Below are 70,627 nucleotides of genomic sequence, written 5' to 3' on the forward strand. Positions count from 1 at the left end.
AAGATGAGCTTAAATCATATAATCAGAGAAAGAGTCTCTTCTTCATTTCCATTAATTAACTCTGGAAATGAACTGAATTGAAATAGATTTCTTGATTGAAATGAAAATAATTCTTCAAAGAAAATGCCTTCTCAACTGTACAGACCATGCTCTCTGATTAAAAATCAATTTTCTTCTTTAAATGTTGAAAAAGTTGATCATGAGAAGTTATCTCTCTGGAGAGAAAAGCTTGAATCTCTTATAGACTTACAAATAAGTGAACTATCAAAAGAGAAAGAATATGAACAGCATTTGAAGAGAATTTCTACAATCAATATAAAAGACTCTATTCTGGTTTATTCAGATGACTCAAAAAATGAGAACTTGAATAGATTAGGCGCAGGCATTGCTTATACTGAAGATAATATTAATTTTATCTCAGATTTCTGGAATCTAGGCTCTGAATGTGAAGTCTTTGATGCTGAACTATTTGCAATAGTGAAAGCTTTCAAACTCATTGAAATAAAATCTCATAAAAGAGGAAATTGTTTGAAAGAGACATGGATATTCTCTGATAGTCAAGCTGCTTTAAAAAGACTTAGAAATAGTCAGATTCATAATGATCAAATGAATCTTGAACTGATCTTAAACTCTGTTTTGAAAATTCAAAAGAGAAGAATATCAAAGCTGATAATTCATCTGCACTGGGTTCCTGCTCATATGAATATTCATGATAATGAATTGGCTGATTCAGCTGTAAAAAAGGGTGCAGAATTAAGCAGATCTATTCAAAAAATTATGTCCTGGTCTTTTATAAAGAGAAAAATAAAAGAATCTTGTTTAGACAAGTGAAATGAAAGCTGACAGAAACAAAAGAAGAGTATACATTATTCAAGATTTGAAACAAAACCCAAGTGGAAATCTTGTTCAATTAAATGTAAAAAGAAAATATTCTCATCTATAATACAGCTGAAACTAGGACATGGCTATTTCAAATCTTATATACAAAGATTTGATGATAGATTTGACTCAATAGAATGCTCATTCTGCAATACAAATGAGAATCCTGAGCATATTGTAATACACTGTGCATTATACAATAGTCTCAGAGCCAGATTGAAAGAGAAGTATGATCTAAATCAATTAAATATGAGATTCTTATTCTCAACTGAGACAGGAATTAAATACTTAATAGACTTTCTATCAGAAACTCAAGCAGCTACAAGAAAATGGCTAAATTCAGAATTATCTGAGTATGAAGAGGAGGAAATTAATCAGATATAGTCTGTTAAAACAGCTATACACTCTCTTTTAATAATTTGTTTTGTTATAGTCTCTCTTTACTTTATCTTTTTCTTTATCTTTTTCTTTCAATTTCTTTCTATCTATTTATTTAATGTGTCTATCTTTGAGACTGTGTTCTTTTTCTCTTTTCTTTTGTCATGATATTATCAAATGGTTTCAAAGTATCAAAAGATGTTAAAACACTGCAATTTGTAAACAGTTTTTGTATTCTGAGCTGGAATTTTCTGATTTTGCATATCTGAAATTGATGAATGTATAATAGTTAACTTTACAGACATAGAAAAAACCCTGAGAACTAAAGTTCTCAGGTAGATGTCATAGTCTCTGACTGCATACATCTATAATTGAAGAATAATAATAATAATAATACAAGAAGTGTAGCAAAACTTCCAGCCTTAGAATATGAGTTTCAGAATGAATCATATACAGCAAACTCTTTTGAGGAAAAATGTCAAGCTTTCATGAGAATTCTCTTTCAGAACTCATCAGATTCAGAGTCAGATTCAGAGGAAGAGAATATATCACTTCTCAACTATATTGATGAAAATGACTGGGAATGGCCTGATCTTACACAAGATGAATTAGAGTCAGCTATCTTCTCAAGTTCTGTTAAAACTGCTACAGGTCCTGATTCAATTAATCACTTGATTATTCAAAATACATATTTCTACTTAAAGAATGAATATTTTGAGCTCTTTTTCAATCTCTTAAAAAATGAATATCATCCTGAATGCTGGAGAGAAGCCACTGGAGTGATTCTTGCAAAACCTAATAGAAAAACTTCAATTCCTAAGTTATATAGAGTAATATCTCTATTGAACTGTTTAGAAAAGGTTTTAGAAAAGATAATAGCTACTCAACTATCTTTTATAAGCTCTATAGATGATTCTCTTTTATTCAGTGAATAAATGAGAGGTAGAAAACAGTGTTCTGCAATTGACACTGTTCTCTCAGTGATTCATGATATTCAAATAGCAAAGCATGAGAGTCTGGTCTCAACTGCAGTTTTTATTGATATAAAAGAAGCATTTGATCATGTTTCAAAGTCAAAGTTAATTCAGACATTGAAGATATTAAAACTGCCACTTTCTCTAATAAAATGAGTTAACTGTTTTATGTCTAAAAGAATTATACAACTCTTCTTTGATGGAATGAAACAAGACAAGACTGAGATAAAAATAGAAGTATCACAGGGATCTTCAATCTCACTCATTTTATTTGCAATATACACTGCATATCTATTCAAAAATAGAAATATGAGAATAGTGCAATCTCTGAGTTATGTGAATGATATTGGTCTAGTCTACAGCTCAAAAACTATCAAAGAGAATTTGAAAGTAATTGAAGAAGCTGCAAAGGAAATCTTTGTTAGAGCAGATATCAATCAAATTCAATTTAATATGAATAAAACTGAGTTAATTCATTTCTTTTCTAGATTCAATGAGAAAGAACTATCTCTAACTCTTTTAAATAGAGAGATTAAATCCAGTGTAAATGTCAAATGATTAGGAGTATGATTAAACTCCAAGTTGAATTTTAAATATCACATTCATCAAAGAACTGTCAAGGCAGAAAGACTATTGAACAACATAATCAGACTATCAAATACAGAGAGGGGTCTATCTTTCCAGGCTATGAGACAGTTATATATAGCCTGTATTACATCAGTAGCTGATTATGAAGTTCAAGTTTGATGAAATAATCAAGGGAATTTCACTGAACTCTTTCAAAGTCTGCAAAACAGAGCCTTGAGAAGAATTCTGAAAGCATTCAAATCATCTCCTATTAAAGCAATGGAAATTGAAGCTTCAATTCCTTCTTCTGCTATTAGATTTGAAAAAGCCTGTATGAACTATGCTCTGAGAGTTGTAAAGATAAGCTCAAATTATATAATCAGAGAAAGAGTCTCTTCTTCATTTTCATCAATTAACTCTGAAAATGAACTGAATTGGAATAGATTTCTTGATTGGAATGAAAATAATTCTTCAAAGAAAATGCCTTCTTAACTTTACAGACTATGCTCTCTGATTAAAAATCAATTTTCTTCTTTAAATGTTGAAAAAGTTGATCATGAGAAGTTATCTCTCTGGAGAGAAAAGCTTGAATCTCTTATAGACTTACAAATAAGTGAACTATTAAAAGAGAAAGAATATGAACAGCATTTGAAGAGAATTTCTATAATCAATATAAAAGACTCTATTCTGATTTATTCAGATGGCTCAAAAAATGAGAACTTGAATAGATTAGATGCAGACATTGCTTATACTGAAGATAATATTAATTTTATCTCAGATTTCTGAAATCTAGGCTCTGAATGTGAAGTCTTTGATGCTGAACTATTTACAATAGTGAAAGCTTTCAAACTCATTGAAATAAAATCTCATAAAAGAGGAAATTGTTTGAAAAAGGCATGAATATTCTCTGATAGTCAAGCTGCTTTAAAAAGACTTAGAAATAGTCAGATTCATAATGATCAAATGAATCTTGAACTGATCTTAAACTCTGTTTTGAAAATTCAAAAGAGAAGAACATCAAAGCTGATAATTCATCTGCACTGGGTTCCTGCTCATATGAATATTCATGACAATGAATTGGCTGATTCAGCTGTAAAAAAGGGTGCAGAATTAAGCAGATCTATTCAAAAAATTATGTCCTGATCTTTTATAAAGAGAAAAATAAAAGAATCTTGTTTAGACAAGTGAAATGAAAGCTGGCAGAAACAAAAGAAGAGTATACATTATTCAAGATTTGAAACAAAACCCAAGTGAAAATCTTGTTCAATTAAATGTAAAAAGAAAATATTCTCATCTATAATACAGCTGAAACTAGGACATGACTATTTCAAATCTTATATACAAAGATTTGATGATAGATTTGACTCAATAGAATGCTCATTCTGTAATACAAATGAGAATTCTGAGTATATTGTAATGCACTGTGCATTATACAATAGTCTCAGAGTCAGATTGAAAGAGAAGTATGATCTAAATCAATTAAATATGAGATTCTTATTCTCAACTGAGACAGGAATTAAATACTTAATAGACTTTCTATCAGAAACTCAAGCAGCTATAAGAAAATGACTAAATTCAGAATTATCTGAATATGAAGAGGAGGAAATTAATCAGATATAGTCTGTTAAAACAGCTATACACTCTCTTTTAATAATTTGTTTTGTTATAGTCTCTCTTTACTTTATCTTTTTCTTTATCTTTTTCTTTCAATTTCTTTCTATCTATCTATTTAATGTGTCTATCTTTGAGACTGTGTTCTTTTTCTCTTTTCTTTTGTCATGATATTGTCAAATGGTTTCAAAGTATCAAAAGATGTTAAAACACTGCAATTTGTAAACAGTTTTTGTATTCTGGGCTGGAATTTTCTGATTTTGCATATCTGAAATTGATGAATGTATAATAGTTAACTTTACAGACATAGAAAAAACCCTGAGAACTAAAGTTCTCAGGTAGATGTCATAGTCTCTGACTGCATACATCTATAATTGAAGAATAATAATAATAATAATAATAATAATAATAATAATAATAATAATAAGACTGAGAGAATTCAGAAGATCTGAGAGAAAGTCTGTGAATTCTTGAGAAAGACTCAAGAGTATCAGAAGAAATACTATGACTTTAAGTATATTATAAAGAGTTTCAAGAAAGATGATAGAGTCTGACTAAGTTTAGAAAACATTATTATGCAGAGATCTAGTAAGAAGCTGAATCTCTTATAAACAGAGTCTTATAAGATTATAAAGAAAGTTAGCTTACAGTTCTATAAATTGAAACTGCTATCTAAGTTGTAGATATATAATATTTTTCATGTCTCTTTACTCTGTGAATATAAGAAATTCTTAGAAGAGAATTCTATAGCTCATCACTCTGTCTGTAAAGAATTAAAGAGTGAAAGAGAATATCAGATCAAAGAGATTATTAACTCAGAGAAGTGAGATTATAAGCTCTGATTCAAGATTCAGTGATAAGAGTATTCTGATAAGATGAATAAGTTCACTTAAGAATCATTCAGATAGATAAGATATCTGCAGAAGCTGAGACATGACTTTTATACTGTGAATTCTGATAAGTCAGAATAATACAGTCTTTGCTAAGAATCTGATTATGATAAAGATATTAACACTGTTATTTATAAGTTCTAGTCTATAAGATGATGAGTTTCTACTGAGATGAACAGTCTGCAGTGTATGTAAGAGAAGAAGAAATCATACTCTTATTAAAGCTAAAAAATAAGAAAATAAAAACAGGGCTGTGAACACAATTTGAAGATTAATAAAGAAAAAATAAAGAAAATTCAAATCAATATCTATGACATTCAATTCTTTTACAACTATCAATTTCCTTCTTTAAAGAAGCAGAGAGTATTATATCTGTAATACAGACAATTGTTACATTTGATGTAAAGACTGTCAGAAATGCACAGACTTCAGAGAAGCTGAATATCAGAGTATATACAGTTGTAGCAGAGTCTTGAGAACTGACTATCTGTATGTATAATCAGATATTTCTTATAAAGCTGTGTCTGCTTTCTCAGTTATGCTGAAGTATTCAGCCTGAAAATAATTAAGATATAGAGAGAAGACTCATCTATTCAGATTAACTTCTATTGTGAATTCATGACATTTGTATTATCTTAATTACCTGGATTTTACAGATATCTGAGAACTCATCTCTTATTGACAATGAGATTGCAGAAATGTGCTGTAATGTGAGAACTATTAATAGAAAACCTAGACATATTTGCATATGTCTGATCAGAGATTGTGTGAGTAGAGAGAGAGTGATTATAGACTTACAGAACTGTAGAAGATACTAATAACACTGAGAGCTTTGCAAGAACTATTAGCTAGAGTCTGTAAGAAATTACTTATGAGAAGACTTACAGTAAAGAAGAGAACTGTGCTACTTAAAGTCAGAAACTGACCTGAGAAAGACATGAGATTGACTGCTGATCTGAAAATCAGATGCAGTGACAGAGCTGAGAGAGATGAAGACACTGTTATAAGCAGTGATGTCTCTGCTTCATCAGCTGATAAAAAGTGATCAGAGAAGTTATAGAGACACTTATAAGAAGCTCAGCAGCAGTCAGATATTATTATAAAGATATTAAAATTAAAAAGATTTTTTATTCTTGAAAAGTTCTTGAATTAATATACAGACATTGTCAGAAACACTCTCTCTCTATCATCTGAGTGAAAACACTTTGCAGATGAATAAGAATACTCATAGTTAATAAGAATGAAAGCTGTTATAGAAAAAGAGAAAAGAAGATAAGATTCTGTGAATAGATCTGAGATATTTATACTACTCTAGAGAGATTTATTTACACTATGAGTAATTTCACAGAACAGTCAGATCACTCTAGTAAATAAAGAGTGATTATAAATTATAGATCTGAATCTTTCTATATAACTATAAAGAGTAATTGCAGACTGTGAATATCTTGATTCTATAATTCTACAGAGTTGATAAAAGAATGAAAAATTTCTCACAATTCTACAGTGTCAAAGAACAATGATTTATAAGAATAAGTGAAAGATTAACTCATGAATACTTCTCTTTAATAAGAATAATCTCACAGAGAGTGATTCATCTGTAAGATGAATCTGTGTGATAATTACACAAGAATCTCATGAAAATAATTAAGAGTTAACTAGAACTCTTCTATATAAAAGATATGAGATAAATCTATGTAATAGTTAGAGAAGAATCTGTAGACTATAAAGAATCTCATGAAATAAGAAACTGAGTAACAGACTCTTTTCTCTTTATAGTAACAAGAGATTTTTCCTCACTGAGGTTTTTTATAGATATAAAGAGTTTTTAGTGAGTATTACTGCAGTGCTGAGCTGATTCTATGAAGTCACTCAGTGAAAGGCTTTACAGATGAAGTCTTAGAGAGGAAGAAATATGTAAGAAATTTCACTTCTCACAGATTCTTTATCTCTATTTCTATCTCTTGTATAATCAATAGAGCTAGCAGCTCTTGACTATATACAACTATATAGACTGAAGTTCACAAATACTATTCATAACTCAGCTTAAATACTATTATATATTTGATCTCTACATTTTATCTTTCTACCGCGAATACTTCTAGTAGTTAACAGTATATATCACGCCAAGCTGCAAACACCTGAATAACCGCCTGCGAGCATCTATTCTTACAGTTTCAGTGATTTTGTAAATAAAGAATTATTAATAGATATTACATTCTGAGATGCATATCTCACTGAGCAGGAGGTCAAGCTGTAGAAAGATCTTGAAGATGATTAGTAAGAAGAAATGAGATGAAATAATGAAAAGAGTGAAAGATAATAATTTTCTTATTTTCTTTATCTTCTTATTTAATAGCTAAAATTAGATTATAATACATTTTCTTTCTTTCTTTCACTCTCTTTCTATTTTACTTTTCTTTCTATTTTTTACTCAGCTGACTGTAAGGCTTCTTAGTCATGAAGATCTTAATCAGATATGAGATGTCTTATATAATGACTTTAAGAGACTCTCAGATCAGATCTTTATATCTCTTTCACTTAATCTGAAGATAAGTCTTACTGTTCTCTGTGTACTTTCTTATAATGTTTTCAACTTCAAATTGCAACTGATTATCAATAAGTACTGACTCTGATGATAAGTGTTTCATATTTACTTCTGTTAACACAGTCTTTTTCAGATGAATGATGAAGATTACTAAGTGTATTTATCAACTAACTAATAGTTTTAATTAAAATACAGTATCTAATATCTTCTGAAGGATATGAAATGAGTGTATCTATAAGAGTGATATCTTGAATGTCTCTTTTAATATGTAGCTCTTTTGAGCTTTTTAAGTGAGATTTAAGAAGACTCAATCATTAATCTGAATAGTTAATTAAGAATGAGATTGATTAAAAGACTCAGTCATTCTAGCTTTTATCAGAGTATATGAGTTAAGAATGTCTTACTGCACTGCATCTCATGCAGCAATGAACTCAGCTATATCAAGTGAAGCTTTCTCATTGTTCAATGACAGTCATCTAGACTTTACACCTGTGAGCAGTTTGAAGAGAGAGATCATTGCTGACTATACAGTTACTGAGTTCAATACTCTTTTCACTTATTCAAGCAGAGTAGTTCAACTTGCTTTATATTCATCTATAAGAAGTATTTACAATGTGACTTTAAATGTGAGATTAATTCACTTATTTTGACTATTTAAGTAAGAGTTGTAGACAGTTGTCATTCATGTCTTAATTCTCATGAGTTGAAGAACTGACTTTCAAAATTGCAATGTAAATTTGAGATCTCTATTTAAAATAATTACTAGTGAGAGCTGTCAGCAGCAAATTATCTTCTTATAGAAGTCTTTCACTTATTATGAAGTATTTTATCATTTCTGTTCTATAATTAGAATTACTGCTTTCAAAAATTTATCTATAACTGTTAATATAGTGTCATGATTGTTACTCACAGATAATTCTGTAATAAAATCAATCAAAAGAACTTCAAACAGCTGTTTTGAAAATGAGATAAGATGTAATTTATTCTCTAGTGAGTGATTTAGTGATTTGACTAGTTGATAATTGAGACATTATAATAGACAGTTCAGAATTCTCTTTCAGATATGAGAAAGAAAGAAGAACTGATGAATAAGATCTTCTATTTAATAGAGATCAGAGTGATCTGCTATGTTGTGACATATATAAATAATATCTCATATCAGTGATTTGAGAATACAGAGATGTAATTCTTTGAAGAATAATAGTCTGTTCTGTACTGTAAATAACTGATATTACTCTTTCTGACTGATCTTGTGAAAGATCTTTTCTAATGCTGAGTCATGAGAAATATCTCAGTGTAGTTGCTTTTTAAGTTTGTTAATAAGCTCTATTACTATAGTTAAAATTATATATATCTTTACTAAAGATGTATCTGTCATCAGTTCATCTATCTGATTAATGATGATCTGACAGATTTTTTCCTACTCTTCAAAGAGAATCTCTTCTGAATTATTATCTAGATAATACAATCTGAATAGAGTATCAGTATTAGTATATACAGTGCTCTTGTGATAGTGAATTATTATTCACAGAAGATATGAGCTTAGAACTAAGACTCAATTTATCAGTCAGTTACTACAATAATCTATTACTAGTGACTGAAAAGTGAATATAAGAGTAATATGATCAGTGATAACTGTAAACTTACTGTCTAAATACTACAGTAATTTTCACAGAGCTTATATAAGTTCAAGACACTTTAATTCAGTTACTCAGTAGCACTTTTTAACTGTACTTAATCAGTGAGAGAGAAATAGAATAGATCTTTTAATATTATTCATTTCAACTTGATATAAAGCTACTCTGATATCTCTTTGCTTACTGACATTCACATATAATATAAAGAGATGTTTAAAGTCAGAATATGTCTGAGTAAGAGCATTTATCAAGACTTACTTTACTATGTTAAATAAATATCTGACTTCTGTGAGCAGAGTGTGAAACTGCAGTGAGTTCTTAAATCTTATTAACTTAGTCTTAACTGTATATAATACTCTTTTCTGACCTGTTTTTGAACTGTTATACAGTAACTTAATCTTAAGAGTTTCTAATACTTTCATCTGATCTGTATAAAAGCTGATAAAATTATGATAATAATTGAAGAGACTGATAATTTCTTCTAGTTCTCTGAGTATTATAGAGAAGACTAGATTAGTAATAGCAGCTACTTTCTCTTCTTGAATAGATATATCTAGTCAGCTGACATGATGACTCAGCAAATGTATTGAGAGATATGTGAAATGATATTTAATTAATGACATTATTACTTCAGATATCTTAAGAGCTATGAAGACTTACTGTATATAATGAAGATGTTTATTCAGTGAGTGAGAGAAGATGATGATATCATCTATATAGACTAATATAAATTATCATAGAAATTTTACTAGAATCTTCTTCATACACTGTTGAAAGAACTCAGACAAGATTATTAATCTCATTGTAATAATTATAAAATATTCAAGATCTCAGTATGAAGTCATGAATATGATTTTAAAATGATCACTCTGTTCAATCACTTATTGAAAGAAGTCTTGATGAATATTCATGAATGAGAATACTGTAGAACTGCTGAGTGATTATAACATATCTTATTATATTAGTAGAAAGTATGCATTGAGAAGTAAGTATGTATTTACTTTTTACAAATTAATCATCACTCTTAGCTTCTTCTTAAATCAGATTATAAAGACAGATGAAGCAATGAGATTTCTGTCTTTAAGAGAAATACATTCAATTCTTCTATCTTATAGAAGCAGATTCAGAATCTGATCAGTGACTTTATAATCTCTTTAAGACAGAGAATAAAGTCTCTGTTTCAGGCTGAAAAAGTTACTCTCATTGATAAACTGCAGTGACATCTTAATATCATCTGAAAATAAACCTAGACTGAAGCTAAATAGTTTGTGATATCAGTTGATAATTACTTAAATAGCTGCTTGATCTTCTGCTGCTCAGTGATCTGATATATCTGCTTGAATCTGCTTAATAAGAGTGTCTGCTGTGAGAATTTAAAGTGAATTATTCTGATCTTCTGTATTTGTCAAATGCAATTCAATGTACAAGGTAGAAAACAGAGAATCTTTCAAATCAGAATGATGAATGATGTTGATATTGACAGTATAAATGACAATCTTCTTCTACTGCTGAGGCAGCTGTGAGTTAGATAGATATCTACTTATGTGAATAGCATCTCTGATGATCTTGATATTTATGAAATATCTTTTATAAAATGTAATAAGCTCACTGTGAATATTGATAGTTGCTTTTACTGATAATAATATATTATTAACTATGATTATATTATATCTGAGATATTACACTAAGTGAAATTTATCTTCAACAATGAAAAGAGAATTGTTATCTATCTTTAAGATAAAATCTGTTATTATGAATAGATTTAATTCATCTGCTTCTAAGTTAACTTCTTGAATGCTCACACATTGATCATGTGACATAGAGATCAGTCAATAATAAGAGAAGAATAGACTTACTATTATTATATTGATAAGTAATATATCTGCATCTGTATTTATATAAACAGAGAGATTATCTTGTGATGTAATAATAAGAATGATAAGAAAGATGTAAGACAAATACTGTAGTTTGCTAATATATTTTTAATCACTTATAGAGATGTCACATGCTGCAACTGCATATATATCAGTATTAAAGATGTTCAGATAATCATCTGAGAAAATATCTATAGATAAGATAAGTCTCTCAGTATCTATCTTACTAGTTATTTTTCTGACTCACTATTGAAATTTAGACTGAGATCTAAATTCAGCAGCTTATTATCATCTTTCTCAGTATTCTTCAGTTTAACTTAATTTATCAGATAATCACTATTCTTCTCTTTTTTAAGACAGTGATTAATATAATGAGAGTCTTCACAGATGTAGTACTCTGCTATAAGTACTGATAGTCTTTCTTCTTCTATTATATACTGAATTGATAACTTACTCATTGTAAGAGTACTTAGAGAAATCACTACTATCTCTGCAGCAGACACAGACAGCTTTGTAGTCTCTATCTACTTCAATAGAGAGATATAATACAGACAGTAGTTATTATTCTGTTCAAAATATCTGAAACTATATATATAATCAGTAAATTAAGTCTTCTGATCAGTTCAGACATATCAGATAGCTGACTCATTATCTCTAATTCATTATTAAAAGTTATTCAATCATTCAGTAAAAATAAGTGATGTAATTAAGAAAAGATTGAACTCTAAATTCTCTTATAAGAGTCTCTTTATTATAATAGAATCAGAGATTGCAGTGACTTACAGTAAGTTAATCTTTTATAAGATATATAATATTAGAGATAGTTTATCTGACTTCTTAAAGAAAAAATACAGAGTCTGAGCTTTTATTCAAGCTTTTTCTTCTAATAGCTGAAACTTGCATTTTAACTCATTAATAGTGATAGAGAGAGAGACATTCATATTCTTTCTTATTTTAATAGATAGATTATTATGTTATTTCAACATCTGACTCTTCAGATATAGAAAAAATATGTGAAGAACTGTGTCATCTTTCTTCTATATAATAATGAATTTTAAGTAACTGATAAACACTATTACATCTGTTTTCACTGAGTTAAATAGTATAATATTATCAGTCTGTAATCTTGCTAATCTATCATCACTTCATACAGATAAATGAGATTCACTATCAAGTAGAAGATCAAGATTATTATAAATGAGTATCTAATCTCTGTGTATTCAGTTTCTCTCTGAGTTATAAGTAAAATGTGCAGTATTAGCTTCTCTGAGAAAATTAATTCTATCTCTTATTAGATTATAACAGTGTGTTCTATCTTCAGCACTGTATAATCTCTGTAAAATTGTCAGTATTTATCAGATTTTGAAAGATGATTCAAAGCCTTTCTCAAAGAAGATATCTAATTATTATACAGACTCAGTAAGAAAATCATCAGCTCTGATATCTATTCTATTAATCTAAGCTGAATAGTTTATCTACTGATAACAGTTCAGCTTCTATCTTTGAACAGTGAGTATGACTTTCTCAGTGTGAAAGCTAGTTCATACTTCTATCAATCTACTTCTTTCATCTATTAATTATTTAAGATTCTCTTGAAGTTTATCAACATATTCATTAATGAGAGTGATACACTTATTTAACTGCTTCTTTCACTGATTAAGCTGATATTCATATTCATTGAGCTCACTCTCTTATCAGATCAGGTCAGACTTCTAGCTATTCTAACTTCTTAATTATATCTAGTATTACTGCTTCATCAGAAGAAGTGTAATTCTGACAGTTAAATTTATAAAAGCTTGAGACTATTAAATTTCTCTTCTTAGTATTCTTTATAATGTCTGTGTGAAAGATCTGTAATCAGAGACTAATAATAGTCTTTCATTCTGCTACTGAAGTGAAGTTAAGAGCTGTTTTTATATCATTATAACATCTGACTGATACACTTATAATCCCCGGTGGCTGAATGGTTAATGCGGCCACCTGGTAGCGCCTTGGCGTGGGAAACCAAGGCGCGTGGGTTCGAAACCCGCAGGGGATACATTAAATCCAGAACTCAAGCACCTCAGGTTTCTAATAAATACAGAGGTGTACAAATCACTTCAATGAATCGCTCTATGTTCCTGGGCTGGGAAGTTATTATCGCATGTATCTAATTGTCACTTCTTTGTATTTTCCTATGTTCTTGTTATCTTGACATGATCTCAACACCTGTATTTCCTCCTGTATAACCAACACTTGACCTGTATTTAACATCACGCAAGGACTCATCATAAGCTCCGCTTGCATATAAGTATAATGAAAGAATAATAATAATAATAATGATACACTTATAAGAATATCTTTTACTTTGATATAATTATACAGTATTACTTGACTTTTAACACTCTTATACTATCTATCTGTGATCTGTCAGACTTTTGTAATTATAATAGCATGCTTTTCAATTATTACTTGTGAGTAAGTTCATTCTGAGTCAGGTTTATCAGTGAATTCTCAGATAAGTTATTTAATTCTGCTAACAGACTTATTCACTTCAGTGAAAGAAAATGACTGATAGAAGCTGCTCTGAGTAATTTATCTATTCTGCTTTATTATTATAACAGAGCTGATGAAGTCATATAAGAGTGTGAATAAGATAAGTTTATTATAACTGTGATCATAATCTAGATCAATCACTAGTGCTATAGTATTCTGAAGTGAAAGATGCTTAAATAATCATTAGCTAGATCTATCATCAGCTGTAGTATTAAATGAAATAGATTTAAATAACTGCAGATCAGATTAATCACTAGCTGCAGCACTGAAGAAGATAGAATAGCTGAATAATTACAAGCTAGATTAATCACTAGCTGCAGTATTAAAAGAAGATAGAATAACTAATCAGACTGATTATCAGCTAGTCAATTCTCAGTATCTGCAGCTCAGATCAATTATCAGTACTATATATATTAAGAGCAGAGTAGAAGTTAAAGAGGCTAGAAGAACTTAATTTCTAATAAGATATGTTATTAAATTATAGTGTATACTGCTATATAGAATCAGATATCAGAGTAAAAACTCATCTGATTCTCTAAAAGATAAGAGATGAGTGTACACTCTTATATATACAGTGATTGTTTTATAGAGATTAACTCTTATAGAAGAAGTAATTATCTATGAAGAGAAGAATAGAGACTCTGTAGAGAAGAAGTGAATACTCTTATAGAAGAAGTGATTATATATAAAGAGAAGAATAAAGGCTCTGTAGAGAAGAAGTAGAAGCTCTTATAGAAGAAGCAATCATATATAAAGAAAAGAGCAGAGAAAGAAGATAGAAGTAAAAGCTTCAGAAAACAGTAAGAAATGAAGTGAAAGCTAGAGTTGAATAGAGAATTAACTTGAATAGAGAGCGAAAGCACGTCACACAGACTCACAGAGTATATAAAAAAAGAATATTTACAGTTAATTCTTTAATTATTTATAAAAAGGAAATCAGAAGATTTATAGAATTAATATAAATTATAAATAAAGAATTAAATTTTTACAGAGATATATTATATTATATTTTTATAAAAAGTGTTTTATTGTATTATAGCAGCAGTAATTAGACTGATTATATAATTATATCTGAGATTAGAATCAGAATATTTAATAGTTTTATTATTAATTTAATTAATCTTATTATACAGTATTAAGATTAGATAGTAGTTCTATACTATTTCAGTGAAATCTACTATCTACTCTTATCATATTTTTAAAATAAGATTATGATTTTCACTTCTCAATTTAAATTTATTTTATTTCTTTCAATAACTTTAAATCTTATTTAAATGTTATCAAAAATTATTACTTTTTAAAAAATTAAAAATAGTCTATAAAAAACTTTAAAATCTCTAAAAATAGTAACTTTATACTAAGAATGAGACTAAATGAAATTAAATGAGATTATTTTCTTAAGTTATAGTCTCATTTTGAGATCTGATTAATAGTCACTTTGCATGTTAAGACCAGACCAAATGAGACCAAACGTGAAATTCATGGTCCTGCCGGCCAGTCTAGCAGCAATTGCAGTAATTGAAGCTGTAATTGCCTGCTTAATAGGTGGTGACTGGTGACTACCTATACAGGCGGCCCAGGCCATTGCGGCTTCCTCTACAGGCGTCTATTCTAATCAGGTTTTGAAAGCACCTAACATATTGCTTCGCTTCGCTCCGCAAATTAGGATATGTGCGATAACTCCGTGGGTGTACCTGATTTAATTCGACTAACAGAGTAGGGAGCATGATATTCGCAGTTGTCAATGCCGAGGAAAATTAATGTGAGCTATGGGCTGCATACATAAATCAAGCTGGGGTGTTTGGATACTAGACCTTTGCTGATCTTGAAATGGCAGTTCTGTTGTCGTTCAATGGTTATCTTAAATGCACTATGTCCAGTGAAAATGCCACCTGAAGCGAAGATTTATCTGGGAGAAGGTACGCAGGCAGGCCCTTGGTTCACTCCGGCAGTGTATTTTTTATTGTTAAGAAAGAAAGAAAGAAGAAAGAAATGGGCAACTTGCGCCGTTCTTGCATTTCGAGCTGTCGGATCTATCACTCTCGTGGGTTGAAAGAAAGAGCTGGGTTTAAGATTCGGTAAAGAGAATGTTGATGTTGTGGAGTCGACATGCCCACCTTTATGCCTATCTGCGTCCAAACATGAGGAATTCAGGACGCTCTGTCGGAGGTCTTCGTGTGGGAAACGTCGATATGACATTGAGACTAATAGTGCTACGACCCAATTTCCCACAACTGCATATCTAGTTGCTAACATATCGGGGCTGTTCGGCAGATTGCTTGGGTTTGGGTAGAGGTTAGTGTTCAACTCCATGGGAAACTCCATAAGTCAAGTCGTTTGGTATGTGCAGCAGGTTCTTGGATGATGTCTAATATGACGTTTAGAAATTATCACCGAGAGTTCTCAACGTCACTGTCTTCGGCACCACGAATAGGGCATTTCCTGTGGTACATAATCTACCCTCAGAATCTCGAATTTCGCCCTTAACGATGGCTTTGCGTTCTGTGCTCTTCTCTGGATCGTATTCTGCCGTCACTGTATAGAAGTCCATTGCCTTGACGGGTCTGATATAGTCAATGTTGAGGTTGGCCGTTACACCTGTTCGAGCCGGGAAGCTGCGTATGGCAACCCGTCCCAAGCATTCGTCCAGCACTGTAGCGATTGCTCCTCCATGAACTATTAAGGGCCAGCCGCTGACCCCGATCCCAAAATGTACGACTGTTGTAGCCTTGTGTTCTCTTTCATTCCAAAATACTTGCTGTGAATATCAACCATCGGTTAGCCACGCCATTGTCATGTCCTCCAGAGAACATATAGACGCGATAAGCTCACGAACCTGCACAGGTATATTGCGACTCCCACTTAGAGGCCCAGTCGTAAGTCGATGAGGCTTCTCCTCCTCCGTAAAATTACTGTATGCTTCCCATTCGACATAGTCTGGATCAGCCCGCAGCTTCTTAACCATATCTAGGCTATCCATAACTCGCCTCAGGTGCTTAACTCGTTGTGTATCCTCATGGGAGCCGGGGGTAGCGGGATTCGCTAAGAATGCGGACAAAGAATTTCCTATACTATAGCCCAAACAGCCGAAGATGGCGACGTAAACCAACGAGCGTAATCTTCGCCGATTTACATATTCTCTTTGGGTCAGTGGTACTCGTGCCGCACGTACGAAGTAACGTTTCAAACCAGGCGAAACGCTGGAGGAGGGATTGGGTATTAGCGAGCGGGCGGGAAGTTTAATGGCGCCCTGGGCATATACACCGCGGTAGAAGGTGGTGGATATTAGTTTTGGAGAGCGAAACATTGCTGCCACATTTCAACTGTTGTGATGGTGCCTGGATGCGTTTACGGTGCAACGAGGATACAAGTTTGGTTGCGGAGATAGGCCGAGGTTGTGCCGAGTCATGTGATATGGAATTTCGACAGCCAATCACCGCCTTTATCTCACTTTTCAGATTAGCATTGAAAAAGAAATTATATTATTAATTAGTTACAGTATAATATGTACAGTGTACGGAGTAGTTTTCATAAGAGAATGAAAAATAAACTTGTATAAAAATGTAATTAATTATTATTTCATAAATATTATTAATAATTGTTATCAAATTCTTACTGAATGAGATTGAATTTGTTTTTCAATCTCAGTATTATTCTAGTTTTTGAAGAATGATTATCTTTCACTGTTTATTATTAGAAAATCTGTTTTATTTTTCAAATCATTTCTGAAAAAATAGTTCATTTTTTTGATGATAGATTCAGGTGGGACTCATGCCAAGAAATGTATGGGCCAGACTAAGTAGGACCAAACATGAAATTCATGTTCCCGCTGGCTGGCCAAGCAGAATGGAGGAGGATGAGGAGATGAAGGCCAAAGTGGTCCATGGACGTAGGTAAATGTGTTTTCATTAAAAGAGCACTCTGGTTTGCTAGATAAATCTATCAGCTTTTCCACAATCCCTCTTTAATCCCATGCTTTATAAAGATAGCCCGGCCGAAACAAATCGTTACAGCTAATTTAATACAGCATAGGAAAACAATAGCTCTCGCAAATTTGAAAGAAAGCCAGTAATCATTATGACTGATGCAGCTGAGGCTTGTCTATTTTGAACAAAAGAAGCAGAATTATTCGTTAACTTCCTCCGCAGTTGGCAGATCGATTGCACGGTAGAGCAGTATCAGTGCAGAATGCGATTCACCTAGGAAATTTATGTTAGTTAGCCCACTCTCATAAGTTGTTATTCCTTTCCTTTCCTAGTATATAGGAGACAATAGCGCAGTATATGACAACTCACCCCCCCCTGATAGAGTTTCAATCTTCTCAGCCTCAACCTCAGAAACCTTGTCGTCGTTGAACCACCACCATTTGCCATCATCCTCTCGTCTACTGCCGCCAGGGGCAAGGGGATCGTCGACAATCCTTCCTTGCTTCTTCACGTACGAAGTGTAGTGACCGCTGTCAGCGCTAGCGCCCTGGTGGGTAATTACTCCGCGCAATTCGTACAGTCCGGATTTGTTGGAGCCATCATCCGCCGCGAGCTTGGGGTCAATGAGCTTGAACAACTCTCGCTTTGCAGCTAGAACTGCTGCGGCACGCTCGGCTTCGTACTCAGCATCAGTTTTGAAGGTTTCATCCATAGGAACATCGGTGGTTGCTTCAGCCTTTTCCTCGGCCATTTGTTTTTTTTTGACAGGCTCAACCATCGCTGCATCAGCCTTCTGCTCCTCTTCTCGCTGATGTGCGATCTTCTGACGCTTCCGAGCTCGTTCCATATCGTGTTCATCCTTGCGAATCTCGCGGACCTTGTCCCTAACAGGGATGAGTTTTTTCTTGAGCTCATCGGTACAAAATTCCACAACATCCAACTCGGAGGGAAATGTTACTTTGCGCATAATTTTTACCTTCTTCTGTACATCCCGCTTCCAGAAGAAGCGTACGAAATGCACTGTAAGGTATTTGGGTAGTCGAGAGATCTTAGAACGTTTCGTATAAATTGTGTCCTGGTCGAGAGTAGGCGAGTGCTTCTCAACCTTCTCCTCCAAACTTGCTAAAAGACCGTCCCGCAAATGGTTTATGCTTTTGTCGATATGGCAGTCTAGCTTAAGAAAAGAGTCTGATGTTTCCATAGCCGTTTCACCTGCTTCTTTTGCTGCAGGATCATCGCATTCAAGAACCGACTCGAACCTCCCGGAGAGGTACTTGTCCACAAAGGAGATCTCGGCCGTTTCCGCGTCGTTCTCGCCCCTGATTGTGAGATTCTGGCGCAGCTGCGAGATGATCTGCGACCACGCCTCTTCTGCGTCTTGCTGCGCATATCCGTGGCCGTCCTTCGCCCTCTGTGCAAACTGCGGGAATGCATTCCGCAGAGTGTTTAAAAAGGCTCTGGGCGGAAATCCTTCCTGCGTTTCAGACATGCGCTTGTAAAGATCCTTCAGAGAAGCAGTCAGGTCCCCAGATGCAGTCATGCCTAGCATTCTAGAGGTATTTGATGCACCGCTTGAAGGTCGGTACTTCAGAAGCTCTTCCTGCAGTTCTGGGAGGATTCGTAACGTCTGCAGCGTCGAGTTTAGGTAGCAAGTGTTGCCCAGGTTTTGTAGACCGGCAGGAGTAGCACCATCAGCTCTTGCAGCTTCCGCTTCCGTCATATCCTCGATGAACCTTATGGCTTCTTTAGGCTTCGCTAGGGCTACAGCGGCATCGCTGGAGCTTGGCGTTCCCAGCATCATGAATGTTTGCCCAGGCTTTGCGTTGAGGGTTGAAAGTTCGGTGTCATCCTTCAGCTGGCCGCCCTTCACGAGAACCTTCTGACGTTCCGGTTCAACTCCTGTGAGAGAATAGAGTTGGAATTTGAAGATCTCTCCGTTGGCAGTCGGGTCGAGATCGACTTCGTGACGCTTGCCTTGGTGTTTGACGATTACTGGGTCTAGTTAGAAGAAAAGTGAGAGCAGTGGAAAGTAGAAAGGGGAGGCTCACCGGGTATCGTAGCCATGGCGGAAGCCAACTATTACTCTGAAAAACACACACGAAATATGTATATTCAGGTTTCAGCCCTTTGGAGATTGGGGAAGGGATGGTAGGAATATAGGGACTACAAACAACGTTGGCTGAGAAATGCTTCTAGAGGTTGGCGGGGAGAAAGAGTGCAAACAGTGCAAACAGCGCCCACCACCCCATCAGCGACGTCGACGCATCTTACCGATTGACGGGACACAGCCAGAAAATGAGTGCGATATACTGAGAATTTCACCACCCTGTTTCCCTTTTTATCCTATAAATAGCGTGGCAGACTATTTTATCAAGCTAATTACTGCCCGCACGAAATCCCATTTTCTCCGTGTCCTCCAACCCCAATCTTTCCCCAGCTGAGGTGACGGCCCGCCCCACATCCATTATGGTACGTATATCCCCTAGCGACTACATCAGGGTATCCAACTGAACTGATCGTATTCCAGTCTCAATCATTGCGTCCTTACCTTCAGTGTGTGCGATCCTCCCTCACAGCCGCCCTCGCAATTTCCAACTTTGCTTCGCAGACATCAGAACGACATAACGTCCCCGAGGTAGAAGCGGCCACTTCCCCCGAAGTCCTACTAAACCCCCTTACGATTGCGCGCAACGAAAACGAGAAGGTCCTCATTGAGCCCAGTGTCAACAGTATCAGAGTCAGCATTCGAATTAAGCAAGCAGATGAGATCGAGAATATTCTAGTGCACAAGTTCACGAGATTTTTGACTCAAAGAGCAGAGGCCTTTTTCATCCTGCGACGGAAGCCTGTTAAGGTACGCAGCCCCTGTAACAAGTAGTATAGAAAGGGGCATGGTTGACATAGTCTAGGACTACGACATTTCATTTTTGATAACCAATTTCCATACGGAGGCTATGTTGAAACACAAACTGGTTGACTTTATCATAGAGTTTATGGAAGAGGTGGACAAAGAGATATCGGAAATGAAACTCTTTGTGCGTATATCTGCTCCGCACTCGACTGGCTGATACCTGACTACTTCCCCATCGGAGTAATACATTGTTCTGTATACTAACGGTTATGTAGCTTAATGCTCGGGCGAGATTTGTGGCGGAATCATTTTTGACTCCTGTAAGTATGGTTTCCTTTTTCGAAGGTATATGCGGATGCTAATATTTCTAATACAAGTTCGATTAATTAATGACACGCCTTTGGGGACCCATAGGCTTTATACGATGTTTATTCTCTCTTCAGCGGCCTAGTACATGTCTTTTTTTTTTTTTTTTTTGCCGGGTGATAACTCGGAATCTGATGTCCCTTTTGACACTTTTCCTCTGTGTAGATTCCAATAAAACCCCTTGTGTTTCTATGCTTAAACTTCTGTTCCAAAGAAGTGTTAATTATGCTATCCAGCATAGTTTTCTTATCTTTCATTTCTATTATCTCCTTCCGGCCCAATATGCACTTTCATCATCTAACTTCACTTTCCACCTCATTAATTTGGTAATGTTCTACCACTGAATCATCGCCGAGGCTTTAACAAGCGCATTGTCTTAATTGCTTCTCCTCTGTTTTTTTCCGGCACCTCGAGGTTTTTTGGTTGTGCCTGCAGTCCTGTCCTGCAGTCCTGTCCTGCTTGTTAAGCACCTAGGCTAGATTGCTATCCTGATATCTCTATACCTTAAGTGAGCGGAGTCACTCCAGATGCTGGGTAGGAACGCCATTTCCGCTTTCTCTTTTGGATACCGCCGACGCCTTACTTACGTAGGATTTGGCTCACATACAGAGCTATGGCGATTTAGATTAAACCTGCAACAGTCATAAAGCAAAGAGCTAATTTTGTCCGAAACGGAGAGCAAACAACCCCAGGTAAATGGTCTTTGTGAAGAGTCCGGAGCCCAAGGCACATTTGAGTTTGGTTATAAACATCTAACATGATATTGCAAGCTGATCCACAGTACAACTACCCTTCCAGTAGTAACATATGCCTATTGCCCATGTGTCAATTCTCTCGTGGTAGGTCCAGCTAAGGACTAAGCAGCACACAAACCCTATGAAACTGTTTGATTTTAATATCTGTTTCATTCATCGTGCTATCTTCCCTCCTCATTCACCTCTAGGCACTACAACAAGCATCTCCTGGCTGGACCAATTTAGGGCCGCCAAGTGGGGTATCACCTTTTCTCGTCGTTCGACCTCTTGTTTCGTTTTAAGCAGACTCTTTCATTGTTGGTGGAGTTTTGCACACTCACCTCACACTCGTTTCTGGCGTGTCTAACAAGAGATTCAGCACACAATGACTTTTTCCGCGTATCATATGACGAGTAAAGCTCGGGACTACTGGAGGGAAAATCCTCCCAATTCCCCCTATACCGTGCCAGCGATAGCCATCTGCGAGTATGGCAATAGATCGTCTGAGAGTGATTTGTTGGGCTTCAATCATGCACATCCCCAGATCAGCGGCGATGGATATAGGTTCTCGGCCTCAGAGTACGAATGCGGCAGCAATTATGGAAGTATATCCGTGTCCTCAGATGCGCTCAGTGACAAGCAAACCGAAAAATTTCCTGATTTCGTTGACGATGGCAGCCCCAAGACTAGGGAAGATCGCCTCCCAGCTCCCAACAGTGGCCAGCAGCATCACTTTCCTCAACACTCCCCTCTCCAGATGGTTACTGGATACCCTTACCATCCCAACAGCAGCCCCGGACAGACCTCGACCAGGTATCAAGCGGCTTATAAATTCTATCCCAGCGTGTCATACTTGCCGCGTCATTCTCTTTGCGCAATAGAGACAAACTATTTACCAATTCTGGAACGGGGGCTTCGAAAAAACCCAAATGGCGGACTCGACGATAGCTTTACGAAGTCTCAAGATCAAATCACAAGCCTTCCTCCTACTGCTGTATCTAGGGAGTGCACGGAAATTCCTTCATCAGTGAATCCAAATATCGTTGGGGTAAACCGTCACTTTGTTGGGGTTGCTTCGACAATGGAGCAAAAAGGAGGTGATGTCGTCTCACCTGTCACTCTAGCGACGTCTGAGGAACACGCTCCTTCGTCCTCGTCTGCACCAGCTTCTCAGTTTCCATCTGACTACAACAACACCCTACAGCACCCAGACACTGCACCAGCTTCTGCTGCGATTACTGCGATCACCGGAACAGTTGCCACAATGCCAGTCGCAGACAACAGTCCTCACACCTACGCTAGCAATCCGGTCTGCTACCCATACGCGATGCCATTCGATAACGGGGCGAGATACAGCCTGCCACCCAGTTTTGGGGTTATCAAAATTACCAATGTGCGTAATATCAAACTTCCGATGCGTTCATTTTCAATCTCACTCCTCCATCATGAGCACTCACAATAGTTCTGGGGCCTATGGCTGCTTCAGCACTTCAGACACTTGGAGACAGTCGTGTCTCTTGATATGGAAGCCAAGTTAACATGATTCTAGATCCCTTATGCGGTAACCAAGCATGAGATCTTGCAGTTTCTTGGTCGCAACGCCAGACCATTGACGCCAGACCTGGGATGCCCTGTCCATATTATAATGGAGCGTTCGACTGGAAAAACTATGGACTGCTACGTTGAATTTCCAGCTAAGGCTGATGCGGACTGTGCGCTTGCCTGGGTTAACCGGGGTCTAGACAGTTTCCAAACCCCGAAGTTAGGCAATCGCCACGTGGTAGTCAGGGCTAGCAACCAGGACGAGTTGCTCAAGGATCTCTTTCCCCGTGCCAAAAATGTCGATTGGAAAGATGGTATTCCTCATGTGAGGGCCGGAAGAGAGAATTATTGCTCTGGATTTCAGGGATTTTTGACTGGGGAGGAAATCTTTTGCACTGTTCGCCATGCTGAGGTGCCTCAGCGTGTAAGTGGTGCCTTAACTTGCTGCTTGAGAGCTCTCAGATACTGATCCCTTCAACGCAACAGTCCGTTTACTGCGCAAAGTGCCTTCAACGCCCGTACGAAAATATGATGAGTACCTTGCACAAGGTAAGTCCAGTTCCCACGATATTTGATGACGTTCCTAATCCTAGCCCCAGTTCCCTTGGTATGCGACATATCATTACACCGTGGAAGATCGCAATCAGATTTTCTCTGCCACCCTGCGCCTGATTCATGCTTTGGTGCCGCAAGTGGAGCGAGGACAAACTATTGGGCTCGACTCGCGCCTTGTTCAGGAGCTACTTGAGGCAGGACTGCGCTGCCCTGTCTTCAATGACCGTCAGAAGTTTGTTCTCAATGTTGCAGCAAAGAACCATAGTGTGGTTGCATCCCCCACTGAACGCTTCTGGCCGTTTGATACCATCACCCGCAAGCCTAACGCTACTGAGGAGCACGTCATGGTATGGGAATCCCTGGAAATCTGACTTGTTATCTTGTTCTAATACCTTCTATAGCAATATGCTGAATTCATCGTAGCTGGTGCTGCTACCTTGGACCCTGGTACTAACTTCCTTGCGAACACCTGGCATCCTGTCATGCATGCAAGCTCTCCTTTTGGAAAGATCTGGCTTGAGTGGGGTTGGGGAAATACCCACCACAAATGGCAGACCGCGGTGGACTATGAAAATAGTATTTTAATACAGCTAGTCACTGAGGGCGTTAAGAACAAACGTGGTGCAGAGAGCCGGTCTCATTCACTCGCAACTTCTGGTTCATCTACTTCAGCTTCCGTTGAAGCTCCCTCTTCAGCCGCAGACCCTATCACTAAGAAATTTTCCCAATCCTTTGCACACGATACTCTCCGCTACCCCGTTCGGGCTACCCACAACATGAACCGCCAGGCCAGCTCTGCTCCAATCAATTTAATCCATATTCCACTTTCTACAAATAAGTTAAGTGACAACGATGATGCCTCGCGTGCCAGTCCGGCTAATCACCGGAGGCCTGCAAACTCCTTTTCGGGACTCGCCGATACTCAGGACATGGTACCCAAAAACATATTTGGAGCAGTGGGCACGCGTCGCCGCACCCGTGCTACAACTAATGGAAGTCGTCATTCTCCAGTGCCTGAGGTGGATGAGACTTGCTATGAGTGTTCTGTGTGATTTTGCGCACATCATCTAGTTCTGTTAATTGTCACGCAGTTTTCATTAACTTCACCTATTCAGAGCACCTCTGGATTGTTTCTTCTGAACCGTCCCAATATTTTTCTGATGTCCTCTTCACTCTTTTGGGATCCTTTTGGCAAGTTTTCCCTTTGGACTTCTTCCAGGATAACCGGCTACAATTCAATCGCGCCAGGGAAGCAAGGACGATAGGTAGTTTACTCCAAGATATCCTTCGATACAATAACACCTACAGGATAAAGGCCATAAAATTTTGGTCAAATTTTGTGTTTGCCGAAAAGCACCAGGTTTTACTTTTTCTCATCTTTTTCCCCTCATTTTTCACAAATGAAGAAATACGGCTTGTGTATTTCGCACCATGAAAGCGATCGATTTATTGCTTTGTTCTTATTTCTCTCGCCTTCCTTTTTTTTTTTTTTTTTTTTTTTTTTTTTTTTTTTTTTTTTTTTTTTGACATCCATGGGGATCCATGCCAATGGCAATGGCTACAAAGGTATTGGAAGCAGGCGTATCTAGTCTACGGTGACGGAGGGCCAAATCGAAGTGACAGTGAATTTACTGATATGTTTTAGTTTCGTTTCCTTTATGGTTTTCGCCTTTTTCTCTTTCTTTTTTTTCTTCCTCTCTTCCCCCCCCTCCCCCCCGCCAAAAAAAAAGTTCCTGGGTGGGACGAGCAGGGATATGTCTAGCACAAATAATTAGTTTGTGGGTTAGTTAACAGAGCACTAACAAAATGAAGCCCGTAAGTTGCCATTTGCATTTCATTGCCTTTCCAGCGGCAAATTTTTAAAGTCCGTGAGTGGTAGCCACCATACTTCCAAAGGGATCAGTAAAGATGTACGCAGTAGGGTTACTTGAAGAGATGGCGACACATTGTAGGAAACATGGCTCCACAATATCTTCATACTATTTTAGTCCGCTGGATGACTATATACACAACCATAGAGTATCATATATAGCTCGAATCAGATCAATTAGCCAACTGCCACTGAGAAAGGCAGTAAGCGGCTGGCAGCCAACAACAAAAATCAAAGATTCTCTTGAATTATTTTAACCCCGAATCAAGGATACAGAAATGATGGTTCACCCTCCTCGCCCATTATCTCAACATACGTATCAAGCCCACTCTGAGCAGCCTTTGCTTCCATGGCGGCTTTACTCCGCCTTAAGCCCTCCGCCCTCTTCCTTTGCCTCCGCGCTTCAGGATCTTCCCAATCAGGCCTTCTCGAAGAAATATTACCAGGATGCCCCTTGCAAAGCTCCTGCAATTTCGTCCAAAATCTCTCTCGCCGCTCTGCGTTCGTCTGAAACCTCTCATTTGCAGCTGCAAGCAACATGCGAAGATAGTCTTCAGATACTAGGCTCCTGACAATGTCTTCCTCGCGTTCATTTCCGATGGATTGCTGGTGGAAGCCGATTATGGACTCAAGGGCAAGTCCGGAGGAACGAACTGCCACAACAGGGTATGCTTCCGTATCATCTAGACACCGTAGGCTTTGTATGCCACTTTCTCGAAAGCCGGCTGTTGTGGCCGCTGTGAGGACTGGCTGGGCATGCTTTAGAGATGATGCCATAATGTGTAGAATCTGTGGGTTCCGTTAGGTTTTGATTTATATATTTGAAAGCTAGATTTTGAAAATTGTAGATACTTGGAAATTAGGTATAACATATTCAACAGGTAGGGGAAAAAACTAACCATGGGTTCAAAATGAAAGCGGACAAGTCTCAAGCTACCAGAATGGTTTGCTATCCCAATCTTCTCGTCCCCCGGAACCAGATGAAATATCCCATGGAGATAATTACCTTCACAGCTCTGATCTATCTGCACTGGTTCATGAGATTCAAATAACCATTTTCCACTTCCTTTCCCACCAGTTGGGGCAAACTGTGGTGCGTTTTGTGCTGAGCTCTCTCCGATCTCCGCCTCCGCTTCTATGGTCTTTTGATCACTTTCTCTGAAAGAAACATTTTTATTATCTTCTACTCTTGTCCTTTCTCTTCCACTTCCTCCCCCTTCTAGAAATACGCTGATTCTTCCCGCGCAGCTGCTAGTCGTAACCAAGCCCGGTATCTGATTTATATTGTGAATCAAGTCGCGGATGCCCGCATCTACAGATCCTTTGGGTGAGAGGTCTGTATATTCCTCATCTGGGACAGATAGATCGCGTAAAATCTTCTGCTTTTTAGCTTCAAAGCCGGGTCGAGGGGAAGCCATGTCTTCCGAACTGAGTTCAATTTGTCTTCTTCACAGCAAGAACTTGATACGGATCCGGTCCGGGCACAGTCAAAGAGTGTTTTTCATTCGAGCCGGATTTGTTTTCATTAATAATGCTGGACGATAGACAATGAAATGCAGCCCGATTCCTCTGGTTCCATTTGTTCTCTCGATCGAAGCCGTAACCGCGTGTGTCGTTGGCTGTTCATTCAGTGGGGAGGATGATATAAATAGAAGAAATGTGTCTGCAATCAAATGTTATCCGGATGCGCTACCGCGAAAAATATTTCTCTTTGGATAATTCCCACCGCCAACAAACTCTCTCCCTTAGAGAATATCAACCCAACCCAGACAAACAATGGAAGAAAACATTTTCATTCTGATAGACTCGAAGACTCAAGAGCTCTTATCATGCTCCTATTTAGTTAGTTCCGCGCTAGCTAAAGCTTTGTTTCCTCTCGGCCCCCCCTCAAAGAGTTTCGTTTCAACGCATACTAAATAAATTGAATTCCTCTTTCTTGAACTAATACTTCTCTATCGGAATTGCGGGTTTTATTTGCTATTGTATGCTCTATTAGCTACAGGATAGAAACCTCCCACGCAGAAACCCGAGATCCTCAGCCAAAATGCCCAGACGTTCCTCCCGCCTCAACCTCCGATCATCAGCCACCGAACAGCAGAAGAAACGAGCTTCTGCCAACGGCTCGGTTTCCAGTTCAGAAGCAGCCAGAGAGTCTAAACGACGAAAGCCCTCTAAGGGTAAAAGCGCTGCAAGGGAGCCGAAGCCCGTTAAATCTACAGATAAAAAGAGCAAATACTTCAGGAACCAGCACGCGGCGAGTGTGGATGCGGAGACGACAGAGCTCTCCGAGGTAGCTTCTAATACACCGTCGGCTTACGAAGAGGGCGAAGAGGGCGATGAGGACTCACTTTCTATACCGCCGGTTAGGGATGAGTCCGAATCAGAATCTAAGCCTACCAAAAAGCGCGGCAGTCGGGGCTGGGCAAGCGGGCGGAAGAAAGCAACGGAAGCCACTCAGGGTTCTAGGAGGGAAAAGGCAGTCTCCTCTGCTTCGACGGCGGGCAAAGGAAAGGAGTTATGGCGGGAGGGTGTGAAGACTGGCCTAGGACCTGGGAAGGAAGTCTTCATTAAGCTACCCAAGCCTAGGGATGCTGGTGATACGCCCTACGAGGATAATACGATTCATCCGAACACATTATTATTCCTCAAGGATTTAAAGGCGAATAATCAGCGCGAGTGGCTGAAGAGTGAGTACAAGCGAAGACTTATGTGGTATTGCTATATTTTGCCTCGTTGCTCACTCGGAGTAGTGCATGATGCGGATTTTCGGACCTCGCAACGTGACTGGGACACGTTCATCGAAAGTCTCACGGAAAAGATCATGGAGAAGGATAGCACAATCCCAGAATTGCCTGCCAAAGATCTGGTATTTGCGCAACATGTTGCCATCACCTGCCTTTACGGGACTAATCAGACCCGTTGTGGTCATTTTGTAGGTCTTCCGTATATATCGAGATATCCGGTTCAGCAATGATCCCACCCCATACAAAGTACGTCCCACCAAAACTCAGTGTCTTTTTGCCTCAACCTCTGTTACATTGCTGTCTTGGGAGTTGGAATATCGCTAACGCACTACGAAGCCTCATTTCTCGGCTGCATGGTACGCAATCCACGAGTTGACCGCATTTAACCGCACTGATATTAATCGAGACGCCGTCAGCGAACGAGCAGCAGAGCTGATAAACCATTTAGGTCTCGCACCGGACGCAAGGGCCCTTACGCCGCCTATTACGTGCATATAGAGCCTGGCAGAAGTTTTGTGGGTAAGTTGCACCAAACATGTGCTTCCTCGCGTGGTGTCCCTTATTTGGCGGAATTAGTCGCCTGCAACAGGGACCTTAGCCACGAAAATTCGCTTTATTCTCCACTCCAAATATAGCGCCGGCTGTATGGTTTGATCGGTGGTGACTTGGTGATATCATCGCCTCGTTTCACACCACTCGGTGGTGCATACGTTCGAAAATTCGATAGGCGGGACTTTGTTGCACTACAAACCAGGCGAGAAATGACGCATAAATTTTTACATCCACTGACAATCACCACCTGAATCAGGCTCGGGCCTCTGGCATCCAGAAGCTGCCAAGCTTGCCTTGCTTCGCCGAGATATTGACCAGAATTCACGGCGAATCAAGAACGTGTTAAATGCAGTGGACGTTCGAAAGGAGCTCTTCAATGGTGTTCCGAAATCTGAAAAGGAGGCCGTCTTAGCATTCGTCAGCCAGAACCAAGAGAGTGCGCTGAAAACTAAACCAAAAGTAAGATAAAAAATAATCTTTCGTCTAAGTAAACTCGACGTGAAACACGGATGTGATCCTGCCCATCCCATTGAACCATCCATCTCGGACAACTCAATCCATAACATGAGGTCATATTACTGGCTGTCTAGAATGATCCTTTGGTTTGCCGATCTCTTCGTCGACGATGTATGACAGTTGTACGGTGGACTTTGAAATCCGCAGCAGATTATTCCCCATCAAGGACATTTCATGGACCTCTGTGGCCAGTGCTCCATCGCCAACACTTGGACTACTGGTCCCTTCGGTATTGCCCCGTCCACATATCCCCGTTCGTAAATCGCGCGCTATCTTTGACCGGACCGTAAGGCGATGGTTACGGCAGCGGCCTTTAACTGGTCAATGGGCTTACTCCGTGCTCAGTCAATCTCAGTTCTTTCGGACCTGGACATTGGGATGAATTTTCATGTTTCATCTGATAAAGGGGTGCAGTCTTGATGCCACCGATGACACCATCTCCATGACAGATCGCATCTGGGGGTAAAGTTGGGAAGGTTTGATGGAATGTCCCGCCCGTTCCAACCCTCCTCGGTTCATCTCGCTAAAGTCGAAGCGGATTTGCCACCCCTTGTGGTCCTGCCGAGCTTCCCCTGATTCCTTAGGCCAGTCTTGATTTATATCAGAGTTCACGCTATTGCTTCCTTTGTCCTAACCATCTGTCACGTTCCAAAGTTTCGGCCTGCTTAGATTCGAGGCTAACACTTTCCCTTGTTTGAACCAGGGCTACGATGCTGATAACAAGAACATCGATCTTCTGCGGCTCCGCAGCTTTACCATTAGCAAAAGACTTGAGGACAAAGACTTGCTAGGTCCGAAAGCCCTCGATCGTGTTGCACGTACGGTTGAGATCATGGTACCTTTCGTAAGACATTTCCACCTCTCCAGTTTTCCCCTCCCTTCTCCCCTCAACCCTGTTTAGCCTGGAGCGGTCTGTTCTGTTTTGACTCCCGCTTGGCACTACTGCACCAATCCACGGCTTGTGTGTGTTTCTGTGGATGGCCCATACTCGGACCAGAGAAGCTGCCGACTCCACGGCAGCACCCTAGCCAGTTGGGCCTGTAGAAACTGTTTGTGCTCCACCCTCCTGGCGGTGTGAACGCTGGGTTCTCCTAAATTCGCAATACGGTCGCAAATAACCATATAGTGTATCTGAGAACTCCAGCGGAAATCCTGCGCCCAGGTTCGGTCAGCCTAGATAGTATCCGACTGGCTCAGTTGTCGCCCACCGGCGATGATGCCAGTAAATCCGAGTGTACCTAAAAGCATTCCATTCTAGCCTTCTCCATCATCGTATTACTGATTGGCTTTCAACCACTCGATTGGTGATTTTTTGGGCTAACATGCATAACTACCGATAGGTCACATACTTAAACAGTGTTGTGATGCCCGACCCCCCTTTAGAGGAGGATCCTAACGATGATGATATTATTATTGATAGAGACTCCGGCCACGATGACGGTGGACCCGGTGAAGTCGTTAGCGAACCAGAGTAGCAACGCTCATCATAGCTAACGCACTGAACGACGCTGGGCCAATTTTTGCTCCTCCCTATCTGCCACCTGTCTAGCGCTGGATGTTGTAACAATATGGGTATTTTGAAGAGTGATGCAGTTGCTTTATCATTTTGTGTCAGTGGAGAAGTGTCATTCTCCCAATCATCTAGGCAGCAGGACTATTTGCTTGATTTGGAATTGGTGTTGGATCTCATGCCGTTCTTTGATGGTACCCTATTCCTATTGCATCCTAACCCACTCGAATCCTCGCGGATGCAAGAAACCAAGTTTTAGAACAGGTCCCTTCAGCTCCATTCTCTTGCGAGCTACGAGTTTCAAAATTTCAACTATGTATCATTGTGACTCCAGTCAATGCGGAATCCCCTATCCCATCAAAGCCTGCCATTCTTGACACACATTATCTCAGGCTCGGGCCGTCTCCTCGTACGCACACCGTCAATTGCAAACTGACTTTCGGGTGGGGTCACTCAGAAGGAGAACGGGGAAATGGCGCTTGCGCATTGCTCCGGCAAGCTCTCTTTTTTCACAAGAGGTGAAAGAAAAGGGAAAAAGAAAAGAAAAACGGAAAAGCAAAGGAAAGGAAAAGAGGCTTGACAAACTCGTATCCTCCAGGTCCCTCTTATTATTATTACTACCTTCCCTCCCGGCCCAACTCAACTCTTACTCCCACTCTTTGGTTCTGTGTCATATCCTTGTCTCCTCTCGCCCCCCCCCCCCTCTGAACGAACGAACTATGCCTCCAACTAAAAACCCCCCTGCCAAACCTCCAGCCTAAATCTTTCTCTGGGACAGGTAAAGCAGGAAAAGTGGCCCCCTCCCTCAGCTAGTAGTAGGCGTCTTTTAAAACGAATGAAGTTTCACTGGATCCGGTCGTCCCCAAAAGAAAAATATTATAAATCCTTCCCCTATTATTATTATTTCGGCAACGTGTAGAGAATTAACACGAGCCGACTTGCAGGTCTCGGAAGGCGCGATCACAGCTTATGCCCCTCCCCCCCCCCTTCAACCAAAAAAAAAGGGGGAAAACCTGGGGCGTTGTGATTCTTCTCACATGCGCAAATGATATGTCGTTTCAATAATATTTTGAGAAGAGTAAGAAGAGTAAGTATAGAATAATTTAGAATGAATGTATGCCACCCTCGTTTGGGAGGGGGGGGGAGTTCGTCGTGGTCGTTGGTTCTGACGTCCCAATCTCAGTGACATACTACATATATATATATATATATATATATATTTGTGAACACTTCTCGCTATCCCCAGCAGCTAAGGTAGTTATAGTTCCCAGTCAAAACCAGTAAATCTAATACCGCGATCAATTGAAGAGCCAGTTTATATGCTAGATTGGCATGTTTCATTCATAGCAGATTTAACATGTAGATATATAGTTACGTAAAAAAAAAAAAAAAAAAAAAAGAATGCGGACTGGCAGAATATATCTGATGATTTTCTATTTTGCTGAAGAACTCTAACTACCTAGTCTGATGATGCTCCTGGCACAACCCAACAAACCCAGTGAGTTCTATCATCATGCGAAGAAGGAAAGACTAGTTGAGAGCATGCTTCTTGCAGAGGAGTGTATATATGTAGATAACTTTATGAACTGAGTTATTGCGAGTAATTCAAGCTCTAGCTAGGCCTTGATATGAAGGTATATATATATATATATATATATATACATATTCATTAACCACATTCGTAAAGGAAAGGAAAAGGAAAAAATAAAATAAAATAAAAGAGAAAAAAAATAAAAAGGAAGCCAAAGTAACTCCTTAGACTATGCTACGCATATATTTCTAGACTCCCCCATCTCAACAGCCTCTCCCACGTATCAAATGAAATGGGCAGAGGCATAGATAGATAGATACATAGATAGATATATGAGTGTACGAACAAACCTGGTCGATAAACATACTACTACACAGTCAAGTTCACTCCGTAAGAGAAGAGAGTAACGGCTATATTGACTCTCTCATTTTGCTAACCTCAAAGAGAAAAATGGATGCGGTACGGAAAATCATAATATATTTCCAAGGACATGTACATGTACGTGTACATTCATTATATTAGCTACCAAAGGACCGCCCTTCTGCCCGCCGCCCACACGTCCGTCCCGCTCGTCCCGCTCGTCCCGCTTCCGTTTCCGCTCCCGCTACCCGAAAACCGATGTCCAAAGGTAAAAAAGGAACGTGCGATGAACACCAAAAAGTTACTGGCATTGCATATACTAACTACCATGACAGTCAGTCGGGCGTATATGCCCATAATACAGTTCTCGTTGGAAAACTCCCAGTTAAAGCAGCTTTGGTGAAAAGAAAAGAGATAGAAAGAAAAAAGAAAATAAAGTTAAAATTAAAATTAAAAAAAAAAAAAAAAAAAAAAAGGGGGTGTAAAGGGGCACACAAACACACACACCTCCGTTCGTATTTCCCACACAAAACCCATGTGTAAAAGTATGAGTGAGACGATTATCCAATAGGTATGAATATAATAAGATTGATAGCTGGAAGTCTAGAAGTGGGATATTGGGGCTGGCGTGAGGGGAAGGGGTGACAACCATGCCCTCCTCCCAATGTCAAGAAATGAAAGAAATGAAAGAAATGATGCCTTTGGATGTTCCTGAAAGGAGGCCCGATGGCACTTCCCAAGCTATTATTGTGTGTCAATAGGAGGTGTGGACAGACATGTGTCTCACACGCGGATGCGTCAACGTCAACGCGTTCCACCCACAATCGTCGGATGGAAGTTTCAGGACGGGAGACGACGAATTCTCCTCGGGGTTAGTGAATGCTGTTATATTATATTGGAACTGCTGTGCTGTCAGCTAGGACCCCCCCGCCCTCTGCAGTTTTCTGGAATTGGTAGAGGACGGGGGTAGAAAGTTTCGACTTTTTTTTTTTTTTTCCCATTTCGAGAACCGTATGGTGTAGATTGGTAAAGGAGTTGGCTGACAGCACGAACATACATGTAGCTAGCTAACTTTAGAGCTCGGCAACAAGTCCATAACCGTGCCATGCTTACTCACTCACTACAGAGAGTGAGTAAGCATGGCACGGTTAGTCCTTATCATGCGCGCCCGGCGGCGCAGGGGAAGTGAGAATAAAAGGCATAACAACATCTCCATGCACAATTGGGAGCGAAATGGTTGATGAGATTGATTAGATTTTGCCAAGGGTGACGTCAAAAAGGACAATGAGTCTCAAAAGGCCTACTCTACTGCTCGACAACTGGAGAGCGATCGATGTTTCGGCTGTTCATTGAGAATTATCTGGTGGCACATTCACGAGCGCTGAGATGACAGCGCGGATTCAGCAACACGATCGCGGTGCGGCCCCTATTTGCTTTTTGCTTTTTGTTTTTTGCTTTTTGTGTTGTTCGTTTTCTCCTTTTGGGATCGCATACGTTAGTTCCATCAATAAATAATGTAAGGTTCATACGCCGAGGGAACAAATCGGGGAGGTTTTTTTTTTTTTTTTTTTTTCCCTCCGTCTACCCCGTTTTTGTCGCTTTGTTAACTTAGCTTGAACCAGACCCGGGACGACGAAAAAAGAGGGACCGTTCGTTCGGATAGGAAATACCGATACGCGTTTCGAATAGTGGCTGGGGGCCCTAAGCTTCGTTGACGGGCATCTCCTCCCTCAGTCCGTTCAAAGGTTCGGAAAACAGATTTTTGCGACGTTGTACAGCTCACACATGCATGAACCCCGTCGCAAATATTCGTCCTGCACTTTGTGTCTCGCACTCTAAATGATATCTGCCAAATGGAGAATCGGACCATAAAATTTCCTTGGCCCCCCTTCCACCGAGACACAAAATAGTCGTGATTAAGATGTCCCTGCTACACATTGCGTCATTCGGAATGAGCTTTAAAAAAAAAAAAAAAAAAAAAAAAAAAAAAAAAAAAAACTCCATGGTCCCCAAGTGCGTGGTGTCAGTCTGATATTCCCTGAAAAAAAAGCGCCCTGCAGGAAAGCGGGTGGGGTGCCGCAAATTTTCATAAAAAATGTCACGGCTCCTCCTCCGGGTGTCAATCTTGTCTCCACAACGCCGAACTATCGGTTTTTCTCATCTCGACCAGTTTGATTTGTCAAGTAGCGAGCATGTTCCCAGCGTATCAGGACAGAAATAAACTTGAAAAAAAATGTAGATCGACGCCCGTACGTTCACCAAGAGCTTTGCACAGTTTCATGTAGGTGTGCAACCAACTGAGAGTGTATCTTCTTCATTTCCTTGACACAACAATGAAGGGATGTGTTTTGGAGGAACACCTCAAACCCGTCACGCGTGGAATTGTTCAAGACAATGAGAGAGATCCAGATTATTGGCCAAATGTCCTTGTCTCGGTGGCATCGCGATGGAGAGCCGGGATTGGCTATCTTCAAAGCACATGACCAAAATCATATGCGGGCCTAGGCGGGAGACAGGGATGGGGTGGGATTTAAGTTTATGTGGAACCAGTGTTGGGTAGCGAGGGTTGAGAGTGTAGGAGGGAAAATAAAAAGAAACGACTGTGAGGGAAGGAGGAAAAAAAAAAAAAAAATCCAAAGCCCAGTCGTGTTTTGTGTACCCTGCGACCCCCCTCAGGCAGCCCAGCCCAATGGATTAGTTGGCACCAAGCCGCCTAAGTTGGTTTTTTGGAGAACTCCGTTCCTCGCTGGCGTCAAGTGGGGATGTGGCTATATCTCCATTTTGGGTGAAAGATGGCGGAAAGGAGTGGATTACGCAACGGAGGCGGTGACAAACTTGCATTAGCGGCGACGTTTACCCATTTCCTGGCCTGTCCGCTGGGACAGGCGGTAGCAGCGCCAGAGGCATAGCCGGATTGGTCTTTTGCCCGTGATGGATGGATGGGGCCAGCAAACAGGGGGAGGAAGGAAGGAGGAAGAAAAAGAGGGTCGGTCAGCTGGGGGGGGAGAACAACGCTTGCAAGGAAAAGGTCGTCATATGCGCCATGTGACTGGTCTGATGGACCTTGTTCTGTCACTCCAGACTCCATCGCTGCTAAGATAGCCCATGCTGCCCAGGCGGTAAGGGGAAGGGGGGTCCCATGTTGTTGGTGGGCTGGGCGAGCGAGATGGGTGGCAGCAGTGGGGGGGCGCGGGGGGCGGCCGCGGCGGACGAAGGCGAAAAGCACACGCTGGAGCGCCGGCTAGCGGTGGTGTAGGGCCGGTGGGGAGGGACGGCAGCAACCAGCACAGCAGGAGGAGGCGCCCGTTCGATTGATTGGCCGTGGGCGGCGCTGGGCGCGGATTGCAGGGATGCCCCGATTGACCCGAGCAAAACGTGGGCGGACAGGGGTATGGTACGCTGGTATACTCCGTAGAGCCGTTCTGTTTGGTATCATTTATCTATTGACGGATGGTGGTGTATCGTATTACCAAAACAGCGCTATGTTCTAATACGGTACGGGTACGCGCTATTTCCCGCCCCCATCTCATCTCGACAAACCCATCAGTGACAAGTGGTTAAAAGTAAGTATGCTCGATAGGCGGAGTAGAACCATAGCACTCCCGCAGAGTTGCCTCTCATGCATGTCGGCATTGCAGGTGGGTTTATGCAATGGTTGATTCCGACCCCTGTTTTTCCGACCGCAGAGGCCTGGGATACACCGGTTATGTCTGTCAGGCAATATCAGGATTGCGTTCTCGTATGCCCGAAACCTGCAAAGCTGCATCATATCTGCAGCGACGGGAGGTCTGATGGAGGGGTGTCATCGCAGCCTCACCATGTCTCTCACGTCGGTTGCCATCTCATGCAAACAAATTCTCCCAGCATCAGCTGAATATCCCTCCCCCCTCTCCCCCCTCCCCCCTCCCCCCTCCCTGGCCCACCAACAAATGCAGTGGCTATGTTGGCAAGTAGAGACTCCAATGGAGAGGGAAAGAAAAGGAATGCAGGCGCAAAGCTATCAGGTCCTTCATATGCTACGACCATATCATCACATACATTCAGAGCATGAATCAGCACATGATCGCAACGCGATGCAACGCCCCGCGCCTGCATGTTTTGGCTGCATAACTGATTCCGCCCATCTCCTCATGTCTGGTATGGTTTATCCAGGTCCAAGAGAAAGGGGAAAAAAAAAAAAAAAAGAACTTTCTTGCATGGTATCCCGCCCATCCGTCGCCCGAAGTGAGGGCCAATGATTTTCCATTTCTCTCTCCTCTGGCTGCCTGTCAAGCAAAAAGAAACGGGACCGGGGAAATCAGGGGGACTCAGTCGGCTGGGAAGGGAAAAGAAAAGAACTGCCAAAAAAAAAAAAAAAAAAAAAAAAAAAAAAAAAAAAAAAAAAAAAAGAGGGCAGCCCAAAGCCGCTGTCCCACTCCATTGGGTGTTGAACAAGTGATCGCCAATAATAATAATAATAATAATGTTTTGCCAAGTTGCCATCCGGGGCGGCCCGTCACCGATCAAGGCGCGCGCCGGTAGTTATGTCGTGGTAGGGGGTGGGGGGGCGCTACGGACGGACGACGGACGGGTTGGGCAGCCAAATAGGAAGAAGTCCGGGCAATGAGAAGCAAGCGAACTAGAACTAGCGGGAGGTGCCTTAAAAAGCTGGCTTGAGACTCCTTTGAAGCATATGGTTCCTAGATTATTATTGATTACTGGGGGTCGGTCGGAAAGAAAACAAAAAAGAAAAATAAGTGCTGCGGCTGGGCGGGAAGGGAACGGACGGGACTGGGGTCAACGTGTTCGATGTATGCAAGGAAACTCATGCAGATGCAGGCGGGGATTGAATGGTCATTGGTGGCCAGCAGAGAAGAACCGGCATGATTTATACAGCGTAAACATAAGAAGACCGATCCGATATAAAATCCAATGTGTGTACGCTGGAGTTCTTCTGGCGAGTGTGATTTGCTGGTGGTTATTGGGGGAATTTCGTGGTGGTTGCCGTAACTATCGTATCCGGAAAGGATGAGGTTCTGCTGGGCGCGGCTGAGAAACTCACCGACCGACACCAAAGCTCAGAATATCTCTCGATATTGCATAGTTACGTTACAAAAATATCTATTATTATTGTCAACGTCTGAATATTCTTGCTAGGTAAACGATCACCATTGCTAAGAATGGCATGATTGGTTATACGCTGCATTACCCATAGTTACATATAACTAATTGCTTGCTAGCAGGAACATCTATCATCAAACAGCCAAACTCGCCGCCAGCTGGGGAAAACCAGAAGCGTTGCATCCAAGCCAGCACCCGCAGAGGGATTCTAACGATGACGGCAATTCCTGATGCACTCCCGCATCACAAGACCTCTGACATGTGTGCGTGATTATGCACTTCCGCAGTTATCCCGGCAAAGCGCCAGCAGCCAATCGAACGGTGATGGATCTTCCACAGCTGTGGAAAATCTGCAGCGGCCAACATCTGAGGTCTGGCGGGGCGCTGGCTTGCCCTCCACCGCTATTTCGTGTTTTTCTTTACACCGCAATTTTTCTTTTTCTCTTTTTTTCTTCCCTTTCCCTTAACTCGGCATTTTCTCTAAAAGTACTCCGTAACCAATTTTTAGAACTAATGCCAGGAGAAGAAGATGATGTGACACCCGATGCATGCTCCCTCCCGCGGCGGCAAGGGTGCAAGTGTCAGATTTTTTTTTTTTTTAAAAAAAAGGTCCCGATACATATAGATTTTGTCCGGAGATATTTCAACGCATCAAGTTCTCAGCAGCCTCTCACAAGGGTCCGTCCTGTATAAGAAACATTTTGGATGATATCATTCTCATGCAGCAGACATGTGAACGAGGTTGTATCATTCTCTCTCGCCTACAAAACCCCTGCCAATTGAAACCGAGACGTCACAAACAAGTTCTCCCATATTTTCTAACCCCGTCGATGGTAATTATTATTATTCGAAAAACCAGGCAGCTATTATTAGTACGTGGAAACATCCACCCAGGCGCAATACAGCTAGCTACCTGGCGGAGAAGATAAGTAGTTACATAAGTTAAACTAACCATTTTTCTTCGCGAGGGACGCGGGAATTCCGATTTAGTGCTGAGGTCTTTCAACTTCTTCCAATTTCCCGCCTTTTTTATATACAGGAATCCCCATGAATTGATGATCCGCCCGGGGTCCATCCCTCCCCAACTCCCCGATAATATCCCCGATAATATCCCCGATAATACCCCCGATAATACCCCAGGTTGGGTCGATATCTGTTTGTTGGGGGAAGGGATTTTTTGACCCGCCGCGGAAGCGAAGACACATTAGCCCCGCTCGCCACCGCTTCCATATATCTAAAAAATACAGACACTGCTGCTACTGCTACTGCTAACCATTCGTTTTTTCTCCTTTTCTCCATCCGCGCGCGACCTTCTACGCTGCGTAGTTAATTTTTAGTAGTTCCTAGATATATGCAAGCAAGCATGCTAGTTAGTTTAGCAGCGGAAGTTTTGAGCGTTGGAAATTAAAACGTTAAGTTTCTCATCGCTTGCTTTTTTGGACGCCGTGGTAGCCGCCGATTTTTTTTCGCGTCGGTGGTTCTGGAAAAATGTTTCCTGATGAGTGTTAACTACTCCGTAGTTCAGTTCATCTCCCACGTAGTACTACGGAAGTTATTAATGATGATCTATCTTTAACTATCACAATGTTAGGATGCCACCATGTACATTGTACATGTACTGTACATACAATTGATACAGTTTTATATCTCTATTACCAGCGTTAATATACTTCTCCCTCCAAACTCCCCTCATTTGGAATATATATGGTAAATAACTACTTGTCCCATAATTAACTCAAACCCCATCTAACTATTAAACCTCGCAAAAAATCACAATCGCGTTTGTTACTCACATCATAACTATGTGGAATTCCTTCTGATCAAGATAGATAGATTCATGCCATCACCCTGCTCTATAGGGAGTAGATGCCATTTGGTATTGTTTTTTGCAGAACTTAGATATAGATACCCCCAAAACCTGAAGCGGCCAAATATAATGAGTACAGCAACTCCGTAAGTTACGCTACTACCTAGGTAAAAATAAACTGGAAGAATTTGCTCAGCAAGAACCTATGAGTTTACTTATAAAATCAATCAGCTTCGAACAGATTAATCTGTGAGCACGCTGGCAATGACATCAGCATTGTAGTAGTAGTATTATTAGTATTAGTATTGTTGTTGTTACATAGGTGGTTCTCGTGGAGCAAGCAGCACAGCAATAAGATATTGAGAGGCCTCATACAAGCACAGCACGCACGCGGTGGATAAAGTTTGGCTGAAACTTAGTTACTACGGAGTACTTACAGAGTATAGCGTACTCCCCCTTTCTGTTATTAATTTATTACTTATTTGAAAGAAAAATTAAATAAATAATTAAATAAATAAATAAAATAATATAATATCTTTTTTAAGCTTCAATTGTTTTGAAGCGTTGAGCAAAAAGAAATATAAAAAATATAAAAAAATATAAAAAAATAAAAAAGACCTTACCTTACCTCAAGCAAATTACCTTTATTGGATAAACCGTTGAGAAGAACGAACTTTGTAGATTTGTCAACAATTTCCAAGGTTAACGTGGCTATGGATAGATACATAAGCATGTAGATTCCATGGAATAATGGACAGGGAAGATTCGCGAGCTGCCAGTTTCAGGTCTGATTAGGCGAGCTTTGTTGTCATCGCAACTCCAAGAACAGTCAAAGGTCAATGTAACGCATTGTTAGTAAATAGAAACAGACACAGAGCAGAGTTAGTTATGCCGTGTCATTTTTTTTTTTTTTTTGTTTTTTCTCTATTCTTTTTCATTTTTTTTTCTTTTTTTTCTATTATTGAATATATAGTCTGTATGTGATATCGTGAGGGCATTAACAACAAACGTCACTGAGAGACAATTAAAGATATTGTACGGAGTACGGAGTACAATCAGGCAAGACGGGCTGGGCGTGGAGCCGGCCCGTGGCGGTTAAGGTAGGTAGGGTTAGTTAGGTGAGTGGGTGTGGTTTGAACACTGAACTGAACACTGGACAGCGCCACCCACCTGAGCTTTGCCGTTGAGCTTTTGCCCGTTCCCGAGGAGAGCTACGCATACATCATCGCGTAAGTAAGCAGCAGATTCCAACGACCGACCGGGGGGGGAAAATTTGCCTCTTGATCTTTCTCGGTTGATGGTGGTTTGATTTGGAAGTTGAGAACGACATCGACTGTGAGACAGAAGGTCGTCAAAACTCTCGAGATGATGCAATCGGCATTAACCATGGGAAACTTCTCTGTTCTTCCGAGGGATTAATTATTTATTGCTTCTGGTAAGTAGTTGCCCCCAGCCAGGAGACACCGTTGATTGGAAAGTTTCGGAGCGAGAAAAGGCAAAACAAAATAAAATAAAAAATAAAAAAAAGAAGGGGAAGAATGATTAACGTAACTAACTAGTTGCTTTAGTTACCTTGTTTTTTTTTTACCTTAAGTTCACCTCCCTGCTTGCTATATAGTGGGAACCTAACTAATCGCTGGGCACCGACGGGAAACTGGGTTGGTTATCTATACTCAAGCTAACTCAACTAACTAAACTCACTGCATGAGCGGGCCGCATCCCTTCGCTCCATGGCTTTTGTTTACCCTTTGACTCGTGCAGCAGGATTATTTGGTTCGCTTGCGTGATGGGTTGGTTGGTTTTGGTCCGGGATTCAGGAACCACACATATTTTATTGATAAGAAATAAGAAATCGTAGCCGGGCTCTGGGTGTCCATTGCTTATGGCAATATGGCAATATGGCGGTATCATAGAGTTTAAGTTTTTAAGTTCTGCTATGTCTATCGGAAGGAATCTCGGGAACGCCCTGGTATTTTATTATGTTTCTCACGGGCTTTTCTCAATCTAGAAGGGTTTTTAGGTTCTCTCTTTTGAGAGCATTTGCGGGTCAAAAGAGAGTTGTTTTTTCCCTTTTTTTTTCCCTTTTTTTTTTTTTTTTTTTTGCCTTTTCTTTTTAAATAATAAAATATGCAGAATTACGTTGATACAGTACATACACACTCAGCCCTACCCGGGTCCGTCGTCCTGCGCAAACCTGGCCGTGTGAAAACGAAAACTGTCATTGATGTAATGTATGTACATGTACAGTACATGAACTTCGTATATCCTTGGGTAATTTATCTTCGCTTCCACACTTGCACATTTGTGGGGAAGGGGATCAAAAGTACTGTACGTACAAGAGAGTACTCTATTATTACTTCATTCTGAGCTGAACGGCGACATGGCCGCCGGCCCGGGAGGGGCGAAGGGTGGGTTGGTGGGTTGGTGGGTGGTGGTGGCCATATGCGCGTTTCGGAATTTTGCCTAGCTTGAAAATAACCTGCTGAAAATGATTGAATATTTCAATATGATACGGCTAGTATTTTTTTTACCCCTTTGGGTAAAATGTTCGGTTCATACAGTACAGTACATTGTTACGCGGAGTACTACAGCAAGACATATTCCATCCCCATAGGCCTTACACCCACCCATAGTTAACTACACAATAACAAAAAAAAAAAAAAGAGAAAAAGAAAAAGAAAAAGACAAGGATCGCATTGCCCATTGCCATTGCTCATCGCCATGTTAAAAGGCGATTCTCACATTATTACTGGGTGACAAACAAGCTGTATGCTGTATGCTGTATGTGAGGTGGACAGGCAGCGGCGGTCAGAAAGTGGTCGCCCTGAGCCAGCCTCTGGCCGATTAACTCAACACATCAGCAATAATAATACATACATAAATACACGCATACACGCATGCATCCACGCGGACACTACTGCATGTTACCCTTTTTTCTTTTTCTTTTTTCTTTTTTTTTTTTTCTTTTTTCTTTTTTTTCCTTTTTTAATTCTCTCACCAACCCCTCCCCAAAAGTTGACGCACGATTCCAATGGGCGATCCAAGGTGAATGTGTGGGTAGTCTCGGGAACACAGACCTCAAGATGGAATCACATACCCTACCTAATACCTACCTGCCTGCCTGCCTACCTGATAACTACCCCCTAATAATAAATAGTTACGTGTAGGTAGTCATTATTTCAAAAAAAAAAAAAAAAAAAACCAGAGGATTTAACTCTCGATAGAGCTGATTCACCCGTAGCCATCCATACATGCATGTGCATGGCAAGCATGTGCATGGCAAGCATGGAGTGAGTGGCTGGCTGGCTGGCTGGCTGGCTGGGTTGGTCCCCTTTCTCTCTCCTCCCCTCCCCTTCCCTCTTTTGCCCCCCCGCTCTTGTCACCCTTCCCGGTTTTCTGGAGGTGAGTGGCGGGGTGGGTTGGTAGGGTGATTCGCCTGGGAGGGAAAAGTTTGGAGGAGGAGCCCGAGGACTAGAGGGTTATTTTTCGAGGTTGATTGATTGATTGGGAATTGATTGGGTTTGGGGCTGGAGGGGGAAGGCGGTGGTGCGGTGGTGCGGTGGTGCGGTGGTGGATTGAAGGAGGAGGTGGTTTTTTTTTTTTTCCGCCTCCCTAGTGGTGTAATAATTTATTTTACATCTCGACCTTAAACTGTAGTTCGGGCTGGTTGGTTGGAATAATCAAGAAGGGGCAATTGCTCTTGTTCGCTTGTTTTTTTGTTTCCCTTATTATTTATTTATTTATTGCCCCTTCATTTTGAACGCCCTAATTATTATTAATGATTAATGTTCATCATCCCCCGCCATAATAATAATAATTATTAATACATAAATCTGAAGAAGCAACCCCTCTCTCAGGCATGACATTTCATCGAAAGCCTAGACCCCTCCCCAATCTCCTCAGCAAAAGCGTCTTTAAAAAATCTTAAAAAAGCCCAATTCCCCCCTAACTATACTAACCACTCACATCATCTCACATAGTTAACCTTTTTCCCAGTGGATCGGGATGTGGATTTATGGACATGAGTGGAATGGAATGGAGTGGGTGTATCCATCGCGGACCGACCAGCTCCATGTCGGTCGGCTACCGCAGCGCGCCGTACCGGATAACTCAACTACAGTAACTAGCTACTACCACTAACTACTTACTGCAAAGTCTGCAACCGGCCGGCAAGAATAATGGGAGGCGAAAATAAAAGTGCCGGGAAGGGGGGGGAGGAGAGGAGTTCAAGAGCAAAACATTACTTTGAAATACTTTGAAACAGGGGGCGATTGTTTGAGAGATGGTTTTGAATGTGATGGTTATTATTCTTCTTCTTCTTCTTCTTAAGTTGTAGGTATATATATGGACGGCCAAATAAGAGAGGGGAAAATACATTTTATTTTAACCCCGAATTTCTTCACCCTCCCATTCACCCATTCACCCATTTTTTCTTTTTTTTTTTCTTAAATCATCTCATGTTGCTATTCAGGTTGCAGCGGGTTGATTGAGTCATCTGCGCATTCAATCAGCTCATCAAGCATCATCATCATCATCATCTTTATCATGATAAGCCCACCATCACACCACCTCTGACTCAATCTAAAAAAAATAAAAAATAAAATAAAAAGCTAAAGGAGTTCAATGTCTCTGACCTGTTATCCGCTTTTATCTTTAGCTTTAGCTTCTGGCAGGCCGAAGAGGTGGTGGTGGGTGGTAAGTAAATCTTGTATAGCGGAGAATGGTGGCTGATGGCAGGTGGACAGCAAATATATGAACATTCATGATTTTCGCTGATTATGTGATACTGATACTGGGGGTGTAAAAAAAAAAAAAAACTAGCAGGAAAAATGATATTTACCAGAGCTAGGCTATTAATATACATTCAGATTTAGTGTTGTACATGATATTACATACACAATAGCTGCTAAGTCTTTGAATGTAGTTATCAAAGTCTCTCTCTCTCTCTCCTTCTCAACTAGAGTCTATACAGTCTCCTCTGCTGTTCATACTATATAGTAATCATCTAGATCAAAAAGATCATAAGATGACTAGCTTCTGCCAGCTGTGTCTGGCACTCATCTATATTATTATAGTGTCTTGCTTGCCTTGCTCTGACTTTCTGAGCTTCTTCAGAGATCTCAGGCTTACTTACTATTACAGTTAGAGGAATTGCAATGATTAGGCTCTGACTCTGAAGCTGAGAGCAGATGCAGATGCGATGCAGATGAGCCATCACTATAAGAATAGATGCCAGGTGCGGGCTAGTAAGAAGGCAGCTGTTTTATAGTCTTTTTGACCTATGTAATAGTATATACTCAGGTCTCCGAGAGTCTGAAGTGCTCAGGAGCTGAGACTTCTCTCATAGAAGAGTGAGATGTGGCTGACAGAAGCTCGGCTGTCTTATGATCCTTCTAATCTAGGTGATAGGAGCTCAGACCTGGCAGCTCTTGCTCTTAGTCACGACAGGAATCCGAGAATGAGATTATACAGATTAAAGATGTAAGAGATGTAAAGTTAGAGAGAATACTACTACTTGCACATCACTAGAGTTCTGAAATTCAAGATCTACGAAACACTAGTAAATTTGTTTGTAAAGACTGTGTATACACTAAACCTACTAAACCTATAAAAAGTAGTGTTTTTTTTTTTTTTTTTGGTGCATACAACAAACACACTGTCTCTCTCCGCCCCGTCACTCAACATCATCGTGCATAATTATTATCCTTGACCCGAGCGAGTGGAGGGTTAAAGCAACCGTTGACCTCATTGTGCATATTCAGAAATGGGCTAAACGTGTCGTACTTGGGACTAGCGACGGGACCCAACCTTGTGTGCGCCCGACTTGGGGGATTTTGTTTTTTCTTTTTTTTTTTTTCTGGCGTGGGTAGTTAGCTGTAGCGAGTTGGATATACTTGTGGACTCCGTAAGTTAGTTAGTTGGTTGCACAAAGCGAGCTTTGGAATCTCAAGAACGAGAACATTTTTAGTAGTAACTTGCTAGGAGAATACTGAGAAATTATTGACATTGACACCACCCAGCTCAACGACGAGCGCGATGAGCTGGTTTCACTCGAACCAGGGTTTGTGCTTCGGGTTCAAGCCGAAGCGATAGCCCCACGAACCGAGTTAGGTATGTTAGGGTGAGGGAATGGGAAGGGGAAAGGGGAAGGGAAAGGAGGTTGATTACTGAAGAATGACCCATGGAAGTAACAACCGCCGCCGCCGCCGCTATAGCGAGAAGATAAGCCATCATCATCATCATCATCATCAGCAGCAGCAGCAGCAGCAGCAGCAGCAGCAGTTGAAGTTGAAGTTGAAGTTGAAGTTGCGTTTGTAGGCACCATGGTTGGTCTAATGGCTGTAGCTATCAGCTGGATCAGATAAGTAGTTAACAACTGTATTATTACATTACAATATTGAGCTGTACCGAGAGTGTATCTGTATCTGTATGATACGGGTATCGGGAGATACAGTCTTGTACGCTGTATGGTTGTAATGTATGTATGGGGGATTTCCCAGTAGGTAGGATAGGATAGGGAACTAACCTAACTCCACTTCCACTACTTGCCTTGCCTTGCCTTGCCTTGCCTTGCCTACCTTGCCCTGGGCGGGACATCTAGCTCGGCAGCTATGGTCCCGACAAACAGGGCGCGCCATTGGCCAGTGGCGGGGCGAAAATGAAAAGAGACGAAAAGAAAAGAAAAGAACAGGAAAAGAAAAAAAAAAAAAAAGAAAAGAAAAAAAAGAAAAGAAAAGAAAAGAAAAGAAAAAGGAAAAAAATATCCGGCGTATTAGTTTGGTGTATGTTTTTGCCTCTGGTTGATTTGGCTACTGATTGACCTGACCGCTGTTGAATCTTGATGATGATGATAATGATGATGATGATGACGATGGTTATAGTGATGAGGATAATGATGAGGATAATGATAGAACAATGATCAATGCTGCACGGGAATGCGTGCCTTGCCTCTTCCCTTCCGCCTTCCGCCCAGCCAGCCAGCCATTTATATATATATATATATATATATATATATAGCCTTCGAATGGGCGGATGGGATACAAAGGGCTGTAATTTTCACTGGGTACTGCGTGTATTTTTCCCGTTCTTTCTTCAGGCACGCACCAAGAAGAGTATTTGCACTCATCGGGGAGATTTACGCTGCGTAATAATAAATAATCCAGTAACTGTAGCTAGCTAGGGAGAGTAGAGTAGAGTAGGGAGAGAAGGCATTTATTTTTCTATCTAGTTACTTTTACAATAATTAGTTATTGGAATAAAAGAACTATTAACTATTTACAAAATAGAAACTTTACAAAAAAAAAGGGGGTTTTGCAGTGTCCATGGTTTGCGATGCCCTTCCCTTTCCCTTCCCTTACCCAGAAGCAAAAGCCTAACTAACGAGTTCCACGGGCAGAAGATCCAGCAAGCCGGCGAGTCCCAACCTTAAGGTGCCCTTGCTGATGATGCTATTTGCCCGCGGGATGAGGAGCTATCTCCAACTATTTTGGACTATCAGGAATAATGGGGAGGGGGGAGGGACCCGTTCCGGAAGGGACAAATAATAATACTGCGAATAATGATATGATAATAATAAGAAGAAGAAGATAAAATGCTAAATTCCCGGGCCAAGTGGAGATACTTTTTAGAAGAAACAACGAAGGGAACCAGGGAAAGCAAAAAAGAACAGACGGGAAAAAAAAAGAAAAAGAAAAAGAAAAAGAAAAAGAAAAAGAAGGCGACTAATTGATGGCCTCCAGATCGAAGGTTAGGTCGATTGTCCGCCGTGTCTTTTAATTCTCTTGCCTCGTTCTCTTTCTTCTTCCTCCTCCTCCTCCTCTCTTATTCTTCTTCTTCTTCTTCTTCAAACCCCCCCCTCCCCCCCCAAGGGATATCTACAACTTTTCTCTCTCACTGCACACTATATCCTCTTTTCCTTTCTTGTTCTTCTTCTTCTTTTCTCTCCTTTGGCCTTCACTTCTTCCTTTTTTCTCCTAGTCCGCTGTATCACTTACAACTTACACACTCCTCTCCTCTGAACGCTCTCTTCCTCTCTCTCTCTCTCTCTCTCTCTCTCTCCCCCTCCGTTTCCCCACCTTGTCCTAGGTTAGTTGCTTGTATTTACCGTTTCCCGTTTTACTGGTTTCTTTTCTGTTATTCCCTTGTGTTTTCCTCGGCGCTCTTTTAGTTGGTATTGTTCTTCATTATTACCACCACCCCAGACCGCCACCATCTTCATTCTGGCCGGGGAGACCAGACACAAGCGTATTGTTGTTTTATTTTTATTTTTATTTTTATTTTTATTTTTTTCCCTTGTGGCTGAAGAGAGAACGGCATAAACAGCAGAAAGGGGGATTACAAAAGAAATAAAATAAAAAAAGAAGGCAAACAAACGAACAAACAGACAGACAGACAGACAGACAGACAGGCAAACCACCACTCGTACACACATCCCGACATTCCTTTGTGACACTCAAAACGGCGTCCGGTCTCGGTCTCGGGCACGGTACAGACGAAGGACGGACAGGACAGTTCAGATATTCCTCATTATTCCTCATTATTCCTCGTTGCCTAGGACCTTGCGCCGGTCTTAACCTTAATACCGCCCTCATCGGTTCTCCCGTCCGGCAGGTCAGGTCAATCTTTCCCTGTTACCCCATCAGGGATCAGAACGCGTATAAGGAAAGGATAAGAAGGAAGAAAAGAAACGACAAAACAAAACCAAAAAGCGAGACCGGTCCGCATACAATATAAATATAAACCAGTGGTAGCAGTAGTGGTGGTGGTGGCCATCAAAAAACCTGCCCGCCCTTTGCCGCCTCTTCTCCTTTTCTCCTCTTCTCCTCGCCGAAACCAGCTTTGCCGGCCCACACCAAGGGCTATGCGAGTTGCCGAGTCTCACCGATCGTGCTTGTAACTGGCACATCCATGCCCACATAAAAGACATCACACAGCAGAAGCGCCGTTCCATTTGATTTGGTCCTGATCCCGGTCCAGACCATCCCGCGCGCTGTGACGTCTGCTTTTTGTAGGGAGCTGATCAGCCCCCTGCCTGCCTCCCCCATCCCTGCGCCCGCTTGCTTGCTGTTGCAGCGTGCACGCACGCACGAACCGACGCACCGACGACGCATAGGTCCGTCCAGGCCAATCTATATACGGGACCTGAAGCCCTCCCGTATCGTCGTCGACCATACCGCACCACTGCCGCTGCTGCAGCCCGGCGCCGCCTACTTCTAGCTATAGCTCTTCCCTCTCCTCCTCATCCTACTCCTCCTCCTCTACCCCCTGCCTCCACCTCCACCCGGCCACAACAAATGTCCAACGACCCCAACCGCCAGGGACAGTATCCACCGCCTTCATGGTCCTCTGGTCAGCCTGATTATCCTCCTTCGTCACAACATTCTGTCCGTACTCCCTTCCTCCTTGCATGACTGCCTGCCTGCCTGCCTGCCTCCTGCCTATCACCGCCATCCCTCCCTTGCTCTCTCTCTCTCCTCTGCCCACCCCCACCAAACGCCATTACATTTGCTTGCGTCTGGTGTTTTTGAACGCTTTGTTTTTATATCCTCCCTTCGCTGGTACAAATTAACTTGTTTATTTTTATTTTTATTTTTATTTTGTTTTAACGCCCTTCATTTATACGTTATTGCTCCTTCTTACTTCGCTTTCTGCTGGCCGACTTTTATATTTTATATTTTCTTTTTGGTTTTTAAATTTGGAACGCCATTCTGACCCAAAAGGGAAATAAACCTAAAAGGCCCGCCCCACTCAACAGTCTTACCAATATCCTCCTCCGTCTACTATGGCCACCATACAGCCACAGATTCAGCACCCACCTCAGGATTACCAGCTCCCGCCACCACATGGGGCGTACCAGCGTCCTCCCGAGATGTATGGTCATCCACCCCCAGCTCCGCCCCTGGTGGTATACCCGGCTGCCGCTCCAAGACAACGAACTGCGATAGCCTGCCGATACTGTAGGAGACGGAAGGTTAGTCTCTCTTGTTCCAGTTTACAACTTACGCCTTGTCCATTGCACCCAAAACATTTTATGTCAAATAATAAAGTATAACAGAGCTAAAATTAATTTACCCTTGCTCCGTTTGCCTGTAGATTCGATGTTCGGGATTCGAGTCCTCCCAGGATGGACGATGCAGTAATTGCGTTCGCTTTAATCAGGAATGCATGTTCACGCCGGTTTCGTCACAAGCACAAGCCTTTGTCCCTGCTCAAGCAGTCTACAACCATTTTCGCGGCACGGCACCACGGGGTGGTCCTCGAGCTGATGCTATACCATTGTATGGTGCACATGGCCAACCGCTTCCTCCACCACAGGCACCACAACATCCACAAGATGGACCTCTCCCTCCTCCACAAAGTTTATATCCACCTCATGCTTATGGCAGGCCGCCCGTCGACGACCGCCCTCCCCCCCCTCATTTACAGCCTCCCCCGTTGCAACCGGATCATGTGAGTCGCAAACGTCCCCGCTCCGACGAGTCTCCATTTCCTCCCCATCATTCCCGCGACCCCGTTTCGGCCTCGAGTTCTGATTTCTCACATTCTTCTACACAGAGATCCTCAATGGTCTCGCGTGATTCAAGAGAAGGATATTCTTACTCTGAATCTACCACACTCCCTCCCGTCTCAGCGGCTGTGTCTGGGACCGCATACCCCAGCCATACAGCCCAAGCGCCGTACGATAGACGTTCGTCGCCTCATTCCCAATACTCATTCGAGCATCGACACTCCTCTTCTCCGCACGGGTCTACCTCGTCCAATCTGCCATATCCACCCATCCAACCGCAACATCCTCCGCCGTCCATCCCAATTCGAACCCCACCACCCGGTCAAACAACCGTCTCATCTGGTAGCCGTGGGTTGAGTGTGAGGGAAATGCTGGGCCCAGATACTCAAGGCACACGAAGTTCTACAGATAGCGATATGCTCAATGCCCTAAACCGGAGGGTTTAGCCTACTTCAAACAAATTAAAACCCGGGTGGCGATGAACTAGAGCATACGTTATGGACAATCAATGGGAATTATGAGTAGAAGAGAAACGCAATTCGAATTATGAATGAGGATTAAAGAGGTGCACTTATTGAAACTGAAGACGAAAATAAATTAAAAAACAAAAAAAAGACGAAAAAAATAAGATGGAAAGGAAGGGATGATCATGAATGTCATCGTGCTGGTCACGACGATCTCCTTTTTTTGCTACTACGATTTTGCTGCTTTTAACAATATTTTTAATCGAGATGGGTGGGCTTTTCCACATGTCGGGCCCCTATATAAACCTTTCACACTCAGGGGGTACGATGTCGAGAAGTCCAGCGGCGGGGTAAGGCTGCTTCGAACAGAATGGGTATAACCCCCACGAGGAGAGGGGTTGGTTAGGGACGAGCGGATAACGCGCCTATGGTCTTGCCCTGCGCAATCATTCTGACAACCACAGAATAGAGCAGGTTAACTGGCAGGCGCAAGGGAGTGGGAAGGCCAAATCCTAGAGCATATGTCTGGGTGATATCCCGGCTACTTATGATAACCCGGGTTCCGCTGATCGAACGGAAGTGTTGCATTCCGTAGGCTTCAAGCGCGCCTCCGATCCGAAACACGGCTGACGGCTTGCTACTGCAAAGCCTCCTTCCGGAGATTCACCTGCGAATTGATATCGAAGCAACGACCGGTGGCTTCTGATTTATAAAATGGTCAGAGTTTCTAGTGAGCGTCGACAAACGTATTCTCCTGCGCAGCAATATCTGCTCCTTGGCTGAGCATCGCCTGCCCGCTCCCCCTTTTCCCCCTCCGCGCACGGACGAAGAATGGCGCTGGCTGTATGTTTGACCTGGGTGTTTTCCACCTGACTCATTTTGAACACTCGCTCGCTCAACGTTTTGTCAAAAATTTGGCCCGCCTGCTTGTTGTCTTGTTTTTGAAAGCTCTTTGCACAAACAAATGCTTTTTCAACTCTTTTCATTCGTCCGTCTCCCTTGAATGAAAATGAAATTATATTCCTTTGCGAAATTTGCCCCCCTCATTTCTTTTCTTGGGGTTCTTGTTTCCACTTTGTTTTCCTCCTTGTTTAACAGCTCCATCCCCCCCCTCTCTGTTTCCTCCCTTTTCCTTTCCACAAACCAAACCACTGAACGAGTTTTTTTCGTTGCATTTTTATATAAACTACATGGGGCGACCCATTAATCACATTTTTCTTATCTTTTTTCCAAAATATTCTATTCTCTCACCCTTTTTCCCTCCCTACTCCCGAACATTACTTTTTGTTACCCCCCCCCTCCTTTAACTCTGTTAAGAACTCCAAAAACAAAACAAAAAGAAAGAGAAGAAAAGAAAAGAGGAAAAGACGAGAGAAAAGAGGAAAAAGACCAGGAAAACTAACCAGCGCCGAACCAACCACCAACCTAACTACCAGAGAAAGAGAAGGGCAAACAAAAAATTGAGCATGCTTCAATCGTATTTTTACCTAAATACGCGCGCGCGCGTGTGTGTATGTGTGCACGCCAACAACAGAACACTCAACTCAAAGTTCCAGGATTCCTTTGCGGTTGCAAAATAACCTGGTCCATGGCCACGGGTGTTTTAGTTTTCCCCAAACCCACCCATCTTTTTTTTGAACGCTTTTGCAGCATGTTATTTTGTTTTTTTCTGTCTAAATTTCCTATGTCTTGGGAGGCCTTCTGTCTTTTTTTGTTTTTCTTTTTTACATCGTTACTTTTTTTTGTTGTCGCCCTTGACGAATTCCGGAGGCTACTTGTGTTGACTTCTGGTTGCTTTTTTGTCCGTTCTTTTTTGGTACTGTTTTCCGTTCTGGTTGATATATGTAAGCTTGAGAAAAGAAGTAGCAGGGAGGGGGAAAGGGGTTTGTTGGGATAGGCAGACCTATATATATATTTTGGTGGAGGTGGTGATACATATCTGTCTATACACATCAAGACGTGTAGTGTATCATGCATCAGGTGGATTCTCCCCTGCTTTTCTTTTCGTTCTGTTCATCTTGCTCGTTTTGTTACTGTCACTGTTGCCGTTTACAACTGACTGGGAGGGAGGCTTGCATTTTCTTTTTCTTTTTTTGATTTTGCATGCATGATGTTTTAGTGCAGGGGAGGGGCATGTTAAGGAAAGGAAACATCAATAACGGCCCCCGGCAATGCAATATACATACCTATATAGAAAAATGGGGGAGTGAGGGAATGGATTGAAATTGGTATTGGTGTAGTTATGTGACTGGCTGTTTTGTGATTGCGTTTTTTTTTTTTTGCATGTGAAATTTGATGTCATGCATGGGGCGGGTGGTGGCCTTTTGATAACTTGTTTTTCAAAAATTGGTTTTGTTATATGTTGTTACTTTGTTCGGGGAGGTCCTACATACATGATGTTTCCTGAGCATATTTGTCTTTTGTTTTTCAAACAAGATAAGACGGGGGATGAAGCTGGCCGGGTGAGAGAGATCAGATTGGATTGAAATAGAGGTAGCTATTGCAGTTGATGTGAAATTGGAGTTGATAATACCTATCATAGTTACAACAAGTAAGAGATACGGGTTTTTTTTTTTGTAAATTATTTCTTTTTATAAGTTGGCAAGAAAATAAAATAGTGTAGGCTACTGGGGCAAAAGAGCTCAGTCACCACCAGCGCAATGCTGGTAGAAGGGCCGATCAACCCGGGACTCTCAACAAATAGAATGTATTATTATTATTATTATTCTACAATTATAGATGTATGCAGTCAGAGACTATGACATCTACCTGAGAACTAAAAGTTCTCAGGGTTTTTCTAATATCTATAGAGTTAACTATTATACATTTATCAATTTCAGATATGTAAAATCAGAAAATTTCAGCTCAGAATATAAAAACTCTTTATAAATTACAGTATTTTAATATCTTCTAATACTTTGAAATTATTTGAAAATATTATAATAAAAGAAACAAGAATACACTCTTAAAGATAGACATATTAAATAAGTAGATAGAAAAGAATAGAAAAGAAAAAAGTAAAGTAAAAAGAGACTATAATAAAATAAAATTATTAAAAGATAGTATATAGCTGACTATATTTAATTAATTTTCATCTCTTCATATTCAGATATTTCTGAATTCAGTTATTTTCTTATAACTACTTGAGTTTCTGATAGAAAGTCTATTAGATATTTAATTTCTATCTCAGTTGAGAATAAGAATCTTATATTTAATTAATTTAAATCATACTTCTCTTTCAATCTGACTCTGAGACTATTGTATAATACACAGTATATTATAATATACTCAGAATTTTCATTTATATTACAGAATGAGTATTCTATTGAATCAAATCTATTATTAAATCTTTATATATATAATTTGAAATAATCATGTTTTAGTTTCAGCTGAATTATAAATAAGAATATTTTCTTTTTAAATTTAATTGAACAAGATTTTCACTTGAGTTTTATTTCAAATCTTGAATAATGTATACTCTTCTTTTATTTATATCAGCTTTCATTTTACTTATCTAAACAAGATTCTTTTATCTTTTTCTTTATAAAAGATCAGAACATAATTTTTTGAATAGATCTGCTTAATTCTGAACACTTTTCTACAGCTGAATTAGTCAATTCATTATCATGAATATTCATATAAGTAGAAATTCAGTGCAGATAAATTATCAGTGTTAATATTCTTCTCTTTTAAATTTTTAAAACAGAGTTTAAAATCAGTTCAAGATTCATTTGATTATTATAAATATGACTATTTCTAAGTCTTTTTACAGCAGCTTGACTATTAGAGAATATTCATATCTCTTTCAAACTATTTTCTCTTTTATAAGATTTTATTTCAATGAGTTTGAAAGCTTTCACTATTATAAATAGTTCAGTATCAAAGGCTTCAGATTCACAGTCTAAATTTCAGAAATCTGAGATAAAATTGATATTATCTTCAGTATAAGCATTCAGTCACTGAGGCAGTCTAGACTGGCCGCCGGGATCATGAATTTCACATTTGATCTCATTTAATCTGGTCTCATACATTTCTTGATATGAATTCTGCTGAAACTAGTCATTAAATAAACATGTAAAGTGACTATATATCAGATCTTAAAATGAAATCATGACTTGAAAAAAATAAGAAAGTGATTCTATTTAGTCTCATTTAATTCTATTCTTGATATAAAGTTACTATTTTTAGACATTTTAAGGTTTTTTTTAGACTATTTTTAATTTTTTAAAAAGTAACACTTTTTGATAACACTTAAATAAGATTTAAAGTCATTTAAAGTAATAAAAATAATTTAAATTAAGAAGTGAAAATCATGATCTCATTTGAAAAATATGATAAGAGTAGACAGTAAGTTTCACTGAGATAGTATAAGACTACTATTTAATGTTAAAACTATGTAATGAGATCAGTTAAATTGATAATAAGTCTATTACAAAATCTAGTTTTAATTTCAGATACAGTTACATAGTCAGTCTAGAGCAGTCTATATAATTAGTCAGACACAGCCCGCTATATCAACTAATCTTATTACATAGTTTTAAGATTATATAGTAGTTCTATACTATTCTAGTGAGACTTACTATCTACTATTATTACATTTTTCAAGTGAGATCATGATTTTCACTTCTTCATTTAAATTATTTTTATTGCTTTAAATAACTTTAAATCTCATTTGAGTATTATTAAAAAGTGTTACTTTTTAAAAAATTAAAAATAGTTTAAAAAAAACCTTAAAATGTCTAAAAATAGTAACTTTATACTAAGAATGAAACTAAATAGAATTAAATAAAATTACTTTCTTATTTTTTTCAAGTTATGATTTTATTTTAAGATTTAATATATAGTCACTTTGCATGTTTTTTTAATAACTAGTTTCAGCAGAATTCATGCTAAGAAATGTATAAGATCAGATTAAATGAAATTAAATATGAAATTCATAATCTCAGTGATCAGTTTACTTACAGAGATATATTCACTGTTTATATTTCTATTCATGTGAGAATTCAGAGATTGCTTATAAACTTGCTGTGAAAGTCTGTAGTAGATTATATAACGGGCTGCACTCAATCATTTATATAGACTATTTCATTACACTTCACAGATTTCTGCTTCAATTCTCAGTCATTCTTGATCACTGATTCTCAGCTGCTACAAACATGTATAAATTCTTCCATCTTGAAGCTTCACTGTGTACATCATCACATACACATATAAATATTCACTTCAATTGCTGATTCTTATACTCTCTCTTTCTTTTCCTTCTCTAATGTTTTTCTCTTTGTTATATAAGTTCTATTTATTATATCAATCTATTCAGCATAGGTCTCTTACACTAGAAAAACATTTATTATCTTCTTATTAGAAACAATTATTCACATATCATCTTCTAGACTGGCCGCCGGGACCATGAATTTCACATTTGGTCCTATTTGATCTGGTCTCATACATTTCTTGGCGTGAGTCCCACCAGGACCAAGCCTCAAAAAAATCTGAAAATGGACCATTTCTGAGAGAAATGGTGTGAAAAATGACCAGATTTAATTCAAGAACAGTGAAATGGGAGTAATTTTCCAGGATAAACTGTGAAAGATGATTATTCTTTCAAAATCAGAATGGGACTGAGACTGAAGGTCAAAATCAGTCCCATTTGGTTCATTCAGTGATTGCTTATATAATCAGAATTTGATAATGATTATTGATAATGCTCATGAAACAACTAAATACATTCTTGTGCAAGTTTATTCTTCACTTTCTCATGAAAACTACACTTCTCTGATATACTGTGATCAGAGATATTAAACTGTCTGATAATTCCATGTTTTACAATCATGAGTTTCTTGATTGTTTCTTCTTGTAATTGTCCCCGGTGATAGTGACAAATATCTTGACTTGAGTTGAACTTTCACTTCATTTCCATCCCTGTCAATGGAATTGTCAGAATATCACACACTATCAGTGCAACAGTTGAATATGTACTCTCAACAATTTTTCATAACTCTAGAATTGATTTAGCACATAAATTTGTCAGATCATCTTGAAGATAGCAGTCAAATTCAGTTTTACAAGCATGTAGTTTTGCCTGATTTTCAGTTGCAATCAATGTATGCAAGTTCTGTTTCAAAGTTAGTATTATAGTTCTATGTGATATGAAGCATTATCAAAGATCATTACTTACTAGGGAATTGTATTTCACTGTCTTCACATCTTAAACATCTGCTCATTCAAATCTCTGATAGTTGGCATTGTAGTAGTCTCAGGCTAATTTGACATATGAGTCTCATTTCTTCTCTGTTCAATCTTGAGAAGTGTAGATGTTAACTCAACAGAAGGAATCTAGTAGAGCTGCTATAGTATAGTACTCTGCAAAAGGTTGTTCTGTTTTACTGTAGTAATATGCCAGTTTATCCCTTGCAGCAACAATAGCCTGTGCTATAGCATCATCTCAGACTGAATTTCTTTTTGAGTGATTCAACTGCTTCTCAAGATGAGTAAATAAACTGTTATACACTCACCAGGCTGACTGCAGCATTGGTGTACAAGTGATTGAGACTGTCTTTGTTGTCTTATAAAACTGAAACAGTAAATCAATCACATATTTCAACTGAGTTCACTTCATATCAGAAAGTTTCAATATCTGAATCTTTTTCTGATCAGAGTGTTGCACTCAATGATCAATTGCCTGATGCAATTGAAGAGTCTGAACAGTTATCTCATATGTTGAACTTCACTGTGTTCTAACATTCTGTATCATATTCAGTGATGTGACTGATTTGTTTATTTATTGAATATCATGGAATTGTTGTTGTTGTTTAGAAGAGATATAAATTGCATTAGCAATGTTTCAAATCTATGATATTTAAATTATTAGTCAATCTATTCAAAATTAACAGTAGCATTATCAAAAAGTGTTATCAAAAAGCAATATTAAAAAGTGTTATTAAAAAACATTATCTTTTGCAAAGTGAATGCAAAAGTTACTTGAGTAATCACTTTCATCTCATTCTCATCTCAAGAATCAGCTATCTTATTATTCTTCATCTCAATGTTAAGATTCTTTATCAGTGTTTGCATTACAAGTTGAATCACATGAGCAATGCAGGGGATATGACCTTGTTTACCATTTCATGAATACAAAGCCAATTTTTGCTTCAAGCTCTTCATCATAGTGTAGTTATTCACAGCATTGTCAGTTGTAATTATAAGAAGACTGGGACTAATATCTCAATAGTCATTTTTAATCACAGTCATTAATATCTCTGTCATATAATCCTCAGTATAACTACTGATCAATGATTCAAATTCAATTAATGTCTCTTGATAAGTTCAGTTCTCATCAATGTAATAACATATAACTCTCATAAATGCAAGATTGTTTGTACTAGTTCATGCATTCACTGTGAGAGACACTCTTTGATGATTCTTCAACTCTGATTCTAGATGTTGCATATTAACTTTGTAGTGTGTCTTGAGGTTGGACTGAAGACAGAATTGATGTGGAATATGAAGATTTGAATTAAGCATTTGAAGAAGTGTTTGAAATTCGGGGTTTTCAATTGATTGAAGAGAAAGATTCAGAGATATACACATGTGAAGTAATTGTTCATGAAAGTTATCAGATGAGAGTTGTGGAATCAGAGTACTGATATGAGGTTATTTTCACATGATTTCCTTCAAATTAGAAAGTTAGTGTTATTAAAAATTGTTACCTGGTAGAGTAACTTACCAGCTCAGTAGTAATTTTCTGATTATTTTTCTTTTATTGTCTGCATTCTGATGACTTCAGATGTCAGGAAATTTCTTCAGAGTCATGATCAGTTCATGATGAATGTTTCTGAATGAAGTTGCAGTGATTGTAGCAGAGAGATGACTCTTCAGTAATCTGCAATGCAATCTGTTGATAATTATTCCATAGTTCATCTCAATATTTGTGTTGAGTTTTTTATAAATTTCATGACCTGGAATCAGATGTGAAGAATGAAGTAGTCATTCATCATGATTGAAAGAGAGCATTCTGTGTTGAATTGTAAACAATATAGACTTTGTGATTCACAGTGATTTCTTGAAGAGTTTGTGAATCTTCAATAGAAGTAAAAGAAGTGAAAGAAGTGGATTCAGAAGACATGATAATAATTTGAGAAAGATGATAATTTATTTTCAATAACTGATCACTGATGTGTGTAAGAAGAATTAATATAAGAGAAAATAATCTTGTTTCTTAGCTTAGTTATAATTTTAGTACTAACTCAGATTGAATATCATTGATGTATAAAAGTAAATAAACAATCTTGATTAATCTCTGTCATATTTCTTGAAATATATTAATATTGTGAAAGAGAGTGTTACTAAATTATATTACTAGATGATATCATTAAAAATATATTAATATTATGAATATCAATGTTGAAAAAATGTTGATACTTATACATTATAGTGATTTATGAATCATGATAGTTAAATATATATATATATATATATATTATTCCTGACTTGATTACAACTTGTATAATAATTTTTAAAAACTCAAAATTAATTTCAATTATTAATAATTATGAACTTACAACTAACTAATATAAAAAGAAAAAAACTTTTTCTACTCATCATCTTTCTTCTCTTCCTCATTCTTCTTATCATTCTTCACAATTCACTTCTCATTCTTCTCCTTCTTCTTCTCCTCCTCATCTGAGGTGATAATCACCTCAAAATCTCTCTTCACTGCCTCCTCAGGGAAGGATTCTCACTGCTTCCCCTCAGCCAGGTCAACCTGCACCTCAAAATCCCGCATTTCCTGATCTGCTGCCTCGAGTTCCACCCCAGCAGCAAGCAGATTGACATGCTCAGAGAGCAGGGCTATCTTCTCAATGTTCTGAATCATAGAGTGTATTCAAGACCTGAACAAGGCCTCAATCCCCTTCTCCTCTGTCAGCTCCTGCTAATCAATTAGAGAACAGAAGTGTTATCAAAAATTGTTATCTCTCAATAAATAAAAAACTTATCAGTTTTGACTTCTTTGTCTTCTGCTTTAACACTCTCTCAATCTTCTTCTACTGCTGCTTATTTATAGCAACACTCTTCTTCTCTCTTCCTCTCTTCATCTTGGTCTCAAATCATTCTCAGAACTTCTCCTGGTCTCACTGCTGCTGTATGAGACTCTTCACTGCCTTCTTCTTCAATCTCTCATGAGTGGTGTCATCCACATTATTCCTATACTTAGTTCAGTCTAAATCTATCAGAAGTGTTACTTAAAATTGTTATCATTCTGCTTTCTTGTGAAGTCTCTTCAAGATATTATAACATGTCTTGTGATCTGTCTCCTCTCATTTGAACACCTTCTTCTCCTCTCTCTTCAATCTGTGACAGCGCTCACGCGCCTTGGTGGTCCGCAGAATCACAGAATATTTGAAGAGAAATGACATGATTGGTTTCAGTGAGTGTTGAAGAGAGGTGAAGGCAGGAGAGACAGCCAGAAATGATATAATGATAGTGATGATAATGATGATGATGATGATGATGATGATGATGATAATAATGATGGTGATAGTGATGATGATGATGATAATGATAGTGATAATGATGATGATGATGATGATGATGATGAAAGAAGAAGTGCATTGAAATATATTACTGACTTATCAAATATAAAGAGACTTAAAGAAAATATTAACAGCTTTCAGTGATGTACAGAAACAGCTACAGTGTTGTATAGCAACATCATCTTCATTCAATGCATGCACTGTTAATATTCTTTGTATACAGTTATTATATAATCTGTATCAGAAATACATGCAGAAAACAGATCTTTGTTGCTAGAGCAAATGATTGCAGCAATTCTCTGTTTTCATATCATAAAGATAAGTTGTTCTCATTTCTTTCTTCTCTCTTTTCTCTTCTTCAATCAATCACTAATTTCAAGCTGGTATGAAAACTATTAAAACACTCTCAGAAACTCTCAAATTGAAGAGTATAGACTAATCAAATTTCAAATGCAGAAGAAATCAAATTATCTTCTACAGATTCAATTATTTATCCCTTCTCAAATAAAACAGCAGTCGCGTCCCCCCCTCCCTCTCAATCAAACAAAACATGGCCCGCGAAAAGCGAGTATCATGCCAGGCCATAATGACCAACACAGCCCCAGCACACAGGGCTGCATATGCGCAGTGTGTGCTGGACTGGGAGGCTGCATGAGTTGCAAACTGGTGACAGTATTTCAGAGAGAGCTGTGTGATGTGAGAAAGCTGTAACTCTCAGCCACATGTGCAGAGAGTGAATCACCACAGTAAGTGCATGTGTATTGAAGTAATGCTTTTTAATAACACTCAGTCTCTGATATGATGAAAATAGAGTCTCTCTGTGAGATTCATTTCTATCAGAAGTCTGGGGATCTTATATTTCTCAAGATCATCTTCACACACCTTGTCTGTGAAATCAATGAGGGAAATCATCAATTTCAGCATTCTGCTCTTGATGTCATTCAAGTGACAGCAGAGTCCACTCTGGCCACACTTTTTAAGTGTATGTTTTCTAATTATTCACATTTATATAGATATATACTGATTATTTGTTAGATGATGTTAAGATAATAGCTCATCACAGCTGTGTTATTCTCACTGTGAGAGATACATGATTGGTGATGAATATTGTAAAGACTCTGAGAAGTGAGTATTTTGAGAGTGCTGTGACCCTGTGATCTTGATTTTTTTTTGTTTTTATTTTTTGTTTTTTTCTTTTTCTTTTCTTTTTTTTTTTTTATTTTTCTTTCTCTTTCTGTCTCTTTTTTTCTTTCTCTTCTTTTTTTCTTTCTCTTTTTTTTTTTTTTTTTTTTTTTTTTATTGTGATTTTTTCTTGTTGTTTTGTTGTTTGTTTTTTTATTATTTTTTGTATTGTACATTTTTTTTTTTAATTAAAATGATATTGATTATGATCTGTGTTCAGAAAAGTAATGATATTTGATAATACTCTCTGTTGAATTTTCAACAAATGAGCACTATATTATGATATTATGTAAGTGAGAAATGATTTCATAATCTCATTTAATGTCATTTTCAATAATGAGATCAGAATGAAAATGTGACTAAGAATTCAAACATATTCTTTATCTGGGACTAGATTTTTATTTGAAAAGTGAATCTGAGATCTTTAATATTTGAAATAACAGGATTTGAAATCAATGTGATGAACACAAACCATGATCAGAAGTAATGCTTTTAGGCAATGTGACAACTGTAAAGTTTGGTCCTGGTCCCAGACACGGTCACACGGTCAGTCTATCATCTTCTCATTAGAAACAATTATTTATCAAGAGATATCTGAATGTGTAACAATGCATAAGAAAGAGAAAACAATCAGTTAAAGCAGACACTGAGTTCTCAGATAGAAGCTTACTCATCAGTCACTCTGACTCTGTAATAAGAACTTACTAGAGAATGTCAGTGAAAGACCTGAGAGTTCTGACACTCAGATGTATGAGATATTTATATAATTACACTTCTTCAGATATCACACATCTGACAAATAATATAATCATGTTTAATGATAATATAAGAGAACTCTCAAGTATGAGCATAGACATGATATCACAGTGACTCTAAGCAATGTTGAAACTACAATAATAACAGATAGTTAACATGCATGTCACTCAACAGCTTTAATATGAGGAAATTCAATAATTAACTCATATAACTCTAGCACCTACAAAAGCACTGAAAGAATGCTTAGATATTCTCATATATTTCAATACTTCTGATCTCACTCTCTACTCATCATAAAGAATGAAAATGCTTACAAAACTGAGTGTAAATGAAGATGTCATTAGTTCATTAACTAATCAAGATTAATATATTAATGAACAGTTAAAGAATTGTATAAAACAGAAGTTTCATTCATGAATGAAAGCATGTGAATCAGTATTGTAAATATCTGACAATATTATCAAATATCTTGATATTCTGTTTCAAGATACTGCTGTGTAACAGAAAGCATTAGATTGATTACAGAGTACTTAACAGAGAAACACTTCTCTTACAACATTTCTTTCTAACTTTGACACTCAGATCTTAGAAGCAGGTGATTAATCTTGAAAGAATTCAATGAAGATCAGCATGCTCAAGAAGACATTGACTTTCAAACTCTTACAGACTCTTATAAGTGTAAACAAAGACCTGACTTATGAAGGCTTCTGTACATAACTTCAGATATTAAATGACTGTCTTATCAAGCTCAAGAGTATACAGAACAGTGACAGAAGATATTACATCTTAGTCACTTATACATCTGTGTCTAGAAATGATAACAATGACACAGACATTATAAACTGAGTAGATTCAAAGATCTATACACAAGTAAGAGTCTCTGCTATCTGATCAGACTTCTGAGTCTCTGAGATCACTTCTGAAGAAGTCACTGACTGACATCAATATGAAGTATACATCAATTGTAACTGATCAGAACACATCACTGTCAACTGCTGATTAATCTATGTATCTTCTCATTCAAAGAATAGATCAGTGTCTGTCTGTATTAATTACATTGTAGTGAAGAAAGATTCGGAAGATAACTATAAAAATGTCTCAATGAAATAGAGAAAAGATTAGCTTCTGTTCAAATTTGCAAACAGAAGCTTGAAGAGGTCAGATGACAATAATTTGAAGAGAAAATGATAATAAATGTTATTCTTATATCTACTGTGATCAATAATATGTATAATATGAAAGTTATGATAGACAGCAGTCTATATTACTATGCAATGATTAAATCTTCAGTTGTAAGATATTATAATCTTCAGTGTATCTCTCTATTTAAATCTTAACTTCTTGCAGAATTCAATGATTCAAAAGATGTTTACATTCATTATATAATGAAACTAAATATAGATATCAGAGAATATCAGTGTGAAGATATCTATGTATATGAAGTTAATAATCTCAATTATAATCTTATGTTAGAACTTATCTGACTATCTGAACAAGGCATCTTATTAAATACTTGAAACAGAAGTTTAATATTTCTTAACAATGATAGAGTTCATGAAGATGATATTTATAAGACTATGAATCTGGCACAGATCTCTGTCAACATCTATGAAATACTCAGAAAAAGAAGTCACTGAAAGAATTACTGATAGTAGAATTATGTATTAATCTATTTCATCAGTCTGATTAATATTAAAAAGACTCTAGAAAAGTTATTCTGTGTCACAATAACAGATTCTTGTATGAAACTCTCTTAATAATATCATGAATATCTAAATGTCTTCTGATAAGATAATAATGTTATAAATCTATCTCTCTTATGAGGTTCAGAAGTGAACTACAGTATTAAGTTAGAGAAGAAGAATGATAAGAATTCTGAACTGTTATAAGACTCTCTTTATAACATATTCTGAGATGAACTTCTTCTTCTTTAAAATACACTTAATAATCTATTGAATAAAGAATTTATATATATTAGCAATTCTTCTACTGCAGTCTCTATTCTCTTCATAAAGAAATCAGATGAAGAACTCTGATTCTGTGTGAACTATTGAGAACTGAACAGATTAATAAAGAAAGACTGCTATTCACTATCTCTTATTAATGTGACTCTAGCTTATATTGAACAAGCTCAATGATTTATAAAACTAGATATTATTGCTGTGTTTCATAAGATCTGTATCACTGAAGAAGATAAATGACTTACAGTATTTCAGACATGTTATAATCTCTTTGAATGAGTAGTTATTCTCTTTGAATTGACTAATGCCTCTAGTATATTTTAAAAGTATATTAACTAAGCACTCTGAGATTTCCTTGATGAATTTGTATCTGTATATCTTGATAACATTCTCATCTTCACTGACAGATTCAGAAAGAAATATCAAGAACATGTATGAAGAGTATTACAATAATTATAAGAAGCAGAACTATCAATAGATATTAACAAGTATGATTTTAAAGTCAAGAGTATCAAGTATCTGAATTATATCACAGAAGCTGATAAGAGAATTTGAATAAATTCTGAAAAAGTCTCTGCTATTCTTGAATGAGAAGCTCTGTATACTGTGAAAGATATATAAAGCTTCATTGAATTTACTAACTTCTACTGATGATTTATACAGAACTTCTCAGATATTATAAAATCACTTACAGAACTTATTAAGAAGAACTCAGTATTTCAGTGATTAGCAGACACTGAAGCTGCATTCACATAGATGAAGAAGATATTCATCAATATCTCTCTGCTAATAGTATTTAATTCTGATTATGAAACAGTTATTGAAGCTGATTTCTCTAACTACATCACAGAAGAAGCTATATTGTAATATAATAATAAAAATGTCTTATAATTATGTATCTTCATGTCTAAGAAATTGAGTTCTGCTGAATGCAATTATGAGATCTATGATAAGAAAGTTCTCACAATCATACACTATCTAGAAGAATGAGACTTCAAACTCTGAAGTGTCTCTGAATTTAAGATAATCACAGATTATAAGAATCTTAAGTACTTTATAACTATCTGTAAACTTACTGAATGACAGATACAATGATCTGAATTCTTAAGCTGCTTTTATTTTACAATACACTACTGTTCTGATAGTCAGAACTCAATGACAGATGTTCTCTTATAATAAGAGTAAGATATACTCTTTAATGTAACAGATATCTGTTGAATGAATCAAGAGCACTAGCTCTTAGATTCAAAGATATTGATTGATTAAGATAGAACAACTTATAATAGAATAACTTATGACATTATATATACTTCTCTGATTAGAACAATCTCTCTCTGAACTGATACTGATACTGATAGACTGACCGTGTGACCGTGTCTGAGACCAGGACCAAACTTTACAGTTGTCATGTTGCCTAAAAGCATTACTTCTGATCATGGTTTGTGTTCATCACATTGATCTCAAATCCCATTATTTCAAATATTAAAGATCTCAGATTCACTTTTCAAATAAAAATCTAGTCTCAGATAAAGAATATGTTTGAATTCTTAGTCACATTTTCATTCTGATCTCATTATTGAAAATGGCATCAAATAGAATCATGAAATCATTTCTCACTTACATAATATCATAACATAGTGCTCATTTGTTGAAAATTCAATAGAGAGTGTTATCAAATATTGTTACTTTTCTGAACACAGATCATAATCAATATTATTTTAATTAAAAAAAAAAATGTACAATACAAAAAATAATAAAAAAACAAATAACAAAATAACAAGAAAAAATCACAATAAAAAAAAAAAAAAAAAAAAAAAAGAGAAAGAAAAAAAGAAGAGAAAGAAAAAAAGAGACAGAAAGAGAAAGAAAAATAAAAAAAAAAAAAGAAAAGAAAAAGAAAAAAACAAAAAATAAAAACAAAAAAAAATCAAGATTGCAGGGCTGCAGCATTCTTAAAATACTCACTCTTCAGAGTCTTTGCAATGTTCATCATCAATCATGTATCTCTCACAGTGAGAGTAACACAGTCATGATGAGTCATTGTCTTAACATCATCTAACAAATAATCAGTATATATCTATATAAATGTGAATAATTAGAAAATATACACTTAAAAAGTGTGGTCAGGGTGGACTCTGCTGTCACTTGAATAATATCAAGGACAGAATGCTGGAATTGATGATTCTTCTCATTGATTTCATGGACAAGGCGCGTGAAGGTGGCCTTGAGAAATATAAGATTCTCAGACTTCTGGTAGAAACAGATCTCATGAAGAGACTCTATTTTCATCATATCAGAGACTGAGTGTTATCAAAAAGTGTTACTTCAATGCACATGCACTTACTGTGGCAATCCACTCTCTGCACATGTGGCTGAGGGTTGTGACTTTTCCACACTGCACAGCTCTCTCTGGAATGCTGCTGCTGGTTTGCAACCCATGCAGTCTCTCAGTCCAGCATGTGCTGTGCATATGCAGCCCTGCATGCTGAGGCTGTGTTGGTCATTATGACCTGGTGTGGTACTCACTTTTCACGGGCCATGTTTCATTTGATTGGGGGGGGAGAGGGGACATGACTGCTGTTTTATTTGAGAGGGGATGAGTAATTGAATCTGTAGAAGATAATTTGATTTCTTCTGCATTTGAAATTTGATTAGTCTATACTCTTCAATTTGAGGGTTTCTGAGAGTGTTTTAATAGTTTTCATATTAGCTTGAAATTAGTGATTGATTGAAGAAGAGAAAAGAGAGAAGAAAGAAATGAGAATAACTTATCTTTATGATATGAAAACAGAGAATTGCTGCAATCATTTGTCCTAGCAACAAAGATCTGTTTTCTGCATGTATCTCTGATACAGATTATATGATAACTGTATACAAAGAATATCAACAGTGCATGTATTGAATGAAGATGATGTTGCTATGCAACACTGTAGCTGTTTCTGTACATTGCTGAAAGCTGTTAATATTTTCTTTGAGTCTCTTTATATTTGATAAGTCAGTAATATATTTCAATGCACTCTCTCTTTCATTATCATCATTATCATCATCATCATCATCATCATCATCATCATCATCATCATCACTATCACTATCATCATTATCATCATCATCATCACCATCATCATCATCATCATCATCATCATTATCATATCATTTCTGGCCGCCTCTCCTGCCTTCACCTCTCTTCAACGCTCACTGAAACTAATCATGTCATCTCTCTTCAAATATTCTGCAGTCCTGCGGACCATCAAGGCGTGTGAGCACTGTCACAGATTGAAGGGAGAGAAGAAGGAGGTATTCAAGTGAGAAGAGACAGATTGCAAGACATGTTATAATACCTTGAAGAGGCTCTGTAAGAGAGCAGAATGATAATGATTTTAAGTAATACTTCTGATAGATTTAGACTGAACTAAGTATAGGAATAATGTGGATGGCGCCGCCTGTGAGAGATTGAAGAAGAAGACAGTGAAGAGTCTCATGCAGCAGCAGTGAGACCAGGAGAAGTCCTGAGAATGATTTGAGGCCAAGATGAAGAGAGAGAGAGAGAAGAAGAGTGTTACTGTAAATAAGTGATGACAGAAGAAGATTGAGAGAGTGTTGAAGCAGAAGACAAAGAAGTCAAAACTGGTAAGTTTTTTATTTATTGAGAGATAATGATTTTTGATAATACTTCTGTTCTCTAATTGATTAGCAGAAGCTGACAGAGAAGAAGAGGATTGAGGCCTTGTTCAGGTCTTGAATATGCTTCATGATTCAGGATATTGAGAAGACAGCCCTGCTCTCTGAGCATGTCAATCTGCTTATCACTGAGGTGGAACCCGAGGCAGCAGACCAGGAAATGCGGGATTTTGAGGTGCAGATTGACCTGGCTGAGGAAGAGCAGCAGAAACCCTTCTCTGAGAAGGCAGTGAAGAGAGATTTTAAGGTGGTTATCACCTCAGATGAGGAGAAGGAGAAGGAGAAGAAGAATGAGAAGTGAATTGTGAAGAATGATAAGAAGAATGAGAAAGAGAAGAAAGATAATGAGTAGAAAAAGTTTTTTTCTTTTTATATTAGTTAGTTATAAGTTCATAATTATTAATAATTGAAATTAATTTTGAGTTTTTAAAAATTATTGTACAAGTTGTAATCAAGTCAGGAACAATATATATATATATATATATATTTAACTATCATGATTCACAAATCACTATAATGTATAAGTATCAACATTTTTTCAACATTGATATTCATAATATTAATATATTTTTAATGATATTATCTGATAATGCAATTTAGTAACACTCTCTTTCACAATATTAATATATTTCAAGAAATATGACAGAGATTAATCAAGATTGTTTGTTTACTTTTATACATTGATGATATTCAATCTGAGTTAGTACTAAAATTATAACTAAGCTAAGAAACAAGATTATTTTCTCTTATATTAATTCTTCTTACACACATCAGTGATCAGTTATTGAAAATAAATTATCATCTTTCTTAAATTATTATCATGTCTTCTGAATCCACTTCTTTCACTTCTTTTACTTCTATTGAAGATTCACAAACTCTTCAAGAAATCACTGTGAATCACAAAGTCTATGTTGTTTACAATTCAACACAGAATGCTCTCTTTCAATCATAATGAATGATTACTTCATTCTTCACATCTGATTCTAGGTCATGAAATTTATGAAAAACTCAACACAAATATTGAGATGAACTATGAAATAATTATCAACAGGTTGCATTGCAGATTACTGAAGAGTCATCTCTCTGCTACAATCACTGCAACTTCATTCAGAAACATTCATCATGAACTGGTCATGACTCTGGAGGAATTTCCTGACATCTGAAGTCATCAGAATGCAGACAACAAAAGAAAAATAATTAGAAAATTACTACTGAGCTGGTAAGTTGCTCTATCAGATAATGATTTTTAGTAATGCTAACTTTCTAATTTGAAGAAAATCATGTGAAAACAACCTTGTATCAGTACTCTGATTTCACAACTCTCATCTAATAACTTCTGTGAACAATTACTTTGTATGTGTATATCTCTGAATCTTTCTCTTTGATCAATTGAAAACCCCGAATTCTGAACACTTCTTCAAATGCTTAATTCAAATCTTCATATTCCACATCAATTCTGTCTTCAGTTCAACCTTGAGACACACTACAAAGTCAATATGCAACATCTAGAATCAGAGTTGAAGAATCATTGAAGAGTGTCTCTCACAGTGAATGCATGGACTAGTACAAACAATCTTGCATTTATAAGAGTTACATGTTATTACATTGATGAGAACTGGACTTATTAAGAGACATTAATTGAATTTGAATCATTGATCAGTAGTCATACTGGGGATTATATGGCAGAGGTATTAATGACTGTGATTAAAAATGACTATTGAAATATTAGTCTCAGTCTTCTTACAATTACAACTGACAATGCTGTGAATAACTACACTATGATGAAGAGCTTGGAGCAAAAATTGGCTTTGCATTTATGAAATAGTAAACAAGGTCATATCTCCTGCATTGCTCATGTGATTCAACTTGTGATGTAAACACTGATAAAGAATCTTAACATTGAGATGAAGAATAATGAGATGGCTGATTCTTGGGATGAGAATGAGATGAAAGTGATTACTCAAGTAACTTTTGCATTCACTTTGTAAAAGATAATGTTTTTTGATAACACTTTTTGATATTGCTTTTTGATAACACTTTTTGATAATGCTACTGTTAATTTTGAATAGATTGACTAATAATTTAAATATCATAGATTCAAAACATTGCTAATGCAATTTGTACCTCTTCTAAACAACAACAATGATTTCATGATATTCAACAAACAAACAAATCAGTCACATCACTGAATATGATACAGGATGTTAGAACACAGTGAAGTTCAACATATGAGATAGCTGTTCAGACTCTTCAATTGCATCAGGTGATTGATTATTGGGTGCAACACTCTGATCAGGAAAAGATTCAGATATTGAAACTTTCTGATATGAAGTGAACTCAGTTGAAATATGTGATTGATTTACTGTTTCAGTTTTATAAGACAACAAAGACAGTCTCAATCACTTGTACATCAATGCTGCAGTCAGCCTGGTGAGTGTATAACAGTTTATTTACTTATCTTGAGAAGCAGTTGAATCACTTAAAAAGAAATTCAGTCTGGGATAATGCTATAGCACAGGCTATTGTTGCTGCAAGGGATAAACTGGCATATTACTACAGTAAAATGGAACAATCTTTTGCAGAGTACTATGCTGTAGCAGCTCTACTAGATTCCTTCTGTCAAGTTAACATCTACACTTCTCAAGATTGAACAGAGAAGGAATGAGACTCATATGTTAAATTAGCCTGAGACTAC

At 38.5% G+C, this 70,627-nt stretch overlaps 9 protein-coding genes and 1 pseudogene across 10 annotated transcripts; 6 read left to right on the forward strand and 4 right to left on the reverse strand.

Annotated features, from left to right (window-relative positions):
- The first annotated feature begins 13,303 nt into the window (after positions 1–13,303).
- BDCG_16536 lies at positions 13,304–13,393 on the forward strand (annotated as a pseudogene). Its single transcript has one exon. The product of its transcript is annotated as a tRNA-OTHER (tRNA).
- Positions 13,394–15,172: 1,779 nt separating this feature from the next.
- Positions 15,173–17,329, reverse strand: BDCG_02262 (thioesterase). The gene is made up of 2 exons (XM_045417805.1): positions 16,727–17,329; positions 15,173–16,648 (listed from the first exon to the last, which is right to left on the reverse strand). The coding sequence occupies exons 1-2, from the start codon at positions 17,195–17,197 to the stop codon at positions 16,271–16,273; spliced, it is 849 nt and encodes a 282-aa protein (XP_045274533.1). The 5' UTR covers positions 17,198–17,329; the 3' UTR covers positions 15,173–16,270.
- Positions 17,330–17,495: 166 nt separating this feature from the next.
- Positions 17,496–20,052, reverse strand: BDCG_02263 (ubiquitin thiolesterase). Its single transcript, XM_045417806.1, has 3 exons — positions 19,865–20,052; positions 18,186–19,808; positions 17,496–18,089 (listed from the first exon to the last, which is right to left on the reverse strand). Exons 1-3 carry the CDS (start codon positions 19,878–19,880, stop codon positions 18,016–18,018), a joined length of 1,713 nt encoding a protein of 570 aa, XP_045274534.1. The 5' UTR covers positions 19,881–20,052; the 3' UTR covers positions 17,496–18,015.
- A 23-nt stretch (positions 20,053–20,075) lies between these two features.
- BDCG_02264 (actin-like protein 2/3 complex subunit 4) lies at positions 20,076–21,929 on the forward strand. Its single transcript, XM_045417807.1, has 5 exons — positions 20,076–20,285; positions 20,344–20,670; positions 20,726–20,851; positions 20,943–20,987; positions 21,045–21,929. Exons 1-5 carry the CDS (start codon positions 20,283–20,285, stop codon positions 21,051–21,053), a joined length of 510 nt encoding a protein of 169 aa, XP_045274535.1. The 5' UTR covers positions 20,076–20,282; the 3' UTR covers positions 21,054–21,929.
- Positions 21,930–21,949: 20 nt separating this feature from the next.
- On the forward strand, positions 21,950–25,338 carry BDCG_02265 (uncharacterized protein). The gene is made up of 5 exons (XM_045417808.1): positions 21,950–23,160; positions 23,317–23,733; positions 23,796–23,858; positions 23,909–24,211; positions 24,266–25,338. Exons 1-5 carry the CDS (start codon positions 22,153–22,155, stop codon positions 24,914–24,916), a joined length of 2,442 nt encoding a protein of 813 aa, XP_045274536.1. The 5' UTR covers positions 21,950–22,152; the 3' UTR covers positions 24,917–25,338.
- A 396-nt stretch (positions 25,339–25,734) lies between these two features.
- On the reverse strand, positions 25,735–27,535 carry BDCG_02266 (tRNA methyltransferase TYW3). The gene is made up of 2 exons (XM_045417809.1): positions 26,634–27,535; positions 25,735–26,523 (listed from the first exon to the last, which is right to left on the reverse strand). Exons 1-2 carry the CDS (start codon positions 27,150–27,152, stop codon positions 25,999–26,001), a joined length of 1,044 nt encoding a protein of 347 aa, XP_045274537.1. The 5' UTR covers positions 27,153–27,535; the 3' UTR covers positions 25,735–25,998.
- BDCG_02267 (uncharacterized protein) lies at positions 27,213–32,460 on the forward strand. The gene is made up of 8 exons (XM_045417810.1): positions 27,213–28,421; positions 28,485–28,600; positions 28,671–28,724; positions 28,815–28,834; positions 28,927–28,997; positions 29,287–29,489; positions 30,250–30,390; positions 30,887–32,460. The coding sequence occupies exons 1-8, from the start codon at positions 27,779–27,781 to the stop codon at positions 31,019–31,021; spliced, it is 1,383 nt and encodes a 460-aa protein (XP_045274538.1). The 5' UTR covers positions 27,213–27,778; the 3' UTR covers positions 31,022–32,460.
- A 2,480-nt stretch (positions 32,461–34,940) lies between these two features.
- Positions 34,941–36,834, reverse strand: BDCG_02268 (uncharacterized protein). The gene has a single exon (XM_045417811.1). The coding sequence runs from the start codon at positions 36,033–36,035 to the stop codon at positions 35,700–35,702; it is 336 nt and encodes a 111-aa protein (XP_045274539.1). The 5' UTR covers positions 36,036–36,834; the 3' UTR covers positions 34,941–35,699.
- Positions 36,835–49,147: 12,313 nt separating this feature from the next.
- BDCG_02269 (C6 zinc finger domain-containing protein) lies at positions 49,148–50,807 on the forward strand (the record flags this gene model as incomplete). Its single annotated transcript, XM_045417812.1, has 3 exons — positions 49,148–49,237; positions 49,591–49,824; positions 49,947–50,807. 3 exons carry the CDS (start codon positions 49,148–49,150, stop codon positions 50,805–50,807), a joined length of 1,185 nt encoding a protein of 394 aa, XP_045274540.1.
- A 17,195-nt stretch (positions 50,808–68,002) lies between these two features.
- BDCG_16537 (uncharacterized protein) lies at positions 68,003–68,233 on the forward strand (the record flags this gene model as incomplete). Its single annotated transcript, XM_045425756.1, has 1 exon — positions 68,003–68,233. The coding sequence occupies one exon, from the start codon at positions 68,003–68,005 to the stop codon at positions 68,231–68,233; it is 231 nt and encodes a 76-aa protein (XP_045279963.1).
- Positions 68,234–70,627: the final 2,394 nt, after the last annotated feature.

Source organism: Blastomyces dermatitidis, assembly GCF_000003525.1.
Source record: "Blastomyces dermatitidis ER-3 genomic scaffold supercont1.2, whole genome shotgun sequence".
In the NCBI taxonomy this organism is placed as follows: Eukaryota; Fungi; Ascomycota; class Eurotiomycetes; order Onygenales; family Ajellomycetaceae; genus Blastomyces; species Blastomyces dermatitidis.

Bases quoted from the DNA above. Each gene is read 5' to 3' on its own strand.
- BDCG_02267 (XM_045417810.1), top strand. From the start codon at position 27,779: ATGCCCAGACGTTCCTCCCGCCTCAACCTCCGATCATCAGCCACCGAA. The intron at 28,422-28,484 runs GTGAGTACAAGC...CACTCGGAGTAG, and splicing joins TCAGCGCGAGTGGCTGAAGA to TGCATGATGCGGATTTTCGG. The intron at 28,835-28,926 runs GTACGCAATCCA...TAAACCATTTAG, and splicing joins CCTCATTTCTCGGCTGCATG to GTCTCGCACCGGACGCAAGG.
- BDCG_02262 (XM_045417805.1), bottom strand. From the start codon at position 17,197: ATGTTTCGCTCTCCAAAACTAATATCCACCACCTTCTACCGCGGTGTA. The intron at 16,649-16,726 runs GTTCGTGAGCTT...TGATATTCACAG, and splicing joins GTCGCAATATACCTGTGCAG to CAAGTATTTTGGAATGAAAG.
- BDCG_02268 (XM_045417811.1), bottom strand. From the start codon at position 36,035: ATGGAGTCTGGAGTGACAGAACAAGGTCCATCAGACCAGTCACATGGC.
- BDCG_02263 (XM_045417806.1), bottom strand. The intron at 18,090-18,185 runs GTGAGTTGTCAT...TAAATTTCCTAG, and splicing joins TGAAACTCTATCAGGGGGGG to GTGAATCGCATTCTGCACTG.
- BDCG_02264 (XM_045417807.1), top strand. The intron at 20,671-20,725 runs GTACGCAGCCCC...GACATAGTCTAG, and splicing joins TGCGACGGAAGCCTGTTAAG to GACTACGACATTTCATTTTT. The intron at 20,852-20,942 runs GTGCGTATATCT...ACGGTTATGTAG, and splicing joins TATCGGAAATGAAACTCTTT to CTTAATGCTCGGGCGAGATT.
- BDCG_02265 (XM_045417808.1), top strand. From the start codon at position 22,153: ATGACTTTTTCCGCGTATCATATGACGAGTAAAGCTCGGGACTACTGG. The intron at 23,161-23,316 runs GTGCGTAATATC...ACATGATTCTAG, and splicing joins GGGTTATCAAAATTACCAAT to ATCCCTTATGCGGTAACCAA. The intron at 24,212-24,265 runs GTATGGGAATCC...TACCTTCTATAG, and splicing joins CTACTGAGGAGCACGTCATG to CAATATGCTGAATTCATCGT.
- BDCG_02266 (XM_045417809.1), bottom strand. From the start codon at position 27,152: ATGGCTTCCCCTCGACCCGGCTTTGAAGCTAAAAAGCAGAAGATTTTA. The intron at 26,524-26,633 runs GTTAGTTTTTTC...CGGAACCCACAG, and splicing joins GCTTTCATTTTGAACCCATG to ATTCTACACATTATGGCATC.